The sequence below is a fragment of the Muntiacus reevesi genome, chromosome X, assembly GCF_963930625.1.
Source record: "Muntiacus reevesi chromosome X, mMunRee1.1, whole genome shotgun sequence".
In the NCBI taxonomy this organism is placed as follows: domain Eukaryota; kingdom Metazoa; phylum Chordata; class Mammalia; order Artiodactyla; family Cervidae; genus Muntiacus; species Muntiacus reevesi.
Window position 1 is genome coordinate 17227460 of NC_089271.1, and position 72089 is coordinate 17299548.

At 41.0% G+C, this 72089-nt stretch overlaps 1 protein-coding gene and 2 pseudogenes across 1 annotated transcript; 1 reads left to right on the top strand and 2 right to left on the bottom strand.

Annotated features, from left to right (window-relative positions):
• Positions 1–1818: 1818 nt before the first annotated feature.
• LOC136154121 (ARL14 effector protein-like pseudogene) lies at positions 1819–2394 on the bottom strand (annotated as a pseudogene).
• A 27619-nt stretch (positions 2395–30013) lies between these two features.
• Positions 30014–43158, top strand: LOC136154343 (pyruvate dehydrogenase E1 component subunit alpha, somatic form, mitochondrial-like). The gene is made up of 6 exons (XM_065916656.1): positions 30014–30205; positions 35703–35858; positions 36072–36143; positions 36956–37023; positions 38156–38264; positions 38656–43158. Exons 1-6 carry the CDS (start codon positions 30014–30016, stop codon positions 38818–38820), a joined length of 762 nt encoding a protein of 253 aa, XP_065772728.1. The 3' UTR covers positions 38821–43158.
• A 10186-nt stretch (positions 43159–53344) lies between these two features.
• On the bottom strand, positions 53345–53800 carry LOC136153695 (ARL14 effector protein-like pseudogene; annotated as a pseudogene).
• Positions 53801–72089: the final 18289 nt, after the last annotated feature.

A 72089-nucleotide genomic window follows, 5' to 3' on the forward strand; every position in this document is an offset into this window, starting at 1 on the left:
AGTAACATGGAATCTTACATTACCATATGCAAAATAGATAGCCAAGGCAAATTTGCTGTATATCTCAGGGATCTCAAACAGGGTCTCTGTACCAACCTAGAGGGGTGGGATGGGGAGGGAGATGAGAGGGAGGTTCAAGAGGGAGGGGACATATGTATACTTAAGGCTGATTCATGTGGAGGTTTGACAGAAAACAACAAAATTCTGTAAAGCAATTATCCTTCAATTAAAAAAGAAATTTTAAAAATGAATGATTTTTAAAAAATCCGTGCTTCAGGATTTGATTAAATTCTTGGAAATCATTTTCTGCCTCCTGCTGGTTGTGGAAGCATCTCCCCCACAAAAAGTTGTCAAGATGCCTGAAGAAGTGGTGGGCGGTTGGCAAGAGGTCAGGTGAATATGGCGGATGAAGCAAAACTTTTGCACCAACATAGTATCACTATTATCAGGATTTCTGATGGAACGTGACTGGTGTTTGCCAAAGAACAAAACTTGGTTTTGCTTCAGGGAAGGGGGAAAAGTTGTTTTTTTCTCTTGGGTCTAAAAGACACACACTTTCTCACACACACAAAAATCAAAGTAAGGAAAATTAAATGCTTTTTATTAATGAACTTGCCACACAGAAATTTTGGGTGAGTTAGTCAGAGGCAAAAGTGGCCTCAGGTGAATATTTTCTAGTGGGTAAACATACATGGCCATTTGGTGGAATAGAGATAGGGGCTTTTTGTCTATTTTTAGCCCATTACATCTGCAGCCTCAGCCAGTGCCTGCACAACTGTGTTCAGTGGAAAGTCTCTTTGTGCCGAATCCAAAGCTTCAGAAGAAGCAATTAAATGTTCCTGAGCAGTAAACATGGAAAAGTGGAAAAGCAACTTTCTTCTTACAGATCATTTGAATAAAACTTGGTGTCAAAGATGACTGAAGAGAAACTTTCCCGATGATGCTGTGGGTGTGAACATTTTCATAGAGATTTTCCCTAAAACCAGTTTTGCACAATAGCTGCCAAACCTGGCCCAGATATTTCACATCAGTCTTCTGAGATGGTATCTTCACTGAGGTCAGCAGAAACTCTAGCTGAATGTTCTTAAATCCTGTACCTCCAAGACCAAATGCAACTTAGGCCTTAGGAATTTTGTAGCACCTTGGCCAGTTCTGTGTGGCTGGTAAGCTTAGCTGCCAAAAAAATGCTTTTAAATCATTTGTATGTAACAACTAGATTAAAATTTGTCCTTTGAGGTCTGCTTCCAGTTGGCATTTTGGATATCACTTAAATTGACTCTCTGCTTTTGTGCTCATATACTGGGCCATGTGGCCATGGGGCCTATTAAGCTTTTTTTAAAAAAAAACAAATTTCATTTTAGTATTGTTAAAACAGTAATAATAAAAAATGAGACTACAAGTATGCAGTGCCAAGTTAATCCAAATAGCAATTCTGATTTAGAATTGATAATGTGTAAGATCCTAATGGTAACTAGCTATTATAAACATATGTTCCATGTCAAGATAAGCTCTCAGCTACAGAAGTCTAAAAATCCTAATACTCCATCTCCTAAGGTATCAGCAAAGAGGAAAGGGATTTTTAATCTGAGAGCAGAGTAGCAACTGAGTTGCTTGTTACCAGGGGAGGAATTTGAGTCGTCACAGCAGGAAGGTTAGAGAAGGACAGCGTGTTACACAGGGTTCTATGGCTTCAGAGAACACTAACTAGTCTAAACTGTATTTTTCAAACTTTTTTCCCCCAGTCCTAAAATTCACCCAGGAGAAAGAGGCTGGTTTAACTGCAAGGAAGAGAAACTTGATCAGCCTGGAGGGCTGCTCCTAGTCGGAGACGTCGAATGGCATCGTGCTGATGACCTCCCCATTCTCATCGAGCATGCTGGTGTAGGCCCAGCGGCGGTTGCGGCGGCACGTGGGCCCGCACTTGGTGGAGTTACACTTGGGGCACGGGTAGAAGCAACCCGGGCAATCTTCATCGAGGCAATCACACAGGTCAGCCTGATTGACGAGGAGCCTGCCCTTTCCATCATACTTCTTGGCTTCGCGCTTTGGAGGAGAAACCTCACTCTTCTTTGACATTGGCTCATTCTTCTGCTGCTGCCTTATTCCAGGATTAAAGTTGGCGATCTGAGGCCCGGGGTTTCGAAATGTCAACCATTTTAACTGCCGGTCCAGCTGTTTCATTTTCTTCTCCTCCATCTCACTGGCTCTCTCAGGAGAACGTTGACGTGCAGGTCTCTCTCGCACGGAACTGCTTTTTTCTGCTTGTTCACTCATTTCTGCTCACCTGGGGACACAAACAAAGTCAGCAACCATTTGTGGTGGCTCATTCAACCATGAGGACGCTGGATCTGGTAAACGTCTTTCCAGAATGGGCCTGTTAAGTTTTCACTTCAAACCTGGATTAAGTGGATAGAAGCAAGTTTCTCAGCACCAACAAATCTTTGGACAAAAGTGCTTTTACCAGATAGTTTTTCCTCCTTTACTTCACCATCTCTTTTTTCTATCACATGTTTAAATAACCATTCATGTTTGCAGAGACTAGTACTTCTCAAACATTAATGTGCATATGAATCATGAAACTTCTTGTTAAAAACTAGATTATGATTCAGTTAGGACTGGGGTGGGGCCAGAGAGTCTATCTTTCTAATGTATGCCCAGATTGTACTGATACTGCTAATTCCAAACCTACTTTGAGTCTCAAGGGCCTAGACCTAAACCAATAGCGATCAGGGGCAAAAATTGCTTTGCTTTAACAGAAATCCAGTTATTCTTCTTAGGTGAGTGGCCCTAGGATAAAAAAACAACAGTTTTTTATGTAAAGATTCTCTTTCTCTCTGCAATGCTCCCCCCCCCAACACCCCCACACAAGGCAAACTCTTGACTTTTCCTCCCGCTAAATTGGTTTGAACAAAGAAAACACAGTTTGGACCACTTCAGATCAATAAACATATTCCCTGTTTCTAATGACTGTAGTAAGTAATGGAAATCGGATAGTCATTTTAGCAATTGCCTTTTCTCTTTAAAACGTCAGCACATTAGCTGTGGTTTATTTCGTTTGAAGTGACCTCCACTTCTCAGGAAACACTCTACAAGCTACTTTAAGGTAATTAATCATATTGAATTAGTGATTGGTTTTTAAAAGGCTTTCTAAAGTCAGTACACTCTCAAGGACTCTCAGTGTCATTTCACCTCTCTCCATGTCTCATTGTCTCCATGGGTATGTCTCGTCCCTCACCACTCCCCTCCATCTCTCTGTTTCTCTCCTAATTGGCCCACGTCCTACAGACTCCACAAACTTCCCAAACTACTAATAATTTAGAGTAGAGAGGCAGAGGACGCCCATTTCTTTAAGGATGGTCTGCCTAGCTTCAAGAAGCAAACTGGCTAAAAGTGAGAGAGACAGAGGATGGGGCATCAGCTGTGAGAAGATCACCATACTAGAGAAAAAATTCCCTTTGCTTCTCATTGGAGAGTTTCAAGCAATTCCAGAAGACTGGCCACACTCTGTTTGATACATACTACTAATTTCACACAACAGGTTCCCTTTTAGGTCTTCCTTGTCACTTGAAGAATGTAGTATCTACAGAGAGGGAAAAGCAAATGATTCCTCTAAGTCTCTCTCTTCAATTGGATTTATTTGCCAGGATCTTGTTGACTAAATACCCAGGACAGAAATAATACAGTTTCATAATTTCTATCTAAGTTACTCCAATATCTTGGCAAGTCTAGAACATTTAGTTTTTTCATTACTCTTATTCTTTGAGTTCTAATTTCATGGTTAACTACTCATCTTACTTTTTTGGGGGAAAAAAAAGGGGTAGCAGCTATCTTTGTGCTACATTGCCCTAGGCAGAGGCGCCTCAGGCATCACACTGCCAGGGATCAGACACTAGCACTGTCTTCACCACTGTCTGACTTTAACTTAAGATGACTTCAGTTGCTTCACCTCAGTTTCCTCATCTGAACGTGGGGATAATAAAAGTACCTTCTCTATGGGTATGCCCTAAATTAGGTGCAGTTAGAACTTCAAAGATGATATAAGACCAGGTTTCTGCCCGCAAAGGTTTGGCAATCTCCACTGGAGAGATCAATTATCTGTAGCTCACTGCAAGGACAGGTAATGGTGCTCCAGTTCAGATTCAGAGAACCCTATGGGGGGTGGGGTTCATAATAATCAAATATCAATAGAGGCATCCCTATTTAGAACTAACCTTGATATCATTTTTCTGCGCCACCCCCCTCCCCCGAGTTTAGTGAGTTGCTCAGTCACTTAGTTCTGTCCAAGTCTTTGCAACCGCATGAAGTACAGCCCTTCAGGCTCCTCTGTCCATTTTCCAGGCAAGAATATTGGAGTGGGTTGCCAGTCCCTCTCCAGAACTAAGTTTTACATCTTAAAGAATTCTGGTTCATTCCCATAATGGGAAAAAACAGTGAGTGTGTGCATTTGCAAATCTGCCACCATAATACAGTCTAAAACCACTATTTTTTTTCATTCATTCAACAAATACTGATGAAGAGTATATCATATACCCTAGGAATTGTGCCCTATTTATTGCAGTAACAATTGCACACACAAGTCCAGAGTCCTTCAAGCAGTGGCCTTTACAAGACTGAATAAATTGGGGTAAAAATCTTTCACTCTTCAATTAAGCAAAATATCTGTGTAGGCCAATTTTAAGGCACAGTATTTGTTTTAGAAACAGGCATCAAGACTGGTAGAGAAACTCAAAGGTTAGTTATGAATACCTGTGAACCAAACACAAAACTGATTCTCAATACCTTTACAGTAAAAGCAGAGTTTGTTGCCTGTCTGAATGTTCCAATGTTGTTCCACTGATATTCCTTTTATTTTTAGAGTATTAACAGTTAGTAAAAGAAAACAGAATCAGATTACAATGAGACCTTTTACTGCAGGAGCACTGTAATAACCCAATTTGCTGGATACTGCAAGTAAAATCAGCAGGCAACTGAACAGATGTGGCCATTTTATGTTCAGCTATAGCACACTCAACCTTTGACATGAGATGTGTTTGTGAACCAGAAATGGTAGCTTAAACCCCAGGGCCTCTTAAACCCTTGACCTCTCTCAAACATGTTGGGAGGATATATTCAGGCAAACAGTTTAGGGAAATTCAAAATAGAAATAAATGCTTGGTGAATGTATTTGGACCCTTGACATTCCAACCCTGTTGGTCAGGAAAGATCTTGGTATTTTCACAGGGAACTCTTTATTCTGTTAAAATCACTTTGAAGGTAACATTACTTTTTTCTTGTCACTCAACAATTTATTTACTTGTCATAAAATACAGTGAAAAAACTCTGAGCCCAACCACATAAAAGTCTTAAATGCATGAGCTCTATCATTATCTTTCTTACCATAGTTCTGTTAGTCCTTAAATTTCATGGTGTTGAAAATATCCTTTTTGTGTTTCTTTTCTGGATTGTTCTCCCTCTGAGCAATGGTTACTAGAATCTTTTAGATTGACATGTATTTGCTAATTGGATTAAAGGCGAGATAATGGAAGACTTTTTTCCCCAACTATCTGGGTGATATTCTTAATCTGGAAAACAGATGTTTCAACATCTTTTTGCATCTTTGTGTTCATGATTACAGTAAGGTTTCAGAATATTCCAAATGATTCAAATTCACTTTCCACATTGTTGGAAGCAGGAAGCCATTAAGATGAAACCCTTTAAACTTACATGTAACAGGAGGTGAAAGAAGGTAGAAAATGGAGGGAGGAGTCCGTAAGACTTGTTCTTGGTTGATGTTTTTTATACTTCTCTCAGCTCTCAAAACTGCCTTTTTGCTTAATTCATTTATTGAAGCAGTTGATGCTTTTTCTTATCCCACTCACATAGGTTAAAAATGTTAAAATATACTTACTAAGTGTAAGATGAAAGATAATCCTGATTTAGGTGGTTACACTACTTTCACCAAAGACAGTCCTTTTACCTAAAACGCATAAAAAGGCAGTTTGTCATCTGTTCATTAGGGGGAAAATGTGTTAAATGTAACACACAAATAAAATCTCCTGTCCTTCACAATAATTGTGTCTCTTAACTTTCATCTTTCATCTAAAAATGTTTATACGCGTTTTGTAGGCCATTGGTATTTGAGAAAATGGGAGGAAAATGGTTATTACTGAAATAGTCTTAATGAAAAATAGTTTCAAATGTTTAAATTATGTTAAAAAAAAAAAGAGGGAAGGGGGCAAAAGAAATCTTATTTCAGGAGTACCGTGGCTGAGGGTTTCAACAAATTTAGTCTTTTTAAAAAACTTTCAAAAAATAAAAATAAAAAAACCTTCAGTAATAGTAATAATGAAAGAGATCCTTTTCATTTAACAGCAAGAATGATTAATTTGGCATTATAAAAACTTCACATTTTCCATAACTGATACATGGAATCTAAGATGTATGGGAACTCTGTCTATATTTGATGTTATACAAAAGCCTTGATGTATAGAGAAGTGGAAATTCTTGGGTCCTCCACCCAGAAATTCCAATTCATTAAGTCTGCGGGGTTGCCTGTGACTCTGCATTTTTAACAAACAGTCGGAGCTGATTCTGATGTTGGCGGTCCAGGGACCACACCTGGAGAAGGGTGGTTGTGTAACTCTTCTGAGACTGTAACAGAGCCCAGCTCTGCCTGCCATCCTCTGCTCACACAACTGTTGCGAAATATCCCTCAACAAAGATCTTTAGGGAGATGGCTTTCATACAGTTTGATATCTTGAGATACATTCTGAGTGATCCTCAGTCCTAACAGTTAAACCCCTTTGATTAATTCACTATACTCCTCCTGAAATTAGTGAACATACGAGGGTGTATCTGGTAACTGTCTACAACCACACTACATATTTGGCCAGAACCCTCTGGTTAATAGTGGTGGGGCTGCCTATTCACCTAGATTTGAAATACAAATGAAATATTAGAATTCAAATGAAGGATTCTTAGCCTACCACCATTATATACTGGGCTTCCCTGGTGGGTCAGAGGTTAAAGCGTCTGCCTGCAATGCGGGAGACCTGGGTTCGATCCCTGGGTCGGGAAGATGCCCTGGAGAAAGAAATGGCAACCCACTCCAGTACTCTTGCCTGGAGAATCCCATGGATGGAGGAGCCTGGTAGGCTACAGTCCACAGGGTTGCAAAGAGTCGGACACGACTGAGGGACTTCACTTTATTATATACCGGAGAAGAGATGATGTCATTTGGAGCAAATCATAAGAGACAATGCCCATACATTAAAAAGTTATTGAAAGGGTAAAGAGAAGGGGTTGAATTTAGACAAAGATCTGGTTATTTTGACAACTGGTATATAGTATAGTATGTTTTGCTGAATTTCACCAGCCATTGCTACTGTTTATCTTCCTAAATAAAATTAGATGTGTTCCTGCAAGCAGAATTCAAGAAGGCTTCTGGTGAATTCTAGACTGTCTCTGAGTAGTGTGTCCCTCATCACAAATACCTGGACTGGGGGAGGATCCAGAAAGCTCCACGCCCACAGAACTGCTTTTCTCTGCCTGAAGGAGTGCTGGACCAGTTCTATAAAGGAGGCCAGACAAGAGCTTACAAATGAGGCACAAGGTACAGTTCCTACGGGATCCAACTATTTATTTCTTCCCTCCTTACCCACCCTTCTTTTCTCCTCTGTTGACACCCTACAGAAGGAAAGTGTGGAAGAATGTATTATTTGTTCATAATTTTTCCTTCTATTCCCTGTATCGTGCCATAGTTTCACTAGGTAGATTATACTTCTCCATCCCATTGACCTTGAAATTCGCCATGTGACGTGTTCGGGCTAAGGGAAAATGGGCACAAGTGATCATTAATGAGTTCTGTGCTGAGATATTAAAGGGCATTGCAAATTTCTGCTAAGTTCTTCTTGTATTTCTGTCATCTGTCATGAGAAGTGCATACCCCAGGAAGCTGCTGACTGCAAAATGAGACACATATGAACAGATCTCAGTTTGATTCACAGCCTTAAGAAGAGCTGCCATAAGTGACCCACAGACACATGAGGAAGAACATCAATGGTATCTTAGTAAACCATTAAGATTTAGGGGTGGGGTGTTTGCTATGCAGCAGCATCATAGCCTTAGCCGAATAACACACGAGGATAAGTGCCATTTACTTGGGACTCACACCTTGCCAAGCACCGCTAACATTAGCTCCTTTAATCTACAAAATTTCCTTCTGAGATCTGCTAATGCTTCCATCTTTCATGAAACATTTGCTCAGAGAAGGCAAGGACTCACAGCTAACAAGTGGCTAAGCCAGAAACTCAAATTCACATGTGCCCACGTTCAAATATTGTGTTGGCCAAAAAGTTCATTTGGGTTTCTTGTAACATTTCATGGAAAAAGCAAAATGAACTTTTTGGCCAACCCAATACAATGATTGTTCCATGGCTTTTTCCTATTTTTCGTGCAGTTGAAACCACAGGTGATAGCAACAACCACCACATAAAACACAATTTCACTCTTTTATGAAGGGCACTGTCCTGGGTCTTCTTTGAATCCAATTACTAATTAGGATACTTAAGTTCTGTTTTGTTCTGCTCTAGATTGAATCATAGCCCATGAGATTTGAAATGGTAAGTGTTCAGCTCAGAGAGTATTGTGCATTAGAAACCACAGGAAGGCTTAAAATAGATTGGAATATTCTGAGGTTATAGGTAGGAGAGAAAATTGTACCAGATAAAAACCAGTTGAGCCAGTGTTTTGAGCTTTTCTTGACTAAACCAGGCAGACTCCATAGAAACTACTCAGGATCCTCCCTGTGTCCCCACTGCAAGAGATGATCATTCAGAAAGCACCGCCAGTATTGTTGCAGTGACGCTCAGAAGGAAATATTTCCCATTTCTGGCTGCACATTAGAATCACTTGGAGACCTTGAGGAAAAAAGACATCTGGGCCCTGCTGACAAGCAAACTCAATTGACAGTTCTGAGTGAGAAGCTGAGCCTGTTTTTTTTTTTTTTTTTTTGGCGGGGGGAATGTAAATTTTTTAAAGTTCCCCAGGTGATTCTATTTTCTTTGACCACACTGAGTAGTGTGCGGGATACTACTTCCCAGATCAGGGAACAAACCCTGGCCACTCCCCCACCCCCAAGTGCAGTGGAAGCGTGGAGTCCCACCCACTGGACCACCCGGGAAGTCCCCCCAGGTGACTCTCATAGGCAGCCAGAGTTGCGACCCACTAAGCTACACTGATGGCTCAGATGGTAAAGAATCTGCCTGTGATGCCAGAGACCTGGGTTCAATCCCTGGGCTGAGGAGATTCCCCTGGAGAAGAGTGTGGTAACCCTCTCCAGTATTCTTGCCTGGAGAATTCCATGGACAGAGGAGCCTGGTGGCCTACAGTCCATGGGGTTACAAAGAGTTGGACACAAGTGAGCGGCTAAACACAGTGCAAGCTGTAATAGGGGATGGGCTTCCCTGGGGGCTCAGTGGTAAAGAATCCACCTGCTAATGCAGGAGGTGGGGGTTCCATCCCTGGGTTGGGAAGATCCCCTGGAGGAGGGCATGGCAACCCACTTCAGCATTCTTGCCTGGAGAATCCCATGGACAGAGGAGCCTGGTGCTCTACAGTCCACGAGGTTGCAAAGAGACACGATGGAGCGACTCAACAACAACAACAAAAGCTAGAAGATGGACACAAAAAATGTATTTGCTGATTTGCTGATATTTCACATTAAAAGCCAATTCTAGTCAGTGACTCACTCATGGAGACCGGAGTGTCAGCTTTGCATGTCTTTGAACTTCCCACCTACTCTCCTATCATCATTCTTTACCATTTCTCTTTCCTCCGTGGAATATTTACTGAATCTATAGTTATTTACTGAAAGCCACATCCATGTTAATTCCTAAAGTGGTGTTTGCCAAGGGTTAGACTGTTAAAGTTTATAGAGTTTGTAAAGAATTCACTAAAACTGTTATCTGCTAACTTAAAGAGGAGAGATGTCAGTGGCTTCATTAGCCAAATAAATAAAGCCCCAACTGTCATTTATAGTGGTTGTATACATGGTTCATACTCTCCCATGACTATTTTGGGGCACTGCCATGATAGTTTAATTTGCACATACAAGTTCCCAAGGATTAGCTGTGACTGGTATAGCCCGAGATTCAGACATGTATGCTATCTTGCTCCTGCATACAGAGACCCCTTGTGGCACTCATCTGCCGGCCTCCCAGGATATGTGGGAAACTTTCTATTTCTTTTACAGTAAGATACACAACTCCCTTATTGCACTGGTGGCAACTGATTTTTTTCAATGCATTTGAATGAAAATAATATCTAAGATTTATGGAGAATTGTCTACGTGCCAGGCACTATCCTTAGTGTTCTACATGCATTAACTCATTTAATCCTTAACTCTATGAGGTAGATGATCTATTGTCCTCATTTTACAGAAGAAAAAAACTGAGGCACAGAAAAATTAAGTAAGGTGTCTGAGATCACACACATATTAAAGGATCAAGCTGGAATTTGAACCCAGAAAGTCTAGATCCAGAATCTGGATTTGGAGCCACTAGAAATACCACATCCCTTAGAAGGTAAGGGACTGATCTGAGTACATTTTAGGAGAGGCTGTAGAGCAACCAGGAGTCTCGTCACTGCTAATGGAAGTGCAAACTTGTACAAACACAAACAAATGGTTTGATGAGAGTTGATACCTACTAAAGCTGAACACCTGCTTACCCTATGACCCAGTAATTCCTGGGTACATATCCCAAAACAGTGCATACTTGTGTTGATGAAAGGACATGAATTTGGGTGTTTGTAACAGCACTGAACTGGAAACTACCCAAAGGTCCATCAATAGGAAAGCAGGTAAACACATTCTAGTGTATTTATACTGCTCTGCAGCAATGAGAGGAAAAAAATGTATCACTACACAGAGTAATAAGGAAGGCTCTCACAAACATAATGCTGACTGATAGAAGTCAGGAAAATAGAGCACAGGCTATATGCTGCTATTTATATAAAGTTCAAAGGCAGGCAAAAGGAATCTCTGCTGTTAGGGGCCAGGCTATTGTTGACCCCAAGGGGGAGAAGCTGTGTCTGGAAAGAGTATTTGGGGGCGGGACTTCTGGGGTCGTGGGTAAAGATATATTTTCTTATTGGTGCTATGTGGCTTGTGGGATCTAGTTCCCAGATCAGGGATTGAAACCATGTCCTCTGCAGTAGGAACATGGAGTCCTAATCACTGGATTGCTAGGGAAATCCCAAGTCCTTTTATTGATCTGTTCATTGTCCACAGCATGTTTAAGTTCTGAAAGTTCAGTGAGTCTTACATTTAGGTTACATGCACTTTTCTGTATGTACACTATATATATATATATAAAAATTTTGCAAAGGTACCTCTGTGATCAAATATTACCTAGAGATAGGAGATTTCATTAAATATTTTCAAATAAACAATGCATATCTGGAAAAGTAGTGCTAACGGGAAGGTTCATAGCAATACAGGCTTACGTCAAGAAACAAGAAAAGAGTCAAATATCCTAACTCTACACCTAAAGCAACTTGAAAATGAATAAACTGTGAACCCCAGGGTTAGTAGAAGGAAAGAAATCTTAAAAATTAGGGTAGAAATAAGTGGAAAAGGAAAAAAAGGGACCACAGCAAAAATCAAAAAAACCAAAAACTGGTTCTTGGAGAAGATAAATAAAATTGACAAACCATTAGCCAGACTCATCAAGAAACAAAGGGAGAAAAATCAAATCAACAAAATTAGAAATGAAGATGGAGAGATCACAACAGACAACACAGAAATAGAAAGGATCCTAAGAGACTATTGTCAGCAACTATGTGCAAATAAAATGGACAACTTCCTAGAAAAGTACAACTTTCCAAAATTGAACCAGGAAGAAAGAAAAAAAATCTTAACAGACCCATCACAAGCACAGAAGTTGAAACTGTAATCAGAAGTCTTCCAACAAATAAAACCCAGGACCAGACGGCTTCACAGCTGAATTCTACCAAAAATTTAGAGAACTAACACCTATCCTACTCAAAGTCTTCCAGAAAATTGCAAAGGAAGGTAAACTTCCAAGCTCATTCCATGAGGCCACCATCACCCTAATACCACAGGCTGACAAAGATGCCACAAAAAAAGAAACCTATAGGCCAGTATCACTGATGAACATAGATGCAAAACTCCTGAACAAAATTCTAGCAAAGAGAATCCAACAACATATTAAAAAGATCATACATCATGACCAAGTGGGTTTTATCCCAGGGATGCCAGGATTCTTCAATATCTGCAAATCAATCAATGTAATACACCACATTAACAAAGTGAAAAATAAAAATTATATGATTATCTCAATAGATCCAGAGAAAGCCTTTGACAAAATTCAACATCCATTTATGATAAAAAATCCTCCAGAAAGTAGGAATAGAAGGAACATACCTCGACATAATGAAAGCTACATATAACAAACCCTCAGCAAACATTATCCTCAATGGTGAAAAATTGAAAGCACTGCCCCTAAAGTCAGGAACAAGACAAGGGTGCCCACTCTCACCACTACTGTTTGACATAGTTTTGGAAGTTTTGGCCACAGCAATCAGAGCAGAAAAAGAAATAAAAGGAATCCAGATTGGAAAAGAAGAATCAAAAATCTCATTGTCTGCAGATGACATGATCCTCTACATAGAAAACCCTAAAGACTCCACCAGAAAATTACTAAAGGTAATCAATGAATATAGTAAAGTTGCAGGATATAAAATTAACACACAGAAATCCCTTGCATTCCTATACTCTAACAATGAGGAAACAGAGAAATTAAGGAAACAATCCCATTCACCATTGCAACGAAAAAAATAAAATACTTAGGAATATATCTATCTAAATAAACAAAAGACCTATACATAGAAAACTATAAAACACTGGTGAAAGAAATCAAAGAGGACACAAATAGATGGAGAAGTATACCATGTTCATGGATCAAAAGAATCAATACAGTATATTGATTGAAATGAGTATATTATGAGTATATTGAAATGAGTATATACTCATTGAAAATGAGTATATTACCAAAAGCAACCTATAGATTCAATGCAATCCCCGTCAAGCTACCAACGGTATTTTTCAGAGAACTAGAACAAATAATTTCACAATCTGTATGGAAATACACAAACCCTAGAATAGCCAAAGCAGTCTTGAGAAAGAAGAGTGGAACTGGAGGAATCAACCTGCCTGACTTCAGTCTCTACTACAAAGCCACAGTCATCAAGACAGTATGGTACTGGCACAAAGACAGAAATATAGATTAATGGAACAAAACAGAAAGCCCAGAGATAAATCCACGCACCTATGGACACCTTATCTTTGACAACGGAGGCAAAAATATACAATGGAGAAAAGACAATCTCTTTAACAATTGGTGCTGAGAAAACTGGTCAACCACTTGTAAAAGAATGAAACTAGAGCACTTTCTAACACCATACACAAAACTAAACTCAAAATCGATCAAAGATCTAAACCTAAGACCAGAAACTATAAAACTCCTAGAGGAAACCATAGGCAAAATACTCTCCGACCTAAACCACAGCAGGATCCTCTATGACCCACCTCCCAGAATATTGGAAATAAAAGCAAAAATAAACAAATGGGACCAAATTAAAAGCTTCTGAATCAGCCATGGATTTACATGTGTTCCCCATCCCGAACCCCCTCCCACCTCCCTCCCTATCCCATCCCTCTGGGTCATCCCAGTGCAACAGCCCTGAGCACTTGTCTCATGCATCCAACCTGGATATTGTAAAGTAATTAGCCTCCAACTAATAAAAGTAATTGAGGGAAAAAATGGTGAGCATTAAAAAAATAAAATAAAAAAATTAAAAGCTTCTGCAAGAAGGGATTATGTGATTATTGTGCAGAGGAGATAACATATGAAAAGAAAATTACTCAAGATAAAGTTAAAAAGGGTGAGATGGGTTATGCTCCCCAGTCTTACTCTTCCTGAGACCAGCACATAGCACTGGGGCTATAGGACCTTAAAGTGAGCGCTGGAGAATGGCAAGTCATAGAAGAGAAATAGAAATAGGTGCCTACCTGGCAACCACGAAGTACCAATAGGTACGTGACAACAAACACAGTTCAGAAGAACATGGGCAAGCGTTTCCTTAACTACCTGTAAGATACTTGCCCTGTGAAGTCCCAGGGGCATCGAGGAATTTCTAGCGGCAGTTGGAAGATGAAGTCACTCGAAATGGCTGTGTTCTTGCTCTCTGTCCCTGTCCGACTAGTGCCTTCCCACCTCCTTGCCCCACGGCCTAGCTAACGATAGCTTACCAAACTGCAGAGGAGGAGTCTGTCTCTCAACTGGTTTCCGCGATCAGCCGTTTCTGGGCAATGGCGGCCTTGGGTGCCCACGTGCAGGGGTTCTTATGTGCGCATGCGTGCGTGGTGTGTGCGCGCATGCGCGCGTGGTGCACGCGCACCTGGGTGCGTGACCGCGTGCGTGTGTGGTGTGCGCATGCGTGCTTGTGTGGGCGTCTGCGTGTGTGTGTGTGTGTGTGTGTGTGTGTGTGTGTGTGTGGGTGCCTGAGTGCATTCGTGGGTGCGTGGGTGGGTGCATGGCTACATATGTGCCTGCGTGCGTGGGTGCGTGGCTGTGTGCATGGGTGCATGCATGGGTGTGGAGCTGCATCCTTGGGTGCCTGCGTGCGTGAGCGGGTGCCTAAGCTAATGCGTGCATGGGTGCCTGCGTGCCTGCACGCATGCGTGTTCAGCCATGTCCCAGTCTGACTGTAGCCTGCCAGGCATTCTCCAGACAGGCATAGTCATTTCCTTCTCCAGGGCACATGCCTGACAGGGATCAGCTGAGGTCAGTTCTCATACAATTGGTAATCCTGGCTTCCCCCAACCCCCAACAGTGAAACCTGCCAACGTGTCCGTGCTGCCTGCCTGCTCCTGCGTTGCACACGATGGGATGTTGCTCCAAGACCTTGCCTGAGACAGTCAGGGTCCTCCATCGGTTCAACCATGATGTCTTCGTCTCTGTCGCTGACTTAGGGCCCTTTCTTTGGTTGTGAAACTGGGCAAGTCAGGCCTTGCTGGCCTGTGGGATGCAGCAGAACAGTAGTCTTGGGCTAGGAGTCCTTAATTTGGGCATAAATGTGTTTGTTTGTTTGTGTTTTCTTTAGTTAGTTTTTGGTTGTGCTGGATTTTTGTTGCTGCTCAGGGGCTTTCTCTAGTTGGGAAGAGCTGGGGCTTCTCATTGCAGTGGCTTCTCTTGTGGAGCACTGGCTCGGGCACGTGGTCTGAGTACTTGTAGTGCAACGGCTTAGTTCCTCCAGGGCATAGGGACAGGGAGGGATTGAACCAGTGTACCTGCATTGGCAGATGGATTCTTTTCCAGTGCGTCACCAAGGGAAGTCCAATTTGGGCATAAAAATGGGACATCATTCATACCCAAACTGCTAAGATCTGGGAATATTTTCATTATTCCACAGTAGGGTGTGCTGCCCAATCTCCTTGGAGAAGATTATACAGATCGTGTTTTGTCAAACTACTTCCATTATATTAAGGTGCTCTGTGGAAAGAACATTCAATGATCAAAGTAGTTTGAGAATAGTGGATTAAATAACATTAAGTAGATGTCTGTACTGAAAAACTCATGTCATTAATGTGCTAATGGTGTAGTGAATCCTTGTGTCAGTCAGGATATGCTAGGTTATGCTGAAACAAAAATTGACTCTAAAATTTCAGTGGCTTATATCAAAGGTTTGTTTCACTAGTCCTGCCACACACCATCTTCTCATTGGGACCTAGGCTGAAGCAACAGAGTATTTTTCGTTTGTTAGTATCCAATAGAAATTTATCTTTATTTTTACACAGAATAAAGTGCACAGGTCTTATGATTTTCTGTGTAGGAGTGCAGGGAAGTTAATGCCTGTGGGACAACCTTTGATCCGTGTAGAGACAGGAGACAGCAGAGAGTCAGCAGCTAAGTTCCCTATGTGTTCCCTCTTGATGGGCTGTAATGGGGCACAGTTCTTTTCATCTTGGTACCAGGTGGACACACCTGAGAGAATCAGCTGTTTCTCTCATTGAGTTTGATGGAAAGTTTGTTGGGAAGCAGTGGCCAGTATCACAGGACATCATCTTTATTTGAATATTTAGTTATTTATCTGGCTGCTCAGAGTCTTAGTTGTGGCATGTGGAATCCTTAGCTGTGGCCTGTGAGCTCTTATTTGCGGCATGTAGGATCTAGTTCCCAGAGCAGGGATTGAACCCAGGCCCCCTGCTTTGGGAGTGTGGAGTCTTAGCCACTGGATCACCAGGGACGTCCCTCACCTTGTATTTGAATCTCCCTCTTTTCTCCTCACTTTAGCTGCCATGGATTATACCTCCCATGAAAGCTGTAGCATTTAAACCTTTCTTCAGGCTCTGTTTTCCAGGGAACCCAGGAGAACAGAGTGTGGGAAAATATCAGGGCTCCCTGATCTCGCAGACCAGTGGAATTGTGCTATGTTAGGCCTCCTTGGTATTTTTCCATCTCACAAAGTACACACTCAGCTTTGCACATGCTGTTTCTCTCTATGGAACATTCTTCTTTCAGACATATGAATGGTTTCTTCTCTCACCTCCTTCAGGTCATTGCCCAAATATTGCCTACTTACTGAGACCATTCCTGCTCTCCTATTGAAATTTGCACACATATACTGCACTGTATTCCTTCACCCCCCATTTATTTTATTTATTGTTATTTCTAGAATAATAGCTCCATATTATATCTCATCATTCTTGGCAAGCTCCATGAGAGGAAAAACATTCAGTAAGTATCTGTGTGGCAGCTGGAGGGATGGATGGATAGAGTGATGGATGAATAGATGAACAGATGGAGTAGTCGGTGATAAGGAGCTGTTCTTTTTCATGGTTCACGATCTCTGTAAAGATGGTATAAAAAACTCCAAATGATCTTCAGTTTCAGGATTCATGGGCAGTTCAGTAAAGAACTGTTGAATCAAATTGTGCTGAATGTTTTCTTTAGTTACTCCCATCAGTGGTTGAGCTAATCAATTTTGGAGACTTCCAAACATCCTCGTTAGGCAGTTTGAAACTATTGATGTCAGAATATAGCACTCTTATCCCTTCCTTTTTCATCGTTAATTAATGGATTAAAAGTCCACTATAGCAGTGTTAAAATCTAGCCCAGGAAGAAGGTGGTCCTGCACTGTTGACTACCTCCATCTCATTCTGTCTGATGCTGCTGAGGCTAGGCCATCAGTGTGCTTTTGAGGGAGACAACAAAAACCCACCGATAAGATGGCTGGAGAGCTTGCTAAGTTTAGAGGCATCCATTAATGGACTCTCGTTTTTAGCAAGATGGAAGTTTGTTATTTAAAAATTTTGTTTTGAATTATTAATTTATGTAGAGATAAAAAAACGCTTGGATTTTTAAGCCAGATCAGTTTGGGCTCACAAAATCATTCTACATATATTAAGATGAGGAAAGGCCATCTGTTTGTCTGGAAGAGAACTGACTAGCTTTTGAGTACCTTGTAAAGTGGCAAATGATGAACCATTTTAAGTGGGTTGCTTTAGTTATGTCTACAGTTTGTTTAGTATTTTAACTATGTATAAAGCACACCGTAATGTTGGGAAATGAGTATACACCCTAGTGTGGGTGGTATCTGGATGTTTGTAGCCCTTGTTTAGTACCTATAATTCTAACCATGAGAGCTTCTACTTGGTGCTTATGATGATCCAGGAATCACATTCAATGCTTTCAGTATGCTGTTTTTTCTTCACAACAATCTTAGGAGCTAAATATTATTATCCCCATTTTAAAGTTCAGGAAACTACCATTTAATGGGGTTAAGAACCTGCCCAGGGTCTTACAGTCATTAAGGATCACAGGCATGGCTTTACCATGTTTCTTGTTCAGTTGCCCAGTCATATCCCACTCTTTGTGACCCCATGGACTGCAGCACGCCAGGCCTCCCTGTCCCTCACCATCTTCCAGAGTTTGCCCAAGTTCATGTTCATTGCATCAGTGATGCCGTTGAGCCATCTCATCCTCTGACACCCTCTTCTCCTGCCCTCGATGTTTCCTAGCATCAGGGACTTTTCCAATGAGTTGTCTGTTTGCATCAGATGACCAAAATACTGGAGTTTCAGCTTCAGCGTCAATCCTTCCAGTGAATATTCAGGCTTAATCTCCCTTAAGATTGACTGGTTTGACCCCTTGCCATCCAAAGGATTTTCAGGAGTCCTTTCCAGCACCTTAGTTTGAAGGCATTAATTCTTTGGCATTCCGATCTCACAACCATACATGATGACTGGGAAGATCATAGCCTTGACTGTGTGGACCTCTGTTGGCAGAGTAACAATATCTCTGTTTTTCAACAGACTGTCTAGGTTTGTCATTGCTTTCCTGCCAGGAAGCAATTGTCTTCTGAATTCATGGCTGCAGTCACTCTCTGCAGTCATTTTGGAGCCCAAGAAGAGGAAATCTGTCACTACTTCCATCTTTCCCCCTTCTATTGGCCATGCAGTAATGGGGCTGGAAGGCATGACCTTAGTTTTTTGAATATTTAGTTTTAAGCCTGCTCTTTCACTCTTCTCCCTCACCCTCATCAAGAGGCTCTTTAGTTCCTCTTTGCTTTCTGCTGTTAGTGATACCATGTGCATATCTGAGGCTGTTTATGCTTCTCCTGCCTGTCTTGATTCAGACTTGTAACTCATCCAGCCTGGCATTTCTCATGATGCGCTCTGCATCTAAGTTAGACAGAGTGACAGCAGACAGCTCTGTCATACTGCTTTCTCAATGTTGCACCAATCAGTTGTTCCATACAGGGTTTTAAATGTTGCTTCTTGACCTGCATACAGGTTTCTCAAGAGAAAGGTAAGATGGTCTGGTATTCCCATCTCTAAGAGCTTTCCACAGTTTGTCATGATCTACACAGTCAAAGGCTTTCGTGTAGTCGATGAAACAGAGATAGCCATTTTTCTGAAATTCCCTTGCATTTTCTATACTCCAGCAAATGTTGGCCGTTTGATCTCTAGTTCCTCTTCTTTTTCTAAACCCAGCTTGGACATCTGGAAGTTCTTGATTCACATAATTCTGAAGCCTAGCATGCAAGATTTTAAGCATGACTTTACTAGCATGGGAAATGAGTGCAATTGTCTGATGGTTAGAACATTCTTTAGTACCACCTTTCTTGGGAATTGGGCTGAGGATTTTGCTTTTAGCTTTTAGCCATCAGTGGATTGGTAAGACTCAGCTGATGGTGACAAAGCCAGAAGATACACATGTAATTTCCAAAGCTCAGACCCTTCAGTTAAACCACATCTAAATACCACCTGTTCAAAAGGACCCAATAAATGTATTTTTAGGTGCTGATGTTCAGAAATCTGCATGTTAATAGGTTCTGAATTAACAGTGTTGGCTTGGGACTCCCCTAGAAAGTAGTTTTCTTGTTAGAAACCTTACCAGCCAATGACCTAAGAGTTGTTCCTATTTTTGACATGCCGGTGATCAAACGATAGATATGAAACTGTATGAATTTTGACCTTTTCCAGTCCTGTGGTCACTGCTGGGTCTTCCAGATTTGTTGACATAATGAATGCAAAATTTTGATGGCATCCTCCTTTCGAGATTTGAATAGTTCTATTGGAATTCCATCACATCCACTAGCTTTATTAACAGCAGTGCTTCTTAAGGCCCACTTGGCTTCACACTCCAGAATGTCTGGGTTTGGGTGGCTAACCACACCATTTTAGTGGTCTGGTTCATTAAGATCTTTTTTATACAGTTCTTCCGTGTATTCTTTCCATCTCTTCTTCATCTCTTCAGCATCTTCTATGTCTCTACCATTCTTATCCTTTATTGTGCCCATGTTTGGGTGGACTCCATGCTTGCAGACTCCTGAATCCAAGCTCTGGGGTTTGAAGAAAAAAGGAAAAGGCTATATAAAAAGTGTTGAGTTCTCAACTCTCAAGTGAAAAAATTTAGATGATTCAATACTACTGACATATTTCTAACCCTGGTAGAATCCACCTTGTTCAGGAGGAGGGACACACGCATGCATGTGCACACACACACACACATACAAACAGTCACACACAGATACACTTATATTTATGTGCACATACACATAGATACACACCAGCCCTTGGCAGTTCACACCAGGGGGATCAGGAGACACTCGTATTCTGGTATCCTTCAGGCTCAGCGCCAAGTTAAAAGACAGACCAACTGCATAATTGCTCTGAGCACCAATCTATAAAGGTAATACCATTTCCAGTGGAAATCAGAAATATGGTACCATTTAACTCAGATCTCCATGTGTGACTACTTCTATAACCAACAAATTACAAATCAGTCCTACTTTAGTGAAGTGGACAGTGGAAATGAAAAAAATTATCCTGGTGCCAGTTCTACTCCCTCAGTAAGAAACCTGCATTAATATTGGAAGGACACCATCAGAAGCACATATCTAATTCTTAGTTTGCCTCAGCTGCAACACCTCTTGGTCCAGACCTGTTTGTGCAATGGATGTTCTACTGTTTCTAGTGCCAAAGTGCCAGAGTCTTGAGCACTGTGCCTAGTCTTCCCTTCCAACAACATTGGCTTCTTCAGCTCTCATGTGTGGTCCAATGCATGCAGGCCAGTGCTTGTCTCTGCACTTGGGCTTCCCTTTGATCCAGTGTGGAATTTGTGGGACAGATTTGATTGCCTCACTGGCCTTCAGGCCTCTCCCAAATGTGACTTCAGATATTAGATTTCCATTTGGGCTTGGGGTAAACTACTTTTCTCTTCTTGTTATTTGGCTATCAGACATGCTGCTAAATCTCTCTAGCCTTGGCCTGGTCTAGCCTAGCCTTTGGCCTTCCTGGGATCAGTAGCGTTCTCTGGCTTCCTGAGCATCCCAGGAATGCTTCCAGGATACCCATGCTTGTTGAATGTTCAGTATCTGTCCTCTCCTCTGAATGTAAACTCTTTATTCAGCACTCTTTCTCTAGCACCTCACATGGGCCCTGCCATGTTCAATTCGGTTCAGTCACTCAGTCAAGTCCAACTCTTTGTGACCTCATGGACTGCAGCATGCCAGGCCTCCCTGTCCATCACCAACTCCCAGAGTTTACTCAAACTCATGTCCATTGAGCCAGTGATGCCATCCAATCATCTCATCCTCTGTCATCCCCTTCTCCTCCCACCTTCAATCTTTCCCAGTCTCAGGGTCTTTTCCAATGAATCAACTCTTCACATCAGGTACCCAAAGTACTGGATTTCAGCTTCAGCATCAGTCCTTATTCAGAACTGCATATTCAGGACTGATTTCCTTTACGATGGACTGGTTGGATCTCCTTGCTGTCCAAGGGACTCTCAAGAGTCTTCTCCAACACCATAGTTCAAAAGCATCAATTCTTCGGGGCTCAGCTTTCTTTACAGTCCAACTCTCACATCCATTCATGACTACTGGAAAAACCATAGCTTTGACTAGGTGGACCTTTGTTGGGAAAGTGATGTCTCTGCTTTTTCATACGCTGTCTAGGTTGGTCATAACTTTCTTCCAAGGATCAAGCATCTTTAATATTTCATGGCTGCACTTACCATCTGCAGTGATTTTGGATGGCCCTCCGCAAAAAGTCTGTCACTCTTTCCCCATCCATTTGCCATGAAGTGATGGAATCAGATGCCATGATCTTAGTTTTCTGAATATTGAGCACCTCACATGGGTCCTGCCACGTAGAAGGTGATAAGTATTTGTCGAATATATAAGTGAATGTATGTTTATTTATTTTGTTTGTAGGTACATGACACTTAGGTTGTGCCTAGAAACGTTGTAAGGATTTTATAGACATGAAACTCACTGAAATTTTTTTAACATGCCATTTATCCCACCAGACTATTTGTTTCTTGAGGACAGAATTTGTGCTGATCTCTAGTACAGTGTCTGATAATATATTTTGATTACATGAAGACATCTATAGATTTAATTGTTAAAATTATGTTTCTGAATCTATGTCTTTCTACTGTGAGCAACATGAAGACACATATCTCTTAACTTGTAAATGCTCGTGTTTAAGTGGGAAAAAGAAATAAAAATAAATGAGCTGTGTCAAGGCCAAATTACCTCAATTTTATTTTCTTGCTTGAAAATTTCTGTTGCTATAAATCTTCTGGCCTCTACTTACCTGGCAGGATCCATTGTTCCACTTATTTCTTCCTTCATCTGTTTCCATACTTGAAATCCCTCCAGTGAATGCTTCTACCAAATCTTTAGACAACACTCACTGCGATATAGACAACACTTAGAGAAGAATAGCATTTTAGTCGTTTTTTTTTTCTTTTTTTGCATTTTAGTCTTTTGACACTATTACCCCGTGGGTGTCAACGTGTGAATGAAGAGGGCCTGTTGGTTGAACATGGGTTTGTTTTTATAGGCTTGATCAAAATTCTGAGAAAATTTAAAATTTTGCAAGAAAAAATTAAAAAGAACTCAGTTATTTAAGTGGAACATTCTTGTATTTGTCATCCTACAAAGGTTATATTTATGAACTGAACTTCCCATTCCCTTTAGTGATTTGGTAAATCCCAAAGCAGTGTCAAGATAAACAATAAATTGCATCTCAGAAGCAATGAGTAAACCCTTAAACGGCAATGGATCCGTTCACATCATCATCTGAAATATGGAGACTGCTCCTCTACAGTATTTATTGGTACTTATGTCTTGAGGTAACACCTTCAAATCAATAGTTCTTTTCTATTTTTAATGTCCTTCTGCCATTAACCTGTTCTTATGTCCATTTGTCTTACTGAACATAGATTTGTGCAAGGCTTGAGTATTTTTCTAAGTTATCTTTTTTCCTCCATAGGAACAGATTGTATTTCATTTGAAGTGTGTTAATTTGCATCACGCTTTAAAGATTGGCAGTGTACCTTCATTTTAGACAAAAAGGAAGAAATTCTCATGTCTGTTGTGTGAAAACTAAAACTTGGGTCTTATGTATTTTTAAATTACTGTGGTAGAAAATATATAATATTAAGTCCACCATCTTAACTATTTTTAAATGTCCAGCTTCATTAGTGTTAAGCATGATCACATTATGATACAACCATTTGCATCCTTGTATATTTTGTGTGTGTGTGTGTGTGTGTACATCTTGGTCAGAGAAGCAAGTAGCCTCTCGCCCTGTGTAGACAGGCTTGATCTGTTGTCTCAGGCCTCAGACATGGCTGAATGGGGAATTTAGAATTAGCTCTCGGCCCTGTAAGAAACCAGGGAGGCATTAACTCCGTTGGACCCACTATGCACGAGAGGCAGACATGCCATTTTCTGGTTGTTATGAGGTTACAGGATGGGCTATTATCTTTACTATATCACTGCTTGAGTTTCAGGACACTCTGTGCGAGGGTCAAAATGGTCACTTGTGCCCCTAATGTTACTCCTGTGATAGTCTCAGTCAGCTTGCACCCTTTTGCTTTTAGCCATCAGTGGATTGGTAAGACTTATCTGATGGTGACAAAGCCAGAAGATACACATATAATTTCCAAAACTCAGACCCTTCAGTTAAACCACATGTTAATACCACCTGTTCAAAAGGACCCAATAAATGTATTTTTAGGTGCTGATGTTCAGAAATCTGCATGGTGATAGGTTCTGAAGTTAAGCGGTGTTGGCTTGGGACTCCCCTAGAAAGTAGTTTTCATTGTTAGAAACCTTACCAGCCAATGAAGTAAGAGTTGTTCCTATTTTTGACATGCCAGTGATCAAATGATAGATATGAAACTGTATGAATTTTAGATTGCAACTGGTGACCTCAATTTTGCAATATCACTAAATTATTTCTTCATTTTCTAGGGATATTTTATTTTTATTAACCTTTTCTTTTGAAAAATTTTAAACCTATCAGAAGTATTACTAGAGTAAGTACAATGAATTCCTGATGGTCTGTACCTAAATTCCACAGTTGTTAACATTTTGCTATATTTGCTTTTGTTCCCATTCGGCATGTATTTTCTTTCTTGAGGTGAAATTTACATTATATAAAACTAACCATTTTGAAGGGAACAATTCAGTAGCATTTGGTGCTCATTGTATTTAGGTCCAAAGCATTTTAATTACCTCAAAATAAAGCTCTTATCCAGTAAGCATTTACTCCTCATTTGCCTTCTGTCCAGCCCCTGGCAAACATCAGTCTGCTTTCTGTCTCTATGGATTTGCCTGTTTTGCATATTTCATATAAATGGAATCATACACTATGTGACCTTTTTGTGTTTGGCTTCTCAGTGTAATATGCTTGGGCTTCATCCACAAGGTAGTGTGTATCACTACTTTAAACACAGACACGTTTTACTGAGGTTGTAAATTGAATGTGGACCAGCCTTCCATCACTTAACATCCTCCTGCTCCCACTTCACCCTACAAACAGACTGCATAGGACCTTGTGGTCTTGAAACTGAGCCAGACTCTGTGGGGTCTTCCTGGCAACATATCTTCCATGTTCCTACCTCTTGTTTGTAAAAAGGAATAGCCTCTGAGACCTTCCTCACGTTTCAAAGAGTATACTTAATCAGAGAAGTGAGAAAATGCAGAAACAACAACAATAGCAGTCAAGCAAAACAACCTTACACTAGTTTAACCATAAAATAAAATCAAAGACCTTTAGTATGTCCTTACGGGTTATAGATAATATTCTGAGTCATACCTTGAGTTGTTTTTGCAGATACTAAAACCCTACCAAGTGTAAGAAAGTAAGTGCATGCTGACCACAAGCATGTAGACCCCAGACTGGGCGCAACCCGAAGGTTGATGATGTTAACTTCCAATATACCACCCAGTTAGCTCACCACAACCAATTAGAAGAATGTCCACAAGCTGATCATGCACCCTACCACCTTCAAACCTAATAGTGTTGCCTTTAAAAACCCTTCCCTGACCCTCTTACACTGTTGGTGGGAATGCAAACTAGTACAGCCGCTATGGAAAACAGTGTGGAGATTTCTTAAAAAACTGGAAATAGAACTGCCATATGACCTAGCAATACCACTTCTGGGCATACACACTGAGGAAACCAGATCTGAGAGAGACACATGTACCCCAATGTTCATTGCAGCACTGTTTATAATAGCCAGGACATGGAAGCAACCTAGATGCCCATCAGCAGACGAATGGATAACGAAGCTGTGGTACATATACACCATGGAATATTACTCAACCATTAAAAAGAATTCATTTAAATCAGTTTTAATGAGATGGATGAAACTGGAGCCCATTATACAGAGTGAAGTAAGCCAGAAAGATAAAGAACATTACAGCATACTAACACATATATATGGAATTTAGAAAGATGGTAATGATAACCCTATATGCAAAAAAGAAAAAGTGACACAGAAGTACAGAACAGACTTTTGAACTCTGTGGGAGAAGGTGAGGGTGGGATGTTTTGAAAGAACAGCATGTATATTATCTATGGTGAAACAGATCACCAGCCCAGGTGGGATGCATGAGACAAGTGCTCGGGCCTGGTGCACTGGGAGGACCCAGAGGAGTCGGGTGGAGAGGGAGGTGGGAGGGGGGATCGGGATGGGGAATACGTGTAACTCTATGGCTGATTCATGTCAATGTATGACAAAACCCACTGAAATGTTGTGAAGTAATTAGCCTCCAACTAATAAAAAAAATAAAAAAAAATAAAAACCCTTCCCTGAACGCCGTCAGGGGGTTCAGGTCTTTTGATCATGAGCTACCCATTCTCCTTGCTTGGCCCTACAATAAACACTGTCCTTTCCTTCACCCAACCCCATGTCAGTAGATTGATTTTGCTGCAAGTCAGGCAAGCAAACCCAAGTTTGGCTCAGTAACCGTCTCTTAAGTCCTGTCCCATAGTTTTGTTCTTTTTTAAAAATCAAATGTCTCCTTTGGGAAAGGGTGGCTGTTTATTCAAGTATACGTGTGTCATATCCCATAGACTTATTTAATCGTTTAAATGGACATAAAGAAGTAAATACCCAAAGATAATCACACTTAATAGCTAGATGGCTGGATATGTCACTTAATCTCTCTTACACTTAGTTTCTTCACAACGAGACTGATTCCAAGCCCTAAGAGTCATTGTAATGAAAACTGTACGATTCTATTCCCCAGACATTCTGGCTTATTTGTTCCTTAATCTGTTATTCCAGAGAGCTACTTTTACTCTGTGGTATATTAGAGTAAAACTGATATTGAGGAACCACTGGGTGTGTGATCCTGGAGGTTATAAAGTATAGCTTGGATGAGTTTACAATTCAGTTGGAGCTAAGAAATAGATGAGCATGTGCCAACAGGGATATTTATAACCAGAGGGCAAATCTTGCTAAGAGAGATTAAATATTCATTGTTGAGCAACATACGTACCCTGTAGAGAAACTGGTGAAAATGCCAACAAAATATCAGTCTGCCCTTATCACTGTGTCACTGCCCTCTTTGATTTGGCCAGTCATCTGTGGGTCAAATGGCTACAGAATGCTTCTGGAAAGCAAGTGGCATTTTAAAATTAAAGTTTACCTAGCTGGTACACCAGACAGAGCATTCTCTCTTGAATTTTAGGACTCATTTTGGTTTTATTTGTTCCAAACTTTTATTATAAAACTTCAAACACACAGCAAAATTCAAAGAATTTTGCAGTAAACCTCAGTATACCTACCTCCTAGGATCTACTGTCAACATATTACTATACTTGTTTTAAGTTTTCCCATATGGAAAACCATCTGGATCATTTGTCTGTCTATATAGCATTCTAAATTGGACACGATTTTCCCTCAGAAAGTTGAGAATGGCATTCTGCTGTCTTCTAGCGTTCAGTATTGTTGTCTGAGGCTAAATCTCTTTTCTAATATTTTAAAAAAATGTTTGAAATGTTCTCTGTACCCAAGTGTTCTGAAATTTTGTATTCATATGCCTTGCCATGTTCATTCAATCGAGAAACTCACATCCTTCATTCCTTGTGGAATTTCCTCGATAATTTCCTCTGAGGGAATATTTTGTCTGTTCTGTTTCTCTAATTGTCATTAGTTGAATATTTCACTTCTTGTTTGACCCTCCAGTTTTATGTTTTCTCTCATATAAAGTGTGGTTTATTGCATATTAAATATTTTAAAAAGTATTATTATAAAATATAATTTATGAAGAATGACAATTTATTGTTAATTAGGGTGGTGTGTGAGTATCACATTGTGGTTTGAATTTTGCATTGCTCTATTGTTAATGAGTCAAATAGTTCTAAGGCTTTAGGATCTATGATGATATCTGGGCACAAAAACAGACTATCATAGAGACAGTCCCTTCTTCTTAGGGGCAGTTTGAGCCTTCATTAAAGCTATGGGTAAAACTTTAAACCAACTGTCTTGTGTTTCATGAGTTAGCTCACACGGGCGTCTTTTAATAATGTCATTAGCCTTTTCGACTTTTTCTGTAGCCTGGAGTCTCCAGGAACAGTGTGATATTCTATTCCTAGAGCTTTTGACACCCCTTGAATTACAGCAGCTTTAAAGATGGAGCCATTGTCACTCTGAACTTAAGATCCCACTTACATCATGAGAAGTCAGTATAGTAAAATTTTGCCCATTAGTAAATTTATGAGCTTTAGGCATTAGCAAAATAGTAACAATTACCCTTATACAATGTGGTCATAGCCTTTTTTCGGTAACAACTCTGATCCTGTGGGCAAGCTCAAAGTTGGAGCCTGTAAGAGAGCAGTTTGAAGAGCCTTAAAAGCTTTTTGAGTCTCTGGGGACCAAACCAGCTTGTCGGTTTGGGCCTACTGAGTCTCAGTTATAAGTTTATGTAAAGGCTGGGCAAGATCCCCATAACCCAGAATCCAAGTGCGGCAATAGCCTGTAATGCTCAAGAATCCTCTCAATTGTCTTGGTCATATTTGGCTCATTTAGGAATTTCAGACAATAAAGTGTAAGGATTAGACACTTATTATTCATGTATCTTGAACAAGTCTCCATTTATCATTCGACTTTATTACACCCAAAATAGGAGTGTTGTAGGGACTGTTACAGGGAATTAATAGCCCCTGATCCTTTAAATTCTCAATGATGGGTTTTAACCCTTCCTTAACACCTAGGCTTTAATAGATACTGCTTTTGATGTGAAAACAGGTGAGGGTCTTTGAGCTTGATAAATACAGGAACAGCATTCTGTGCTCAACCCACAGTTTTTCCATCAGCCCACACTTTAAGATTTACATTTTGTTCAATTAATGGGAGAGAAAGAGCAGGTTCCATATTCATGAAAACAGAGCCCTGGACCTTGCTCAGTATATCCCCCCCCTCCCAGAAGCGGTGAGGGAGACTCTTGCACGATTAGAAACTTGAGAAAAAGAAAAAACAAAACAAAACAAACAAAAAAAAGAAACTCGAGAAAACAGCACAGAGTCCCAGATGTAGCTTAAAGGATGACTGAAATAATGGTGTTTGGCTTGTTCAGAGAGTCCCATTACAGTAGTGGATCCAGAGGAAAGTGGACCAGGGGCTTCAGTGAGCACAGAGAAATTTGCCCCAGTGTCCAAAAGAAATCAACTGATTGGCCCTCCACAGTTATTAATACACAGGGTTCCTCAGGTGTAATTAGGATGGCAGTTTGTTTGGGGACCCCTGGGCACCTTTTGTCCTGATTGTCCTAAGAGCCTGACACCTGGGGCCTACACCTCGGAGGGCAGTCTCTTCTCCAGTGTGGGCCTTTGCAGACCAGACCTGGAGCAGGGGCAGCTTAGATGCCTGAGGGCAATCCCACTTGAGATGCCCCTCCTTTCCACAGTAATAACAAACCCATCTCTTTTCACCTGGGTCCCTCTGGGCATTTTTCTCAGGCTGTTTCAGAGCAGGTCTAACAGCCATTGTTGAGGCTTCAGTCACTTAGTCATTGTTGTTTTTATCAGAGGCTCAGTCACACATCTGGTAATGCAAGAAAGAATCATGTCTCAAATAGGCAGGATATGAACAGTATAGCTAGTGAGATCAGTAAGGTCTTAAGCCAAGTATTTAAGGTGAGAACTTCGTTAGGTGTGGCTCCATATCTCCTTAGGTCCTGTGACTTCGTCTGTTCTGTACCAGTCCCTATCTTTAAAGGAAATGATCTATTGGCATTGTATGTGAATTTCACCAAAGATGTATGTACATCCAGGGTGCATGGTGGGTCATGGTGATCCCTTGCAGGATTGAGAGATTCATGTTCTCTCTTAAGGAGTTTCCATGACTGGCACTAGAAGATCTGATCATTCTAGTTGAGCAGGTGTTTTTGCCATTGGGTCAGATCAGTGCATAGGGCAGATGCACAGTGCACACAAGAGAGAAAAATTGCTGCAAGTTTTGTCTTACTTTAAAATATGAATTTAGTTTATCAGAGCCTCTCTCAGACAGACCCGGAAGCCTTTAACAACTATTATTCGATTTCCTAAAGACAGTTTCGCAGCAGAACCACCTACAGAAACCAAGATGTTTTGTCTTTTGACTCTTACCCAGCTATTAATCTTAGAAAGTATGGTTAGATAGCATCATCAACTCAGTGGACATGAATCTGAGCTAACTAGGAGAGACTGAAAGACAGGGGAGCCTGGCTTGCTGCAGTCCTGAGTTAGAAAAAGAGTAGGAGACTTAGCGACTGATCAACAACAAGGCCATTAATCTTCATCATTGCGTGTGTTGAGCGAAGGTTGTTAAGTTGCAGCACCGGCAGGGTTGGATGCCCAGTAAGATTCGCTTTGCACGGTATCCTTCGTGCGTAGCTTAAGCTGGGTACGAAAACTAGTTCCAACCCCTGCCGCTCCTCCGCCTGAAAGTGTGACCTCACTTTCCCACGCAGGCGCCCTGGGGTCTACGGCGCCTCACCCGTCGGCGGCCTGATAACACAAGTATCGCTCAGCCGTGGCCTGTGGCTCCGACACCCAATGGCCGGCCGCCGTTCCCTCGGGTGGGCGGGGCACACCCTGGAAACCGTCCTGGTTGGCTTGAGGCCGGGCGCGGCGCATGACGTCGCTCGGGCGCGGCGCATGACGTCGCTCTGTCGCGTCGCGCCGCCGTTAAGTGGAAGCGTCCGCTCAGGGCACCTGAAGGAGACTTGGATACACCTGGGCTGCACTCCTCGGCTCGTTGGAGGTTCGCAGCTGCAGCCACTGCCTGCGCTCCATGAGGAAGATGCTCGCCGCCGTCTCTCGCGTGTTGTCGGGCGTCGCCCAAAGCCGGTGAGGCGGCGTGAACGACTCGGGGTGGGCGCGAGGCTGGAGGACGGCAGAGGGCAGGGCGCGTGGGCTCCGTAGGCCGGGCCTCGTGCAGCCGCCGGCCTTTGTTCCGTTTCCACGTCTTGCGCTGTACTCCTGGTCGCGAGAGTAGCGATGGTTCGGCCTCTGGCGCCGACCCGGGGTAGGGGGCGGTTTACAAGGTCCGCGTGGCGGCCAGCCGCGGCTGCCGATGTCGGGCTAATTGAATCGCCCCGGAAGGGCGCGTTCGTTTACTACAGTCAGAAAAGGAGGCACTTGGGCTTCCTCGAGTGTACAGTTGACTGCCTCTTCCCGGCCCACTCATTTACAACTTCGTAACTTTGTTTCTCTTGACCGGGAATCCGGAGACTGAGTGACTCGGTTCAGTCAAAAGTTTCATTTGCTTATCCTGTGACCTTGGGCAAGAGTTTTTTGGTTTTGTCCTTTCTGAAACATGTCGGTGCTCAGTTTCCTTATCTCTGAATGAAACGGGGTTGAGAGTACTTACCCCGTGGGGTGTCTGTGAGGCTTAAACGAGTGACAAGTATGCAGGCCTGTCCCTTTAGCGCTTGTTACATAGTAGTTGCTGTCTGTTACATATTGTTACTGGAGTGCCCAGTTTGGTGTACACCTGTTGATCACCAGTGCTGGTCTCTGGAGGATTCACGCAGGGTTAGTGTCCGCAGAAACACGCCTCCTACCGTTTTGTCTTCCTCAACCTTGAGCTTTTCTTGGCAGTCAGATCAGGAGCCCTTCAAGCGGAACCCAGAGGGAGACGCTCTGTCCCTTACACACCTGCTCTTAGGGTAAAAGTAGCTGAAGGAAACAGCCGTGGTCCTTGGGAGGTTGAGGTTAGAGGTTCTTTGTGGCTCCGGGGTTTAGATATGCCTAGACTAAGCTTGGAGCACTTTGACCTCTAGGCACTGGTGGTAGTGTTACTTGGTATAACTTCAGCCAAGACTTGGAATTCTGGCCCTAGTAACTCTCCCAAGACTTTGTGGCAACTCTGCTTGGCATGGGACGGGAGCTTGAAAAGGTAGAAAGGGTACCCCTCTAGGAATGCTACTGACTGACAGATACAAAGCTTGTAATGGATTAATCCTTAGTAGCATGTAAGTTGAAGGACAGCCAGTTTCCACTGTTCTTTATTTCTCCCTGTACACATGGCATACCCAACATTTATTGAGCTCTTCGTGTGTGCCTTGGCTAGTTAATGTCCATAGCATCTATTTTTAGTTGAATGTAGGTAACAGAAACGTGTTTTCAACATGACAGAGGTATATAATGTTATACATGTATATTTGTATATAAAATAATGCAGACCTAGTCCTGTATTACATTACATTTAAAGGACTACATTAAAGTAAAACTTTGATTGAATCGATGATTTTCTACAGGAAAATTCGTGAGTTTTCAAATTACTGTCACCTCTGTGTCCCTAAGAGCAGAGAGAAGTCATTGTTGAAAATCAGAGCCTCATTCCCTCAACTGTCCGAAGTACTCTTGGTTGGGTTTTTGTTTTCCAGCAATATGTTGGCATGAAAGGCAGATGGCAGTCCATGTTCACCTCAATAAAACTTTGGCCTTTTTAAAAATCATATGATACAACTCAAATCAAACAAATCAGATCTGGCTTACAATGATCTGCTAATGGGATAGAACAAGAATGGAGTATAACTTTATTTAGTCAGAAATTCTAATTGAGAGAAAAGATTATTATGGCAGCATTTGATTACTGTGCAGAGCATTTTTATCTCTTTAAGTAAAAATAATTTTTTAACTTTTTTGTTGAGGATGAGAGACAGTAAGGCGTTATGCTTCTTTGAGCTGCCCTTTTTGGCTGTTTTGCGTGTTGTTGTTGTTGTTGTTGTTGTTGTTGTTGTTTTGGGTTGCCTACCCTTGTGCCATTCAGTATACTAAGGCCCAGAGACAAATATTTTAAGAATTCTCAATTAACCCTGGATTGTGGGTGAGCTGAAATTTTGTTTAATAGCTCCCACTTCCTGCAACAAAGCAAGTCAGCTAACCAGCATTTCTGTAAACAGTAGTAATCATGAAAGGTTCCCACAATGCTCAGTGCATTTTGGGCTCTTGGGTCCAGTGTGCTTTTTCATCTGTCAGGTTTCAGATGTGTTAGCACAGGCTACTTAGAGAGTTCAGAGTGTTTGGTTTAAAATCATCACAGACATTCTGTTTTTAACCTATTCCTTTTAATGCTAAAAAGATCATTGTTAGGTGAAGGAAAAAACACTTAAAACTCCTAGGTCATGGACTAGACACGTTTCTTGTTCCATGAACCGGTGTGGCAGATTCCCAGTATTCTGGGTTTAACACTTAAGTCAGCACATTGGATGTGAGTCCTATGAAGACAGACGACAGCCAGCTTGTTACTCAAGCATAAGTGACTCAAACGCGTTTAAGGAACTTACCGTTTAACAAAATGATTGCGTGAAGTAGTAGTAATTTAATAAACCAAGTAGTAATTTAATTCATTGCCTCCTTTCAGCCAGTCCACCAGAACTTTCAGAAACTGAATGCTTGCACCTGCTACAGAAAGTTGAGTCTTTAAAATGAAAGCAGAGAGTCCAGTGTAACTGAAGTTACTTAAGGTGCTTAAGTACCTGTGATTTCATCTTCGAATGAGGTTGAGTTTTCAGAGTGCTTATTTCAGTGTTGTGCTAATTTCTGCTGTATAGCAAATTGACTTAAGTTATACACATATATACATACTTTTAAAATATTCTTTCCTAGTATGATTTATCCCAGGAGATTGAGTATTGTTCCCTGTGCTATCAAGTAGGATTTTGTTGGTTATCCAGTCTAAATGTCTTAGTTTGCATTTACTAATCTCAGACTTCCCAGTCCATCTATCTCCCTCCCCCCTGACAATCAGATGTCTGTTCTCTGTATCTGAGTTTATTTCTGTTTTGCAGATAGATTCATTTGTGTGATATTTTAGATTGCACATATAAATGCAATCATATGGTGTTTGTCTCTCTTTTTCTGACTTACTTCGCTTACTTCGATCATCTCTGTATAATTATAAGGGATTTGATTTAGGTCATACCTGAATGGTCTAGTGGTTTTCCCTACTTTCTTCAAGTTAAGTCAGAATTTTGCAATAAGGAGTTCATGATCTGAGCCACAGTCAGCTCCTGGTCTTGTTTTCGCTGCCTGTATAGAGCTTCTCCATCTTTGGCTGCAAAGAATGTAATCAGTCTGATTTCGGTATTGACCATCTGGTGATGTCCATGGGTAGAGTCATCTCGTGTTGCTGGAAGAGGTTGTTTGCTATGACCAGCGTGTTCTCTTGGTAAAACTATGTTAGCCTTTACCCTGCTTCATTTTGTACTCCAAAGCCAAAGTTGTCTGTTACTCCAGGTTTCTCTTGACTTCAACTTTTGCATTCCTATGATAAAAAGGACATAATTTTTTTTTTTTTTTTTTTTGGTGTTAGTTCTAGAAAATCTTGTAGGTCTTCATAGGTTTATTCCTTGGAATTTTAGTTTTTAAGAGATACTGTTATTATTATTTATTTTTGCATTCTCTTTCTGATATTTCATTTTTAGTGTAAAGAAATGGAACAGATTTCTGTATGTTAGTCTTGTATCTGCCTACCTTGCTGAATTTGGTTATCACTTAGTTTTTGCATGGAGTCTTTGGAGTTTTCTATATATAGTAGCATGTTATTTGCATATAACGGTCATTTTATCTCTTCCCTTTCAATTTGGATACCTTTTATTTCTTGTTCTTGTTAGATTGCTGTGGCTAGAACTTCCAATACTACATTGAAAAGAAGTGGTGGGAGTGACCATCCTTGTCTTGTTCCAGATTTTAGCAGGAAGGCTTTCAACTTTTCACCATTCAGTGTTAATATTGGCTATTAATAAATAGCTTTTACTATTTTGAAATATGTTCCCTGTATTTCCACTTTGGTAAGAGTTTTTATCATGAATGGATGTTGAATTTTTAAAAAATTGTTTAATTGGTGGAAAATTGCTTTATAGTGTGTTGGCTTCTGCTGTACGACGGCGTGAATCAGTCATATATCTATCCCTTCCCTCCCTCCCCTCCTCCCATCCCACCCCTTTAGGTCATCATAGAGTGCCAGGCTGGGCTCCCCATGTTATTTACAATTTCCCTCTATTTTACACATGGTTATGTATATACTTCAATGCTCCTTTCTGAAATTTGTCCCACCTTCACCTTCCCCCGCTGTGTCCACAAGTCCGTTCTCTACCGGGTTCATCAGTACCATTTTTCTAGATTTCATATATATGGAGTAATATATGATACTTGTTTTTGCTTTCTGACTTATTACTTCACTCTGTATAAGAGGCTCTAGGGGCGGTTTGAATTTTGTTGGATGCTTTTTCTGCACCTATTGACATGATCATGTGGTTTCTGACTTTTACTGATGTGGTGTATTACATTGATTGCATATGTTGAACCATCCTTAATGAACCTGGGATTCACCACTTGTGATGGTGTACGATTTTTTTATGTGTTATTGGATTTGGTTTGCTAATAAATTGAGAATTTTGGTGTCTATATTCATCAGACATACTGGCCTGTAATTTTATTTTTTGATGATATCTTTGTATGATTTTGGTATCAGGGTGATGGTGGCTTCCTAGAATGTGCTTGGAGGTGTTCCCTCCTATTCAGTCTTTTGGAAGAGTTTGAGAAAATTCCCAAGTTTCTCAATTTTTTGTGTATCTGGCAGAAGTTTTATTACATTGAAAAAGGACAGAGAAAGTTTCTGACAGAGACACATAGACATCAGAAGAGGGGACAGAGAGTGCCCCTTCTTGATAGTCTTAGCAAGGCCTTATATATTTTTACCAGACCCACTCCCACAACATACATCTTAAATTAACAAGATTAGAACTAACAATAGAAAGGTCTTACCAGCCCCACCAGGGCTTCCCTGATGGCTCAGAGGTTAAAGCATCTGCCTGCAATGCAGGAGTCCCGGGCTTGATTCCTGGGTCGGGAAGATTCCTCTGGAGAAGAAACTTGCAACCCAGTATTCTTGCCTGGAGAATCCCATGGACGGAGGAGCCTGGTGGGCTACAGTCCACGGGGTCGCAAAGAGTCCGAGAGGACTGCGTGACCTAACTTTCACTTTCACCAGCCGCACTCCCACATAAAATAAGATGAGTAGAAAGTTCCTGTTACAAGGAGAAACATGTTCTTGAGCAAGATGCATTGCTATTATATGAAACATGCCCTTGAGCAAGCCACAGAAGCAAGTAGAAGTATTTGGTTTGTCACTTCCTTAGGTGCAAAACAAGATGAATTTGCTGCACCACCCCCCTCACACACACACACACTTCTTTGCCTCAGAATCTGGGTTGTAGGTGAGGCATTCCGTCTGAGAGCTTTCTCTTGCTGGGTAGAGCAGTGGCTTTTGGGGATGATGAAGTTGAGAGAAAAACAGCACAATGAAACCACTTGAACTTTTTATTTGTACTTCCAGGGTCAGATATTCGAAGCTTACAATACGGCAGCTTTGTGGAAATTGCCTTGTATTTTCACCTGTGAGAATAACCGCTATGGGATGGGAACATCTGTGGAGAGAGCAGCAGCCAGCACTGATTACTACAAGAGAGGCGACTTTATTCCTGGGCTGAGGGTAAGGACACCTGTGGTAGAGCTGGAGCGGCACTCTTGGCCCGATGGCTCACATCAAAGGAAGGGTTCTATTTTCTTAGTGGATGAACAGGTCATAGGAAAAGAAAACTATTTTAGGCACTTGGAGTTACGCTCTCCCCTTTCTATCTTTGAGCTTTTATGAAGTATAGTTGATTTACACTGTGGCGTTGAAATCTTTCCTACTTATTGGCAGGTAGATGGAATGGATATCCTGTGTGTCCGGGAGGCCACAAAATTTGCAGCTGCCTATTGTAGATCTGGAAAGGTAAGATTTTTTTTGGCCTCTAAGCTAGAGATTTCTAATGGCATTTATGTGTCTTAAAGTTGGAAGAAGTGCCTCCTGTGTCCATTGTGGCGATTTAGGGGTAGCTGCTAATTGAGGTGTATAAGATAGAAGCAGGATCTTGAGTCAGTCGGGTCCCTTTATAAATAACATGGTCTTGGTAGCTCACATCCTAGGAAACATTCCATGTTTCCCCCATTTGGGGTAAATCTTTTCTTCCAGTGTTCCCTCAGCATTCTGCCTCTGTCTTTGTTGTGACAATCTATTTTGCCTTTTGGTTCATTATGTGCCTCCACACCACCCGCAACCCCACCTTAATGATAAGCCCCTTGAGTGAAGAGATTAGGGACTCCCACAGTGCCCAGCACAGAACTGTGCTTAGATAATAGGCATTCAGTATAAGTTTGTTTTCTATAGATTAATGTTTAAATTATGTAGTCTTATTGTTTCAGTCCTAAGGATCTTGACCTTTCCAGTTACAGCAGTGGAGGGAGAAGGGAACAGTGAGATGGGCCTAAAAAGAGTCTTACCTGCTATTTGAACTGGTGGGAGGATGTTTTCCCTAAATCACTGTTCCACAGTCCAGAAAGCAGACCCCTAAGATAATAAGTCCCTCTTAAAACTAGGGAGGATGAAAGATGCTGTAAATAGGTATTAGAAATGAGAAGAGATAACTGAATCAGTCAACTTAGAAGAAATTCTTGCCAACTCAGATCTGATCAGAGTAGTTGATGGGGTGTATATTTGAGGCTATGCCCATTGTCTCACCTAACCTCCACTGGGTTCTGTTTTAGGGGCCTATACTGATGGAGCTGCAGACTTACCGTTACCATGGACACAGCATGAGCGATCCTGGAGTGAGGTAGGGTAAAGGAAAAACAGTGTGTGGTGTCCAAAGTAGATGGGCTTAGAGCGGTACTACTTACATGAAAAAGCAAGAGCATTTCAAAATGTACTTTTGAATCCAGACACCAGTTGGCTTCATGCATTGATTTAGTAGTTCAGTCTGAGCCTGAAAACAGTGCTTTAAGTTGGTTCCAATCTAGAAAGCATTCTGGAAACTTCTAGACTATGTATTGTGTACATGTTAACATGAGTACCAATAAAAAAACAATTGTAAGGATGAATTGTTGCCTAAAGCAGGTCTGATGGTAACAGTAGTATACTTGGGAGCATTTACCTTTTGTAGGCATTACCTCAAATGCTCCCAGGGCATATCCCTCCATTTGAAAATGTTCTTCTGGCTGGTATGGTGCAAGACCAAGTAGCAGAAGGGATATTCCACGTGTTGAAATAAATGAGTCAAAAAAAAATAGTGACAAAAGTCCTAACTCCAACATGAAATGCTGCAGTCCTGGAGTGTGGCATAATTAACGAGTAGATTTAGACAAAGTAAGCCGTAAGAAGTCTTTAAGAGTGTAGGCTGAAGGTCTAAGGGAAAATGTTATAAAGAATGAATTTTATGGGAAAAAGTACTTTGTGTAATTCTGCTGTTTAAAAAACAATGGTAGAGCATTTCTTTTAGTATTATTTCAGATAATGTAGGACAAGGATCAACTATACATTCAAGAATTGGAAAACCTCCTCTCCAGGTTTTTGCCAGTCATGCTGCTCTGGGGTCTTTGAAAGGAAAGGCACACTTTTTTCCGGGTTAGCATTCTCCTGCCTCCAAGGTTACAGCTATCACCCCAGAAAACCATCTCCCCTGGCTTCACCCACTTAGAGCCTCCATCACTAACTTCATGCCCTACGTCTAGATTAAAGAAGCAGACAGCACCTGGGCTCCTGTTGTCAGAATGCCAGAGCAGCCCAGAGAATTGCCACTGTAGAGTTTAGACAGAACAGCTCTTACAGAATGTTAGGATGCGTTCTTGTATTTTGAAGTATAATTCTGCCCTTCCTCCGGAGATGTAAGTATTGATGTGGTGCTGTGTTTCAGAGACCATCTGCTCTACTGGAACTGTTCTTACTTGTCACTCTGGTTCCCTCCCCAGTTACCGGACCCGAGAAGAGATTCAGGAAGTTAGAAGTAAGACTGACCCTATCATGCTCCTCAAGGACAGGATGGTGAACAGCAGTCTCTCCAGTGTTGAAGAATTAAAGGTACACTTACTTGAAGGGTTTTCACAGTTGCCTCTCTCAAATTTCGAGCAGTTTTTCTCTACACAAAAAGCTGCCGCTCCTAGGTGAACTAGGTAAGTAAAAGGGAAAATACACACGGTATTCTCACAGGGCATTCCTCAGTCATATTGATGAAGCTTTTACACTCCAATAGCACAGTTCTTTCCTGTAAATGCACTTGAGGTTTTTAAATGTTCCCTCGCCAGGGTGTAGGTTTCTGTCTTTACTTCAGAGTATTTCTTTCTAGATCGTTGTTACTTTTACCATAATAGCACCTTAAGTACACTTCTAGTACTAGTAGAAGAGTCGAACTACTTGGTACCTAAGAGGTGTATCTTCAAACAAATCTCTTGAACTGTAATCTGATTTTTAGGAAATTGATATGGAAGTGAGAAAAGAAATTGAGGATGCTGCTCAGTTCGCTACTGCTGATCCGGAACCACCTTTGGAAGAGCTCGGCTATCACATCTACTGCAACGACCCACCTTTTGAAGTCCGGGGTGCAAACCAGTGGATCAAGTTTAAGTCCATCAGTTAAGGCGAGATACACACACCTTCAGGGGGTTCTTTGGCAGCAAGTGTAAGGAATGCTTTGTGTTCTCAACTTTGTCAAGGAGGAAAACCCATAGAGAGAAGGCGTGTAGATTGGGATAGTGTTTGCATGTGGTTTGTACAGTGTTGCATTAAAAGAGGTGATCACACACATAAGGTTATTTTAGTTCTATAGGCCTAAAATAGGTCATAGTTTGCTTAACCCTCCAAATTATTTCTTTAAAATAGTCCTATTTGACTTAGTTGTATACTAGTTTTAACACATACGTTTAGTTACTAAGGGCTTCCCTTGTGGTTCAGCTGGTGAAGAATCTGCCTGCAATGTAGGAGACCCCGGTTCGATTCCTGGGTCGGGAAGATCCCCTGGAGAAAGGAAAGGCTACCCACTCCAGTATTCTTGGACTTCCCTTGTGGCTCAGCTGGTAAAGAATCCGCCTGCAATGCAGGAGACCTGGGTTCAATCCCTGGGTTGGGAAGATGCCTTGGGGAAAGGAAAGGCTACCCACTCCAGTATTCTGGCCTGGAGAATTCCATGGACTGTATAGTCCATGGGGTCTCAAAGAGTTGGACACGAGTGAGCGACTTTCATTGTAACTCAGTTACTAAGAGGAAAAACGATTCCTTGTATGCCTGTCCAACCCTGCCACCACCTTGTGGGGGGATCAGTGTCCTGTCCCTCGCAGTGGCCAGCAGCTCACTAGTGTACCCTAATGTGCACACACACCCCTGTTAGTGTGCACGTCGGTGCTGAAGCCTGTTCACACTGAACCATCATTTCTCCTTAGTAAAACACGATTATTTATTATAACTTGGCAGGGGTGGAAGGACAATTCCATGTTTAATTATAACTACTTAAGGTAATGTTTGCAAAGAAAATGTTATTCTGTTCTTCAAATGTTCTCAAAAATTGCTTTATTGAGACTAGACAGCTTCCCTGTCCAGTTGCAAAAGAACTTTCAGTTCTCATTTATAAGTGAACCTTGACTCAAACATGGATCAATAAGCCAAAGTCACTGTGAGAGTACTCATTAGATGTTAATATCAGCAAGCACAGACATTTATTTTTTGTTTCAAATTCAAAGTTTATGACTTGAGCCTAACCAACTTCTCTTTTTCACTAAGATAGCAGTAATTTATTTGTAACATGCTTTATGCTCTCATTTTTCCTTTAGTCTAAGAACTGTTAGCACTTCTGCATTGTTGCTTTGCACAAAGTTAAAATGACGCATATTTTTTCCTTCAACTGTTATTGTGATTGTGATTTAATTTTATATATTTTCTCCTCTCTGACTAAACATAAGGATCACTGTACCCAGTAGGTACTTACTGAATGTACAAGGACAAAGTATGTTAGGCATTCCATGAACACCTGGAGGTTTTTTTTTAATGTCTTTTTAAAAAAGTTTACTTATTTACTTGGCTGTGTCAGGCCTTTGTTCCATCATGTGGGATCTTCCGTTGCGGCATGTGGGCTTAGTTGCTCTTTGGCACATGGGAATCTTAGTTCCCCAACCAGGGATCAAACCTGCAATGCCTGCATTGTAAGGCAGATTCTTAACCCCTGGACCCACCAGGAAAGTCCTGTATCTGGAGTTTTATGGTTAACGTATCCCTGCCACTGAATCTTGCTTCCCTTCATTTCCCCATTCCCAATCTGTTTCATTTCTTACACTTTGATGAGCTGGCTAAGAAAGTCAATTTTCAAAAACTTTCACAAGCTGCTTACTCCAGAATAAAAGCAGATTATGTCTTCACCATCTTAATAAGAAGCTACAACGAAACAGTTCCAGGTTTAAATGCAGACTAGATATGGATCAGCTAAGGTCGAGTACATTGCTCTCTGGGTCTCCAAGCCTCCAAGGGTGGGAGGGAAGAGGGACCCCAAAGTGCCAAGTGCTCCTTGCAAGACCCACCCTCCCCTTCCAACACTTACAGCCTCACCATCACCCTCTGCCTTAAAGACTTTGTTGTTGTTGTTGTTGTTTGGTCACTAAGTCATATCTGACTCTTTGCGACCCATGGACTACAGCACACCAGGCCTCCCTGTCCTTCACTAGCTCTTGGAGTGATAGCAAAAAATTGCTTTTATTTGATATTCTATATTTGATGAGTCGTTATTGTCATATGTTTCTTTATTTTTTATTTTTATTATTTTTAAATAAAATGTTTTATTGGAGAAAAATAGAACCACCACGTGCACAGGGAAAAGAGCACAAAAATTCAACTGATACAGAACTGAAAGTCACAACTACCCAATGTTGTTTGCGGTTAGTTTTCAATTTCTTAAATGGCTTCCCTCAATTTTTTAAGTAGTCTTGTCAATTTTTTTCAGCTGAAATACCATCAAGTTTACAAAAAATTAAGAGCCTCAGCAAAGGGACCAGCTTTTAAGATAACAAAGGTGACACTAAGAGTCTCCTAATAGGACCAATTCTACCGACAAATTCCTGAGGCACATAACTACTGAGTCTGGTAGAACAGTAGCTCAGAGACCATCAGGGATTAGTTAGAACACTGACCCAGATGGTCCAGTATGCAGAGAGGGTAAACAAAAAAGCTGCATTTCCCTGTCAGATGAGTTCGTGTAAGAAAACCAAGGAGGTGCTAAGAAAATACAGGCAATGGCTGCTCAAAATAATTCAGAAGGCATTCTAAATACCACATATTATTAGACAACAGTGTGTAAAGTGATGCAATTAGAAAACAGGCAACTTAAAAGAAATATGGTCACAGGTCTTTGAGAACTCAAGAAAACAGTCAACAGCAAACACAAGACCTGAAAGTCTTCTCAGCTGAGGGGTGAAAGTGAAAGTGAAGTCACTCAGTCGTATCCGACTCTTTGCAACCCCGTGGACTGTAGCCCACCAGGCTCCTCCGTCCATGGGATTCTCCAGGCAAGAATACTGGAGTGGGTTGCCATTTCCTTCTCCAGATACATTTCTTTAATTCTTTAAACATGTTGTTGTTGTTCAGTTGCTCAGTTGTGTCTGACTCTTTGCGACCCCATGGACTGCAGCATGCCAGGCTTCCCTGTCCATCACCAACTCCCTTTTGCTTTGGCTCCATCTCTTCATTCTCTCTGGAGTTATTTCTCCACTATTACCCAGTAGCATATTGGGCATCTACCAACCTGGGGAGTTCATCTTTCAGTTTCCTACCCTTTCACCTTTTCATACTATGGAAAGACCACAGCAGGGCTTATATCCTCATGCCCTCTCTCTGTTTTGGGTTGAATCGTGTCCCCCTGAAATTTCATGTGTTGAAGTTCTGACCCCTGGTATATCAAATGTGACCATATTTGGAAATAAGGTCTTTAAAGAGACAGTTAGGTTAAAATAATGCCTTTAGGGCAGGCCTCTACCCCAGTAAGGCTCCTGTCTTTATAAAAAGAGGCAGAGACACCAGAGGAGCCATCATGTGAAGAGGCAGCAAGAGTGGCCATCCACAAGCCACGGAGAGGCCTCAGGAGAAACCAACTCTGCCAGCGCCTTGAGCTTGGACTTCCAGACTCCAGAACTGTGAGAAAATATATTTCTGTTGTTTAAGCCACCCACTCTGTCGTACCTTGTTATGGCAGCCCTAGCAAAATAATACACTCTCCATGTCTTGTGTCTGAAGCCAAGAATCCCGAGTCACCTCTCTTTACTCCAGTTCTCAAACTCACATGGCTTCTAACCCAGTGTTTTCAAACCACATACTGGAACCCAGTAATGGGCTGTGAAGTCAATTTATTGACTTTCAAACAGGATACTAAAAATTAAATAGAAGAAAACAGTGTGGAGATTTCTTAAAAAACTGGAAATAGAACTGCCATATGACCCAGCAATACCGCTTCTGGGCATACACACTGAGGAATCCAGATCTGAAAGAGACATGTGCACCCCAATGTTCATCGCAGCACTGTTTATAATAGCCAGGATATGGAAGCAACCTAGATGTCCATCATCAGACAAATGGATAAGGAAGCTGTGGTACATATACACCATGGAATATTACTCAGCCATTAAAAAGAATTCATTTGAATGAGTTCTAATGAGATGGATGAAACTGGAGCCCATTATACAGAGTGAGGTGAGCCAGAAAGATAAAGAACATTACAGTATACTAACACATATATACGGAATTTAGAAAGATGGTAACAATGGCCCTATATGCAGGGCAGAAGAAGAGACGCAGAAGTACAGAACAGACTTTTGAACTCTCTGGGAGAAGGGGAGGGTGGGATGTTTCGAAAGAACAGCATGTATATTATCTGTGGTGAAACAGACCACCAGCCCAGGTGGGAGGCATGAGTCAAGTACTCGGGCCTGTTGGGCTGGGAAGACCCAGAGGAATCGGGTGGAGAGGGAGGTGGGATGGGAGACCGGGATGGGGAATTCGTGTAACTCTATGGCTGATTCACATCAATGTATGACAAAACCCACTGAAAAATAAAAAAATAAAAAATAAAAGAAAAAATAAATAAAAAATAGATGTAATGTTCTTTTTTGACCCCAAGTGTATTTCTGAGAATGAATCTGATGCTTCCCAAGGGGCAAAGTAGGATTATGAATCAGATCCCTGAAATGTTTGCATGTTGTTGGACCCAGAAACTTCACCTCAAGAAATTTGGTCCTTAAAAATAATAACAATAATTTGGAAGAGGTGATAGTTAGAGTATACTCAATCATTGTTTATAATTGTAAAAACAGAAAACCAGATAGTTGGGCAACAATGAGAGATCAGTGGAATAAGTTACAGCTACAGTGGAATATTAGGAGTTAAAAATCAGGTTGTTAAAATTAGAAATGAAAATGGAGAGATCACAACAGACAACACTGAAATACAAAGGATCATAAGAGACTACTACCAGCAGCTCTATGCCAATAAAATGGACAACTTGGAAGAAATGGACAAACTCTTAGAAAAGTATAACTTTCCAAAACTGAACCAGAAAGAAATAGAAGATCTTAACAGACCCATCACAAGCAAGGAAATCGAAACTGTAATCATAAATCTTCCAGCAAACAAAAGCCCAGGACCAGATGGCTTCACAGCTGAATTCTACCAAAAATTTAGAGAAGAGCTAACACCTATCTTACTCAAACTCTTCCAGAAAGTTGCAGAAGAAGGTAAACTTCCAAACTCATTCTATGAGGCCACCGTCACCCTAATTTCAAAACCAGACAAAGATGCCACAAGAAAAGAAAACTACAGGCCAATATCACTGATGAACATAGATGCACAATTCCTTAACAAAGTTAAAGCAAAGAGAATCCAACAACATATTAAAAAAATCATACACCATGACCAAGTGGGCTTTATTCAGGAATGCAAGGATTCTTTAATATCCACAAATCAATGTAATACACCACATTAACAAAGTGAAAAATAAAAGCCATACGATTATCTCAATAGATGCAGAGAAAGCCTTTGACAAAATTCAACACCCATTATGATTAAAACGCTCCAGAAAGCAGGAATAGAAGGAACATACCTCAACATAATAAAAGCTGTATATGACAAACACACAGCAAGCATTACCCTCAATAGTGAAAAATTGAAAGCATTTCCCCTGAAATCAGGAACAAGACAAGGGTGCCCAGTCTCACCACTACTATTCAACATAGTGTTGGAAGTTTTGGCCACAGCAATCAGAGCAGAAAAAGAGGTAAATGCAATCCAGATAGGAAAAGAAGAAGTGAAACTCTCGCTGTTTGCAGATGACATGATCCTCTACATAGAAAACCCTAAAGACTCTTCCAGAAAATTACTAGAGCTAATCAGCGAAGATAGTAAAGTTGCAGGATATAAAATTAACACACAGAAATCCCTTGCATTCCTATACACTAACAATGAGAAAACAGAAAGAGAAATTAAGGAAACAATACCATTCACCATTGCAACAAAAAGAATAAAATACTTAGGCGTATGTCTACCTAAAGAAACAAAAGACCTATCCATAGAAAACTATAAAACACTGATGAAAGAAATCAAAGGGGACACAAACAGATGGAGAAATATACTGTGCTCAAGGACTGGAAGAATCAATATTGTCAAAATGGCTATACTACCCAACCAATCTATAGATTCAATGCAATCCCCATCAAGCTACCAACGGTATTTTTCACAGAGCTAGAACAAATAATGTCACAATTTGTATGGAAACACAAAAAACCTCGAATAGCCAAAGTAATCATGAGAAAGAAGAATGGAACTGGAGGAATCAACCTGCCTGACTTCAGACTCTACTACAAAGCCACAGTCATCGAGACACTATGGTACTGGCACAAAGACAGAAATATAAATCAATGGAACAGAATAGAAAGCCCAGAGATAAATCCACGAACCTATGGACACCTTATCTTTGACCAAGGAGGCAGGGATATACAATGGAAAAAAGACAACCTCTTTAACAAGTGGTGCTGGGAAAACTGGTCAACCACTTGTAAAAGAATGAAACTAGAACACCTTCTAACACCATACACAAAAATAAACTCAAAATGGATTAAAGATCTAAATGTAAGACCAGAAACTATAAAACTCCTAGAGGAGAACATAGGCAAAACACTCTCCGAGATAAATCACAGCAGGATCCTCTATGACCCACCTCCCAGAATATTGGAAATAAGAGCAAAAAGAAACAAATGGGACCTAATGAAACTTAAAAGCTTTTGCACAACAAAGGAAACTATAAGCAAGGTGAAAAGACAGCCCTCAGATTGGGAGAAAATAATAGCAAACGAAGGAACAGACAAAGGTTTAATATAAAAAATATACAAGCAACTCCTGCAGCTCAATTCCAGAAAAAATAAATGACCCAATCAAAAAATGGGCCAAAGAACTAAACAGACATGTCTCCAAAGAAGACATACAGATGGCTAACAAACACATGAAAAGATGCTCAATATCACTCATTATCAGAGAAATGCAAATCAAAACCACAATGAGGTAACATTACATGCCATTCAGGATGGCTGCTATCCAAAAGTCTACAAACAATAAATGCTGGAGAGGGTGTGGAGAAAAGGGAACCCTCTTACACTGTTGGTGGGAATGCAAACTGTTACAGCCGCTATGGAGAACAGTGTGGAGATTTCTTAAAAAACTGGAAATAGAGCTGCCGTATGACCCAGCAATCCCACTTCTTGGCATAGACACCAAGGAAATCAGAATTGAAAAGGGGCATGTGCACCCCAATGTTCATCGCAGCACTGTTTATAATAGCCAGGATATGGAAGCAACCTAGATGTCCATCATCAGACAAATGGATAAGGAAGCTGTGGTACATATACACCATGGAAAATTACTCAGCCATTAAAAAGAATTCATTTGAATCAGTTCTAATGAGATGGGTGAAACTGGAGCCCATCATACAGAGTGAAGTAAGCCAGAAAGATAAAGACCAATACAGCATACTAACGCATATATATGGAATTTAGAAAGATGGTAACGATAACCCTATATGCAAAACAGAAAAAGAGAAACAGATGTACAGAACAGACTTTTGGACTCTGTGGGAGAAGGTGAGGGTGGGCTGTTTAGAGAGAACAGCATTGAAGCATGTATATTATCTATAGTGAAACAGATCACCAGCCCAGGCTGGATGCATGAGACAAGTGCTCGGGGATGGTGCACTGGGAAGACCCAGAAAAATCGGGTGGAGAGGGAGGTGGGAGGGGGGATCGGGATGGGGAATACATGTAAATCCATGGCTGATTCATGTCAATGATTGGCAAAAACCGCTACAATATTGTAAAGTAATTAGCCTCCAACTAATAAAAATAAATGGGAAAAAAAAAGAAACATTTATTCAGTACCTAACTTGGAGCTTTCCCTCTGTTATTTACTTAAATTTTATATTTAATTTTTTTGTTGAAGTGCAGTTGATTTACAATGTTGTGCCAATCTCTGTTTTATAACAAAGTCACTCAGTTCTATACATATAGGCATTCTTTTCTATATTCTTTTCCATTATGGCTTATCACAGGGTCCATATTGAATATAGTTCTCTGTGCTATACAGTAGGACTTTGTTGTTTCTTTTTTATTTATTAGGACTCATAGTAGGCCATAAGATGACCTCAACACATAGGTAATCAATTAATTTTTTAGCTTAGCCTCTGGATAAACCAGCATTAAATGACATGAATATGTCTTCAAGCCAGAGTCTACTGTCTGAGCCGCCAGGGAAGCCTCATATAAATACAAACATACATACATACATACACACATACATATATACATATATATATATATACACACACATACATACATACATACATATACATACACACACACACACACACACACACATATTAACACATGCTCATGAGTCTTAACGACTGGACGACCAGGGAATTCTCTAGCTGCTACTTTCTTTTTTTTTAGTTCTATTTTTTCCACTTTTTTTTCAAAAATTAAACTTTATTTTGTATTGGACTATAGCCAGTTCACAAGGTTGTGAGTTTCAGGTGGACAGCAAAGGGTAGTTGCTATTTTCAATGAATGATGGAAAAGACAGAAACAGGAACATATGTTAAAAGAAGAAAGCTTAAAGTTGTAAGAGACATTGTTTCTAGGAAATTCTTTGTGTTTGCTCAAGTCATCTAAGCTTGTTTATCTCAGTCATTTCAAGCAGGTTTCTAATGAGCCATTGACCAGCACTCCTAAAAAGCCAATCAAAGAGCACGTCCTGCAATCAATGACTCATTAAACAAACATTCACTGAGCACCTACCATGTACCAGGTTGTGTGTTAGATACTGGGGCTACAGAGATGTGGTGTCACAGCCTGCTTTGAAGTATGGTTTAAGTGGGAGAAGGTCAACAGGCAAGAGTTCAAAGGTCTGTCAAGGGGATTCTTGGAAGACCTCTCAGAAGGGCCAGGAGCATGCCAGTTTGCAGCTGGGGTGTTTGAAAGTACCCAATAGATAACTCTCGCCAACCTGAAGTGTGAATAACTTAACAAAGATAAAACAAAGAAGTTGGCAGGTAGAGAGGAAAATGTTAACTTCACCCTTGATAGAGCTGATACTGGAGAATGTAGTGGCCCAATTGGTAAAGAATCTGCCTGCAATGCAGGAGACCTGGGTTCGATCCCCGGGTTGGGAAGATCCCTGGGAGAAGGAAATGGCAACCCACTCCAGTGCTCTTGCCTGGAGCATTTCATGGATAGACGAGGACAGGCTTCAGTCCATGGAATTGCAAAGAGTCAGGACACAGCTGTGCGACTTTCATTTTTTTTCACTTTCGTATTCCAACAAGGGAGCTTCCCAATCAGAATTAGACTGATCCACCCACCCAGCAACCAGGGACAGAGCCTGCCCCTGGAGCACTGGAAGGCAACGGTTGCTCACTGGGGCAGCTTGTACTCAGAAAGTTAGGGTTTAGACAATACATGCCCACATATTGTCTGCATGGTGTAAACGGTGTGGTGTAAATGTGTAAACGTGTATAAATGAACTTTAATCCTTAAAGTTAATCCTTAGATTAATTAATCCTTAGATTAATCCTTAGAGGTGGTTAGTTAGCATTTGAACCCACATTCCAGAGAAGTTTAAGCACTACAAATGTCATTGTCTAAATCCATACCCAGAGGATGTTAATAAGTATGTTAGAGATAGTTCATCATTGCCAAAATGACTGGTATTTGATATGTTTGTGTGTATATATATATATATATATATATTGCAAGCTACAAAGATTATACTGGCCTAACGGTCCTCACAGAAGTAAGGGAGCTCTCTGGGGTCTCTTCTATGAGAGAGTCATTCATGAAGGCTTCACCCTAATGACCTAATCACCTCCCAAAGGTCCCACTTCTTACTACCGTCACCTTGGGAATAGGTTTCAATACACAAATTTTGAGGGGGACATAGTAGGGACAGAGGATTGTAGGGTCATCTCTAATTTCAACAGGTGAGTACAATTCACAGAGAAGCATTCAATCTATAAATATTTGTTGGGCCATTAATATATAAATAGCAAATATATAGTAGTAACACTAGGTGGTAGATGGTATTTCCAAAGATAACCACCACCATTTTCCAAGGGTAAAATTCTTTTCTGTATGCTATGTATATAGTGCCCAGAAACCAGGGGCCCTGAAATATGTTTCTTATGTGCAGTAGATGATTAACTTCTGCATACACATTGCCTTTGAGAAGGGAATGGCAACCCACTCCAAGATTCTTGTCTGGAGAATCCCATAAGCACAATGCCTGGCATGTGGTCGTTTCTCAGTAAATACCTACTGAATAAATGGATAAATCTAGAAGAAGCATAATACCCCTCTGTGTTAGCTAGCCATTGCTGCATAGCAAATTGCCCCAAACGTTAGCATCTTAAAACAATGATCATTTCTTATCTCAGTTTCTGTGAGTGAAAAGTCAGAAAGCAGCCTGGCTGGGTGGTTCTGGCTCAAGCTCTCTCACAAGGTTGCAGTCGAGGTGTCAGCTAAGACTACAGTCATTCAAAGCTTGATGAGGCAAGAAGACCCCCTTCCAAAAATACTCACGAGGTTGTTGGCCAGAGTTGCCAGTTCTCTTGTCATGTTGGCTTCCTCATCGGGCTGCTCACACAGGGCAGCCGGCCTGCTCCGGAGCAGATGATGATGATGCAAAAGAAAGGCCACATTGCCCTTTATGACCAAGTCTCCACTCACCATCACTTGGGCCTTATTCTGTTCATTGGAACCAAGGCACTAAGTTCAGCCACCACTTCAGGGAAAAGGATTACAAAATATCAGAGGATCACTGGGGACCATCGTGGAGGGCTACCTACCACACCTTGTGAATTGTTAACTGACTGCAAACAGCAGCTTCCAAATGCTCAGACAGGTGTGTTCTTTGCTGTGAAAGTGGTTATAGATTGCTTATCAACCTCTCTCTCCTAGTTTGGCAAACACAGTAACACTACTACCTCTTTGCTTTTCAAATGCAAAGGGCACTTCAGCAGGTAAATGGACAGTGATAACAACTACTTTTGCACTGCAAAGATTCCAGGTTGGTTCAGACTAATTGCTTTGAGCAAGTTTTGGTCCCCATCTTTATTTAAATTAAAAAAAAATTTTTTTGGCTGCACAGGATCTGGAATCTTAGTTCCCCGGCCAGGGATTGAACCCACATCCCCTGTGCTGGAAGCACAGAGTCTTAACCACTGGACTGCCAGGGAAGTCCTATCTTTGAAGCACAAGATTGTTGTTTGCCTAGAATGGAAGTTCAGTTTGTATTTCTCAAGCCCATCTTCACCAATTCAGCAAAGCTACGTACCAGTTTGAGCATTAAAAAGAAAAACTACTAATTCTGATAGTCCATTTTATTTAAACTCTTTGCCTAAGATGACCTGTAAAAACAAGCAAAGTATTAGGTTGCTGCAAACGTAATTGCAGTTTCAGACCACGAATTTTAAATCATTATAACTAGACTCAAACACATCTTTATGAATCAAAATAGGAACCATTACAATCAACACATTTTTGCCAACGAGAAATAAGTTTGTTTATTTCTCAAGCATACAAATCTGTGCTTTGCGAAAACAGAAATCTAGACCAATGGAACAAGACAGAAGGCAAGAATATACAGTGGGGCAAAGACAACCTCTTCAATAAGTGGTTCTGGGAAAACTGGACAGCCCCATGTAAAAGAAAGAAATTAGAACACTTCTTAACACCATATACAAAGATAAACTCAAAATGTATTAAAGATCTAAGTGTAAGACCAGAGAATATAAAACTCATAGAGGAACACATAGGCAGAACACTCAATATCATAAATCAAAGCAAAATCCTCTATGATCCACCTCCTAGAGTAATGGAAATAAAAAGAAAAGTAAACAAGTGGGACCTGATAAACTGAAAAGCTTTTGCACAGCAAAGAAATCTATAAAAAAGGTGAAAAGACAACACTCAGGACGGGAGAAAATAATGGCAATTAAAACAACTGACAAAGGATTAATTTCCAGTATATACAAGCATCTCATACAACTCAATACCAGAAAAACAGCCCAATGAAAAAGGGGGAAAAAACCTAAACAGACATTTCTCCAAAGAAGACATACAGATGGCTAGAAAAGACATGAAAAGATGCTCAAAACGCTCATTATTAGAGATAGGCAAATCAAAACTACAATGAAGTATCACATCACACCAGTCAAAATGGCCCTCGTCAAAAAGTCTACAAACAGGAGAGGGTGTGGATAAACACTTGCACTGTTGGTGGGAATGTAAATTCATACAGTCACTATGGAAGATGGTATGGAGATTCCTTTAAAAATTAGAAATAAAACCACCCTAAAACCCAACAATCCCACTCGTAGGCATATACCCTGAGGAAACCAAAGTTGAAAAAGACACAGGTACCCCAATGTTCGCTGCAGCACTATTTACAAGAGCTAGGACATGGAAGCAACATAGATGTCCATCAACAGATGAGTGGATGAAGACGTGGTGGTACATATAAACAAGGGAATATTACTCAACCATAAAAAAGACCTCATGTGAGTCAGTTCCAATGAGGTGGATGAACCTAGAGCCTATTATACAGAGTGAAGAAAGTCAGAAAGAGAAAGAGAAATATCATATACTGACACATATATATGGAATCTAGAAAGATGGTACCAAAAATTTATCTCCAGGGCTGCAATGGAGAAAGAGACACAGAGAACAGACTTATGGACATGGGGAGAAGCCAGGAGAGGGTGAGATGAATGGAGAGAGTAACATGGAATCTTACATTACCATATGCAAAATAGATAGCCAAGGCAAATTTGCTGTATATCTCAGGGATCTCAAACAGGGTCTCTGTACCAACCTAGAGGGGTGGGATGGGGAGGGAGATGAGAGGGAGGTTCAAGAGGGAGGGGACATATGTATACTTAAGGCTGATTCATGTGGAGGTTTGACAGAAAACAACAAAATTCTGTAAAGCAATTATCCTTCAATTAAAAAAGAAATTTTAAAAATGAATGATTTTTAAAAAATCCGTGCTTCAGGATTTGATTAAATTCTTGGAAATCATTTTCTGCCTCCTGCTGGTTGTGGAAGCATCTCCCCCACAAAAAGTTGTCAAGATGCCTGAAGAAGTGGTGGGCGGTTGGCAAGAGGTCAGGTGAATATGGCGGATGAAGCAAAACTTTTGCACCAACATAGTATCACTATTATCAGGATTTCTGATGGAACGTGACTGGTGTTTGCCAAAGAACAAAACTTGGTTTTGCTTCAGGGAAGGGGGAAAAGTTGTTTTTTTCTCTTGGGTCTAAAAGACACACACTTTCTCACACACACAAAAATCAAAGTAAGGAAAATTAAATGCTTTTTATTAATGAACTTGCCACACAGAAATTTTGGGTGAGTTAGTCAGAGGCAAAAGTGGCCTCAGGTGAATATTTTCTAGTGGGTAAACATACATGGCCATTTGGTGGAATAGAGATAGGGGCTTTTTGTCTATTTTTAGCCCATTACATCTGCAGCCTCAGCCAGTGCCTGCACAACTGTGTTCAGTGGAAAGTCTCTTTGTGCCGAATCCAAAGCTTCAGAAGAAGCAATTAAATGTTCCTGAGCAGTAAACATGGAAAAGTGGAAAAGCAACTTTCTTCTTACAGATCATTTGAATAAAACTTGGTGTCAAAGATGACTGAAGAGAAACTTTCCCGATGATGCTGTGGGTGTGAACATTTTCATAGAGATTTTCCCTAAAACCAGTTTTGCACAATAGCTGCCAAACCTGGCCCAGATATTTCACATCAGTCTTCTGAGATGGTATCTTCACTGAGGTCAGCAGAAACTCTAGCTGAATGTTCTTAAATCCTGTACCTCCAAGACCAAATGCAACTTAGGCCTTAGGAATTTTGTAGCACCTTGGCCAGTTCTGTGTGGCTGGTAAGCTTAGCTGCCAAAAAAATGCTTTTAAATCATTTGTATGTAACAACTAGATTAAAATTTGTCCTTTGAGGTCTGCTTCCAGTTGGCATTTTGGATATCACTTAAATTGACTCTCTGCTTTTGTGCTCATATACTGGGCCATGTGGCCATGGGGCCTATTAAGCTTTTTTTAAAAAAAACAAATTTCATTTTAGTATTGTTAAAACAGTAATAATAAAAAATGAGACTACAAGTATGCAGTGCCAAGTTAATCCAAATAGCAATTCTGATTTAGAATTGATAATGTGTAAGATCCTAATGGTAACTAGCTATTATAAACATATGTTCCATGTCAAGATAAGCTCTCAGCTACAGAAGTCTAAAAATCCTAATACTCCATCTCCTAAGGTATCAGCAAAGAGGAAAGGGATTTTTAATCTGAGAGCAGAGTAGCAACTGAGTTGCTTGTTACCAGGGGAGGAATTTGAGTCGTCACAGCAGGAAGGTTAGAGAAGGACAGCGTGTTACACAGGGTTCTATGGCTTCAGAGAACACTAACTAGTCTAAACTGTATTTTTCAAACTTTTTTCCCCCAGTCCTAAAATTCACCCAGGAGAAAGAGGCTGGTTTAACTGCAAGGAAGAGAAACTTGATCAGCCTGGAGGGCTGCTCCTAGTCGGAGACGTCGAATGGCATCGTGCTGATGACCTCCCCATTCTCATCGAGCATGCTGGTGTAGGCCCAGCGGCGGTTGCGGCGGCACGTGGGCCCGCACTTGGTGGAGTTACACTTGGGGCACGGGTAGAAGCAACCCGGGCAATCTTCATCGAGGCAATCACACAGGTCAGCCTGATTGACGAGGAGCCTGCCCTTTCCATCATACTTCTTGGCTTCGCGCTTTGGAGGAGAAACCTCACTCTTCTTTGACATTGGCTCATTCTTCTGCTGCTGCCTTATTCCAGGATTAAAGTTGGCGATCTGAGGCCCGGGGTTTCGAAATGTCAACCATTTTAACTGCCGGTCCAGCTGTTTCATTTTCTTCTCCTCCATCTCACTGGCTCTCTCAGGAGAACGTTGACGTGCAGGTCTCTCTCGCACGGAACTGCTTTTTTCTGCTTGTTCACTCATTTCTGCTCACCTGGGGACACAAACAAAGTCAGCAACCATTTGTGGTGGCTCATTCAACCATGAGGACGCTGGATCTGGTAAACGTCTTTCCAGAATGGGCCTGTTAAGTTTTCACTTCAAACCTGGATTAAGTGGATAGGAGCAAGTTTCTCAGCACCAACAAATCTTTGGACAAAAGTGCTTTTACCAGATAGTTTTTCCTCCTTTACTTCACCATCTCTTTTTTCTATCACATGTTTAAATAACCATTCATGTTTGCAGAGACTAGTACTTCTCAAATATTAATGTGCATATGAATCATGAAACTTCTTGTTAAAAACTAGATTATGATTCAGTTAGGACTGGGGTGGGGCCAGAGAGTCTATCTTTCTAATGTATGCCCAGATTGTACTGATACTGCTAATTCCAAACCTACTTTGAGTCTCAAGGGCCTAGACCTAAACCAATAGCGATCAGGGGCAAAAATTGCTTTGCTTTAACAGAAATCCAGTTATTCTTCTTAGGTGAGTGGCCCTAGGATAAAAAAACAACAGTTCTTTATGTAAAGATTCTCTTTCTCTCTGCAATGCTCCCCCCCCCAACACCCCCACACAAGGCAAACTCTTGAGTTTTCCTCCAGCTAAATTGGTTTGAACAAAGAAAACACAGTTTGGACCACTTCAGATCAATAAACATATTCCCTGTTTCTAATGACTGTAGTAAGTAATGGAAATCGGATGGTCATTTTAGCAATTGCCTTTTCTCTTTAAAACGTCAGCACATTAGCTGTGGTTTATTTCGTTTGAAGTGACCTCCACTTCTCAGGAAACACTCTACAAGCTACTTTAAGGTAATTAATCATATTGAATTAGTGATTGGTTTTTAAAAGGCTTTCTAAAGTCAGTACACTCTCAAGGACTCTCAGTGTCATTTCACCTCTCTCCATGTCTCATTGTCTCCATGGGTTTGTCTCGTCCCTCACCACTCCCCTCCATCTCTCTGTTTCTCTCCTAATGGGCCCACGTCCTACAGACTCCACAAACTTCCCAAACTACGAATAATTTAGAGTAGAGAGGCAGAGGACGCCCATTTCTTTAAGGATGGTCTGCCTAGCTTCAAGAAGCAAACTGGCTAAAAGTGAGAGAGACAGAGGATGGGGCATCAGCTGTGAGAAGATCACCATACTAGAGAAAAAATTCCCTTTGCTTCTCATTGGAGAGTTTCAAGCAATTCCAGAAGACTGGCCACACTCTGTTTGATACATACTACTAATTTCACACAACAGGTTCCCTTTTAGGTCTTCCTTGTCACTTGAAGAATGTAGTGTCTACAGAGAGGGAAAAGCAAATGATTCCTCTAAGTCTCTCTCTTCAATTGGATTTATTTGCCAGGATCTTGTTGACTAAATACCCAGGACAGAAATAATACAGTTTCATAATTTCTATCTAAGTTACTCCAATATCTTGGCAGGTCTAGAACATTTAGTTTTTTCATTACTCTTATTCTTTGAGTTCTAATTTCATGGTTAACTACTCATCTTACTTTTTTGGGGGAAAAAAAAGGGGTAGCAGCTATCTTTGTGCTACATTACCCTAGGCAGAGGAGCCTCAGGCATCACACTGCCAGGGATCAGACACTAGCACTGTCTTCACCACTGTCTGACTTTAACTTAAGATGACTTCAGTTGCTTCACCTCAGTTTCCTCATCTGAACGTGGGGATAATAAAAGTACCTTCTCTATGGGTATGCCCTAAATTAGGTGCAGTTAGAACTTCAAAGATGATGTAAGACCAGGTTTCTGCCCGCAAAGGTTTGGCAATCTCCACTGGAGAGATCAATTATCTGTAGCTCACTGCAAGGACAGGTAATGGTGCTCCAGTTCAGACTCAGAGAACCCTATGGGGGGTGGGGTTCATAATAATCAAATATCAATAGAGGCATCCCTATTTAGAACTAACCTTGATATCATTTTTCTGCGCCACCCCCCTCCCCCGAGTTTAGTGAGGTGCTCAGTCACTCAGTTCTGTCCAAGTCTTTGCAACCACATGAAGTACAGCCCTTCAGGCTCCTCTGTCCATTTTCCAGGCAAGAATATTGGAGTGGGTTGCCAGTCCCTCTCCAGAACTAAGTTTTACATCTTAAAGAATTCTGGTTCATTCCCATAATGGGAAAAAACAGTGAGTGTGTGCATTTGCAAATCTGCCACCATAATACAGTCTAAAACCACTATTTTTTTTCATTCATTCAACAAATACTGATGAAGAGTATATCATATACCCTAGGAATTGTGCCCTATTTATTGCAGTAACAATTGTACACACAAGTCCAGAGTCCTTCAAGCAGTGGCCTTTACAAGACTGAATAAATTGGGGTAAAAATCTTTCACTCTTCAATTAAGCAAAATATCTGTGTAGGCCAATTTTAAGGCACAGTATTTGTTTTAGAAACAGGCATCAAGACTCTGGTAGAGAAACTCAAAGGTTAGTTATGAATACCTGTGAACCAAACACAAAACTGATTCTCAATACCTTTACAGTAAAAGCAGAGTTTGTTGCCTGTCTGAATGTTCCAATGTTGTTCCACTGATATTCCTTTTATTTTTAGAGTATTAACAGTTAGTAAAAGAAAACAGAATCAGATTACAATGAGACCTTTTACTGCAGGAGCACTGTAATAACCCAATTTGCTGGATACTGCAAGTAAAATCAGCAGGCAACTGAACAGATGTGGCCATTTTATGTTCAGCTATAGCACACTCAACCTTTGACAGGAGATGTGTTTGTGAACCAGAAATGGTAGCTTAAACCCCAGGGCCTCTTAAACCCTTGACCTCTCTCAAACATGTTGGGAGGATATATTCAGGCAAACAGTTTAGGGAAATTCAAAATAGAAATAAATGCTTGGTGCATGTATTTGGACCCTTGACATTCCAACCCTGTTGGTCAGGAAAGATCTTGGTATTTTCACAGGGAACTCTTTTTTCTGTTAAAATCACTTTGAAGGTAACATTACTTTTTTCTTGTCACTCAACAATTTATTTACTTGTCATAAAATACAGTGAAAAAACTCTGAGCCCAACCACATAAAAGTCTTAAATGCATGAGCTCTATCATTATCTTTCTTACCATAGTTCTGTTAGTCCTTAAATTTCATGGTGTTGAAAATATCCTTTTTGTGTTTCTTTTCTGGATTGTTCTCCCTCTGAGCAATGGTTACTAGAATCTTTTAGATTGACATGTATTTGCTAATTGGATTAAAGGCGAGATAATGGAAGACTTTTTTCCCCAACTATCTGGGTGATATTCTTAATCTGGAAAACAGATGTTTCAACATCTTTTTGCATCTTTGTGTTCATGATTACAGTAAGGTTTCAGAATATTCCAAATGATTCAAATTCACTTTCCACATTGTTGGAAGCAGGAAGCCATTAAGATGAAACCCTTTAAACTTATATGTAACAGGAGGTGAAAGAAGGTAGAAAAGGGAGGGAGGAGTCTGTAAGACTTGTTCTTGGTTGATGTTTTTTATACTTCTCTCAGCTCTCAAAACTGCCTTTTTCTTAATTCATTTATTGAAGCAGTTGATGCTTTTTCTTATCCCACTCACATAGGTTAAAAATGTTAAAATATACTTACTAAGTGTAAGATGAAAGATAATCCTGATTTAGGTGGTTACACTACTTTCACCGAAGACAGTCCTTTTACCTAAAATGCATAAAAAGGCAGTTTGTCATCTATTCATTAGGGGGGAAATGTGTTAAATGTAACACACAAATAAAATCTTCTGTCCTTCACAATAATTGTGTCTCTTAACTTTCATCTTTCATCTAAAAATGTTTATACGAGTTTTGTAGGCCATTGGTATTTGAGAAAATGGGAGGAAAATGGTTATTACTGAAATAGTCTTAATGAAAAATAGTTTCAATTGTTTAAATAATGTTAAAAAAAAAAGTGGGAAGGGGGCAAAAGAAATCTTATTTCAGGAGTACCCTGGCTGAGGGTTTCAACAAATTTAGTCTTTTAAAAAAACCTTCAGTAATAGTAATAATGAAAGAGATCCTTTTCATTTAACAGCAAGAATGATTAATTTGGCATTATAAAAACTTCACATTTTCCATAACTGATACATGGAATCTAAGATGTATGGGAACTCTGTCTATATTTGATGTTATACAAAAGCCTTGATGTATAGAGAAGTGGAAATTCTTGGGTCCTCCACCCAGAAATTCCAATTCATTAAGTCTGCGGGGTTGCCTGTGACTCTGCATTTTTAACAAACAGTCGGAGCTGATTCTGATGTTGGTGGTCCAGGGACCACACCTGGAGAAGGGTGGTTGTGTAGCTCTTCTGAGACTGTAACAGAGCCCAGCTCTGCCTGCCATCCTCTGCTCACACAGCTGTTGCTAAATATCCCTCAACAAAGATCTTTAGGGAGATGGCTTTCATACAGTTTGATATCTTGAGATACATTCTGAGTGATCCTCAGTCCTAACAGTTAAACCCCTTTGATTAATTCACTATACTCCTCCTGAAATTAGTGAACATACGAGGGTGTATCTGGTAACTGTCTACAACCACACTACATATTTGGCCAGAACCCTCTGGTTAATAGTGGTGGGGCTGCCTATTCACCTAGATTTGAAATACAAATGAAATATTAGAATTCAAATGAAGGATTCTTAGCCTACCACCATCATATACTGGGCTTCCCTGGTGGGTCAGAGGTTAAAGCGTCTGCCTGCAATGCGGGAGACCTGGGTTCGATCCCTGGGTCGGGAAGATGCCCTGGAGAAAGAAATGGCAACCCACTCCAGTACTCTTGCCTGGAGAATCCCATGGATGGAGGAGCCTGGTAGGCTACAGTCCACAGGGTTGCAAAGAGTCGGACACGACTGAGAGACTTCACTTTATTATAGACTGGAGAAGAGATGGTGTCATTTGGAGCAAATCATAAGAGACAAGGCCCATACATTAAAAAGTTATTGAAAGGGTAAAGAGAAGGGGTTGAATTTAGACAAAGATCTGGTTATTTTGACAACTGGTATATAGTATAGTATGTTTTGCTGAATTTCACCAGCCATTGCTACTGTTTATCTTCCTAAATAAAATTAGATGTGTTCCTGCAAGCAGAATTCAAGAAGGCTTCTGGTGAATTCTAGACTGTCTCTGAGTAGTGTGTCCCTCATCACAAATACCTGGACTGGGGGAGGATCCAGAAAGCTGCCACGCCCACAGACCTGCTTTTCTCTGCCTGAAGGAGTGCTGGACCAGTTCTATAAAGGAGGTCAGACAAGACCTTACAAATGAGGCACAAGGCACAGTTCCTACGGGATCCAACTATTTATTTCTTCCCTCCTTACCCACCCTTCTTTTCTCCTCTGTTGACACCCTACAGAAGGAAAGTGTGGAAGAATGTATTATTTGTTCATAATTTTTCCTTCTATTCCCTGTATCGTGCCATAGTTTCACTAGGTAGATTATACTTCTCCATCCCATTGACCTTGAAATTCGCCATGTGACGTGTTCGGGCTAAGGGAAAATGGGCACAAGTGATCATTAATGAGTTCTGTGCTGAGATATTAAAGGGCATTGCAAATTTCTGCTAAGTTCTTCTTGTATTTCTGTCATCTGTCATGAGAAGTGCATACCCCAGGAAGCTGCTGACTGCAAAATGAGACACATATGAACAGATCTCAGTTTGATTCACAGCCTTAAGAAGAGCTGCCATAAGTGACCCACAGACACATGAGGAAGAACATCAATGGTATCTTAGTAAACCATTAAGATTTAGGGGTGGGGTGTTTGCTATGCAGCAGCATCATAGCCTTAGCCGAATAACACACGAGGATAAGTGCCATTTACTTGGGACTCACACCTTGCCAAGCACCGCTAACATTAGCTCCTTTAATCTACAAAATTTCCTTCTGAGATCTGCTAATGCTTCCATCTTTCATGAAACATTTGCTCAGAGAAGGCAAGGACTCACAGCTAACAAGTGGCTAAGCCAGAAACTCAAATTCACATGTGCCCACGTTCAAATATTGTGTTGGCCAAAAAGTTCATTTGGGTTTCTTGTAACATTTCATGGAAAAAGCAAAATGAACTTTTTGGCCAACCCAATACAATGATTGTTCCATGGCTTTTTCCTATTTTTCGTGCAGTTGAAACCACAGGTGATAGCAACAACCACCACATAAAACACAATTTCACTCTTTTATGAAGGGCACTGTCCTGGGTCTTCTTTGAATCCAATTACTAATTAGGATACTTAAGTTCTGTTTTGTTCTGCTCTAGATTGAATCATAGCCCATGAGATTTGAAATGGTAAGTGTTCAGCTCAGAGAGTATTGTGCATTAGAAACCACAGGAAGGCTTAAAATAGATTGGAATATTCTGAGGTTATAGGTAGGAGAGAAAATTGTACCAGATAAAAACCAGTTGAGCCAGTGTTTTGAGCTTTTCTTGACTAAACCAGGCAGACTCCATAGAAACTACTCAGGATCCTCCCTGTGTCCCCACTGCAAGAGATGATCATTCAGAAAGCACCGCCAGTATTGTTGCAGTGACGCTCAGAAGGAAATATTTCCCATTTCTGGCTGCACATTAGAATCACTTGGAGACCTTGAGGAAAAAAGACATCTGGGCCCTGCTGACAAGCAAACTCAATTGACAGTTCTGAGTGAGAAGCTGAGCCTGTTTTTTTTTTTTTTTTTTTGGCGGGGGGAATGTAAATTTTTTAAAGTTCCCCAGGTGATTCTATTTTCTTTGACCACACTGAGTAGTGTGCGGGATACTACTTCCCAGATCAGGGAACAAACCCTGGCCACTCCCCCACCCCCAAGTGCAGTGGAAGCGTGGAGTCCCACCCACTGGACCACCCGGGAAGTCCCCCCAGGTGACTCTCATAGGCAGCCAGAGTTGCGACCCACTAAGCTACACTGATGGCTCAGATGGTAAAGAATCTGCCTGTGATGCCAGAGACCTGGGTTCAATCCCTGGGCTGAGGAGATTCCCCTGGAGAAGAGTGTGGTAACCCTCTCCAGTATTCTTGCCTGGAGAATTCCATGGACAGAGGAGCCTGGTGGCCTACAGTCCATGGGGTTACAAAGAGTTGGACACAAGTGAGCGGCTAAACACAGTGCAAGCTGTAATAGGGGATGGGCTTCCCTGGGGGCTCAGTGGTAAAGAATCCACCTGCTAATGCAGGAGGTGGGGGTTCCATCCCTGGGTTGGGAAGATCCCCTGGAGGAGGGCATGGCAACCCACTTCAGCATTCTTGCCTGGAGAATCCCATGGACAGAGGAGCCTGGTGCTCTACAGTCCACGAGGTTGCAAAGAGACACGATGGAGCGACTCAACAACAACAACAAAAGCTAGAAGATGGACACAAAAAATGTATTTGCTGATTTGCTGATATTTCACATTAAAAGCCAATTCTAGTCAGTGACTCACTCATGGAGACCGGAGTGTCAGCTTTGCATGTCTTTGAACTTCCCACCTACTCTCCTATCATCATTCTTTACCATTTCTCTTTCCTCCGTGGAATATTTACTGAATCTATAGTTATTTACTGAAAGCCACATCCATGTTAATTCCTAAAGTGGTGTTTGCCAAGGGTTAGACTGTTAAAGTTTATAGAGTTTGTAAAGAATTCACTAAAACTGTTATCTGCTAACTTAAAGAGGAGAGATGTCAGTGGCTTCATTAGCCAAATAAATAAAGCCCCAACTGTCATTTATAGTGGTTGTATACATGGTTCATACTCTCCCATGACTATTTTGGGGCACTGCCATGATAGTTTAATTTGCACATACAAGTTCCCAAGGATTAGCTGTGACTGGCATAGCCCGAGATTCAGACATGTATGCTATCTTGCTCCTGCATACAGAGACCCCTTGTGGCACTCATCTGCCGGCCTCCCAGGATATGTGGGAAACTTTCTATTTCTTTTACAGTAAGATACACAACTCCCTTATTGCACTGGTGGCAACTGATTTTTTTCAATGCATTTGAATGAAAATAATATCTAAGATTTATGGAGAATTGTCTACGTGCCAGGCACTGTCCTTAGTGTTCTACATGCATTAACTCATTTAATCCTTAACTCTATGAGGTAGATGATCTATTGTCCTCATTTTACAGAAGAAAAAAACTGAGGCACAGAAAAATTAAGTAAGGTGTCTGAGATCACACACATATTAAAGGATCAAGCTGGAATTTGAACCCAGAAAGTCTAGATCCAGAATCTGGATTTGGAGCCACTAGAAATACCACATCCCTTAGAAGGTAAGGGACTGATCTGAGTACATTTTAGGAGAGGCTGTAGAGCAACCAGGAGTCTCGTCACTGCTAATGGAAGTGCAAACTTGTACAAACACAAACAAATGGTTTGATGAGAGTTGATACCTACTAAAGCTGAACACCTGCTTACCCTATGACCCAGTAATTCCTGGGTACATATCCCAAAACAGTGCATACTTGTGTTGATGAAAGGACATGAATTTGGGTGTTTGTAACAGCACTGAACTGGAAACTACCCAAAGGTCCATCAATAGGAAAGCAGGTAAACACATTCTAGTGTATTTATACTGCTCTGCAGCAATGAGAGGAAAAAAATGTATCACTACACAGAGTAATAAGGAAGGCTCTCACAAACATAATGCTGACTGATAGAAGTCAGGAAAATAGAGCACAGGCTATATGTTGCTATTTATATAAAGTTCAAAGGCAGGCAAAAGGAATCTCTGCTGTTAGGGGCCAGGCTATTGTTGACCCCAAGGGGGAGAAGCTGTGTCTGGAAAGAGTATTTGGGGGCGGGACTTCTGGGGTCGTGGGTAAAGATATATTTTCTTATTGGTGCTATGTGGCTTGTGGGATCTAGTTCCCAGACCAGGGATTGAAACCATGTCCTCTGCAGTAGGAACATGGAGTCCTAATCACTGGATTGCTAGGGAAATCCCAAGTCCTTTTATTGATCTGTTCATTGTCCACAGCATGTTTAAGTTCTGAAAGTTCAGTGAGTCTTACATTTAGGTTACATGCACTTTTCTGTATGTACACTATATATATATATATAAAAATTTTGCAAAGGTACCTCTGTGATCAAATATTACCTAGAGATAGGAGATTTCATTAAATATTTTCAAATAAACAATGCATATCTGGAAAAGTAGTGTTAACGGGAAGGTTCATAGCAATACAGGCTTACGTCAAGAAACAAGAAAACAGTCAAATATCCTAACTCTACACCTAAAGGAACTTGAAAATGAATAAACTGTGAACCCCAGGGTTAGTAGAAGGAAAGAAATCTTAAAAATTAGGGTAGAAATAAGTGGAAAAAGAAAAAAAGAGACCACAGCAAAAATCAAAAAAACCAAAAACTGGTTCTTGGAGAAGATAAAAAAAATTGACAAACCATTAGCCAGACTCATCAAGAAACAAAGGGAGAAAAATCAAATCAACAAAATTAGAAATGAAGATGGAGAGATCACAACAGACAACACAGAAATAGAAAGGATCCTAAGAGACTATTGTCAGCAACTATGTGCAAATAAAATGGACAACTTCCTAGAAAAGTACAACTTTCCAAAATTGAACCAGGAAGAAAGAAAAAATCTTAACAGACCCATCACAAGCACAGAAGTTGAAACTGTAATCAGAAGTCTTCCAACAAACAAAACCCAGGACCAGACGGCTTCACAGCTGAATTCTACCAAAAATTTAGAGAACTAACACCTATCCTACTCAAAGTCTTCCAGAAAATTGCAAAGGAAGGTAAACTTCCAAGCTCATTCCATGAGGCCACCATCACCCTAATACCACAGGCTGACAAAAATGCCACAAAAAAAGAAAACTATAGGCCAGTATCACTGATGAACATAGATGGAAAACTCCTGAACAAAATTCTAGCAAAGAGAATCCAACAACATATTAAAAAGATCATACATCATGACCAAGTGGGTTTTATCCCAGGGATGCAAGGATTCTTCAATATCTGCAAATCAATCAATGTAATACACCACATTAACAAAGTGAAAAATAAAAATTATATGATTATCTCAATAGATCCAGAGAAAGCCTTTGACAAAATTCAATATCCATTTATGATAAAAAAATCCTCCAGAAAGTAGGAATAGAAGGAACATACCTCAACATAATGAAAGCTACATATAACAAACCCTCAGCAAACATTATCCTCAATGGTGAAAAATTGAAAGCACTGCCCCTAAAGTCAGGAACAAGACAAGGGTGCCCACTCTCACCACTACTGTTTGACATAGTTTTGGAAGTTTTGGCCACAGCAATCAGAGCAGAAAAAGAAATAAAAGGAATCCAGATTGGAAAAGAAGAATCAAAAATCTCACTGTCTGCAGATGACATGATCCTCTACATAGAAAACCCTAAAGACTCCACCAGAAAATTACTAAAGGTAATCAATGAATATAGTAAAGTTGCAGGATATAAAATTAACACACAGAAATCCCTTGCATTCCTATACTCTAACAAGGAGAAAACAGAGAAATTAAGGAAACAATCCCATTCACCATTGCAACGAAAAAAATAAAATACTTAGGAATATATCTACCTAAATAAACAAAAGACCTATACATAGAAAACTATAAAACACTGGTGAAAGAAATCAAAGAGGACACAAATAGATGGAGAAGTATACCATGTTCATGGATCAAAAGAATCAATACAGTATATTGATTGAAATGAGTATATTATGAGTATATTGAAATGAGTATATACTCATTGAAAATGAGTATATTACCAAAAGCAACCTATAGATTCAATGCAATCCCCGTCAAGCTACCAACGGTATTTTTCAGAGAACTAGAACAAATAATTTCACAATCTGTATGGAAATACACAAAACCTAGAATAGCCAAAGCAGTTTTGAGAAAGAAGAGTGGAACTGGAGGAATCAACCTGCCTGACTTCAGTCTCTACTACAAAGCCACAGTCATCAAGACAGTATGGTACTGGCACAAAGACAGAAATATAGATTAATGGAACAAAACAGAAAGCCCAGAGATAAATCCACGCACCTATGGACACCTTATCTTTGACAACGGAGGCAAAAATATACAATGGAGAAAAGACAATCTCTTTAACAATTGGTGCTGAGAAAACTGGTCAACCACTTGTAAAAGAATGAAACTAGAGCACTTTCTAACACCATACACAAAACTAAACTCAAATTGGATCAAAGATCTAAACCTAAAACCAGAAACTATAAAACTGCTAGAGGAAACCATAGGCAAAATACTCTCCGACCTAAACCACAGCAGGATCCTCTATGACCCACCTCCCAGAATATTGGAAATAAAAGCAAAAATAAACAAATGGGACCAAATTAAAATTAAAAGCTTCTGAATCAGCCATGGATTTACATGTGTTCCCCATCCCGAACCCCCTCCCACCTCCCTCCCTATCCCATCCCTCTGGGTCATCCCAGTGCAACAGCCCTGAGCACTTGTCTCATGCATCCAACCTGGATCTTTTAAAGTAATTAGCCTCCAACTAACAAAAGTAATTGAGGGAAAAAATGGTGAGCATTAAAAAAATAAAAAATAAAAAGCTTCTGCAAGAAGGGATTATGTGATTATTGTGCAGAGGAGATAACATATGAAAAGAAAATTACTCAAGATAAAGTTAAAAAGGGTGAGATGGGTTATGCTCCCCAGTCTTACTCTTCCTGAGACCAGCACATAGCACTGGGGCTATAGGACCTTAAAGTGAGCGCTGGAGAATGGCAAGTCATAGAAGAGAAATAGAAATAGGTGCCTACCTGGCAACCACGAAGTACCAATAGGTACGTGACAACAAACACAGTTCAGAAGAACATGGGCAAGCGTTTCCTTAACTACCTGTAAGATACTTGCCCTGTGAAGTCCCAGGGGCATCGAGGAATTTCTAGCGGCAGTTGGAAGATGAAGTCACTCGAAATGGCTGTGTTCTTGCTCTCTGTCCCTGTCCAACTAGTGCCTTCCCACCTCCTTGCCCCACGGCCTAGCTAACGATAGCTTACCAAACTGCAGAGGAGGAGTCTGTCTCTCAACTGGTTTCTGCGATCAGCCGTTTCTGGGCAATGGCGGCCTTGGGTGCCCACGTGCAGGGGTTCTTATGTGCGCATGCGTGCATGGTGTGTGCGCATGCGTGCGTGGTGCATGCGCACCTGGGTGCGTGCCCGCATGCGTGTGTGGTGTGCGCATGCGTGCTTGTGTGGGCGTCTGCGTGTGTGTGTGTGTGTGTGTGTGTGGGTGCCTGAGTGCATTCGTGGGTGCGTGGGTGGGTGCATGGCTACATATGTGCCTGCGTGCGTGGGTGCGTGGCTGTGTGCATGGGTGCATGCATGGGTGTGGAGCTGCATCCTTGGGTGCCTGCGTGCGTGAGCGGGTGCCTAAGCTAATGCGTGCATGGGTGCCTGCGTGCCTGCACGCATGCGTGTTCAGCCATGTCCCAGTCTGACTGTAGCCTGCCAGGCATTCTCCAGACAGGTATAGTCATTTCCTTCTCCAGGGCACATGCCTGACAGGGATCAGCTGAGGTCAGTTCTCATACAATTGGTAATCCTGGCTTCCCCCAACCCCCAACAGTGAAACCTGCCGACGTGTCCGTGCTGCCTGCCTGCTCCTGCGTTGCACAGGATGGGATGTTGCTCCAAGACCTTGCCTGAGACAGTCAGGGTCCTCCATCGGTTCAACCATGATGTCTTCGTCTCTGTCGCTGACTTAGGGCCCTTTCTTTGGTTGTGAAACTGGGCAAGTCAGGCCTTGCTGGCCTGTGGGATGCAGCAGAACAGTAGTCTTGGGCTAGGAGTCCTTAATTTGGGCATAAATGTGTTTGTTTGTTTGTGTTTTCTTTAGTTAGTTTTTGGTTGTGCTGGATTTTTGTTGCTGCTCAGGGGCTTTCTCTAGTTGGGAAGAGCTGGGGCTTCTCATTGCAGTGGCTTCTCTTGTGGAGCACTGGCTCGGGCACGTGGTCTGAGTACTTGTAGTGCAACGGCTTAGTTCCTCCAGGGCATAGGGACAGGGAGGGATTGAACCAGTGTACCTGCATTGGCAGATGGATTCTTTTCCAGTGCGTCACCAGGGAAGTCCAATTTGGGCATAAAAATGGGACATCATTCATACCCAAACTGCTAAGATCTGGGAATATTTTCATTATTCCACAGTAGGGTGTGCTGCCCAATCTCCTTGGAGAAGATTATACAGATCGTGTTTTGTCCAATTACTTCCATTATATTAAGGTGCTCTGTGGAAAGAATATCCAATGATCAAAGTAGTTTGAGAATAGTGGACTAAATAACATTAAGTAGATATCTGTACTGAAAAACTCGTGTCATTAATGTGCTAATGGTGTAGTGAATCCTTGTGTCAGTCAGGATATGCTAGGTTATGCTGAAACAAAAATTGACTCTAAAATTTCAGTGGCTTATATCAAAGGTTTGTTTCACTAGTCCTGCCACACAACATCTTCTCATTGGGACCTAGGCTGAAGCAACAGAGTATTTTTCATTTGTTAGTATCCAATAGAGATTTATCTTTATTTTTACACAGAATAAAGTGCACAGGTCTTATAATTTTCTGTGTAGGAGTGCAGGGAAGTTAATGCCTGTGGGACAACCTTTGATCAGTGTAGAGACAGGAGACAGCAGAGAGTCAGCAGCTAAGTTCCCTATGTGTTCCCTCTCTGATGGGCTGTAATGGGGCACAGTTCTTTTCATCTTGGTACCAGGTGGACACACGTGAGAGAATCAGCTCTTTCTCTCATTGAGTTTGATGGAAAGTTTGTTGGGAAGCAGTGGCCAGTATCACAGAACATCATCTTATATTGAATATTTATTTGTTTATCTGGCTGCTCAGAGTCTTAGTTGTGGCATGTGGGATCTTTAGTTGTGGCCTGTGAGTTCTTATTTGCGGCATGTAGGATCTAGTTCCCAGAGCAGGGATTGAACCCAGGCCCCCTGCTTTGGGAGTGTGGAGTCTTAGCCACTGGATCACCAGGGACGTCCCTCACCTTGTATTTGAATCTCCCTCTTTTCTCCTCACTTTAGCTGCCATGGATTACACCTCCCATGAAAGCTTTAGCATTTAAACTTTTCTTCAGGCTGTTTTCTAGGGAATCCAGGAGAACACAGTGTGGGAAAATATCAGGGCTTCCTGGTCTCATAGACCAGTGGAATTGTGCTATGTTAGGCCTCCTTGGTATTTCTCCATCTCACAAAGTACACACTCAGCTTTGCACATGCTGTTTCTCTCTATGGAACATTCTTCTTTCAGACATATGAATGGTTTCTTCTCTCACCTCCTTCAGGTCATTGCCCAAATATTGCCTACTTACTGAGACCATTCCTGCTCTCCTATTGAAATTTGCACACATATACTGCACTGTATTCCTTCACACCCAGTTTATTTTATTTATTGTTATTTCTAGAATAATAGCTCCATATTATATCTCCTCATTCTTGGTAAGCTCCATGAGAGGAAAAACATTCAGTAAGTATCTGTGTGGCAGCTGGAGGGATGGATGGATAGAGTGATGGATGAATAGATGAACAGATGGAGTAGTCGGTGATAAGGAGCTGTACTTTTTCTTCGTTCACGATCTCTGTAAACATGGTATAAAAAATTCCAAATGATCTTCAGTTTCAGGATTCACAGGCAGTTCAGTAAAGAACTGTTGAATCAAATTGTGCTGAATGTTTTCTTTAGTTACTCCCATCAGTGGTTGAGCTAATCAATTTTGGAGACTTCTAAACATTCTTGTTAGGTAGTTTGAAACTATTGATGTCAGAATATAGCACTCTTATCCCTTCCTTTTTCATCGTTAATTAATGGATTAAAAGTCCACTATAGCAGTGTTAAAATCTAGCCCAGGAAGAAGGTGGTCCTGCACTGTTGACTACCTCCATCTCATTCTGTCTGATGCTGCTGAGGCTAGGCCATCAGTGTGCTTTTGAGGGAGACAACAAAAACCCACCGATAAGACGGCTGGAGAGCTTGCTAAGTTTAGAGGCATCCATTAATGGACTCTCGTTTTTAGCAAGATGGAAGTTTGTTATTTAAAAATTTTGTTTTGAATTATTAATTTATGTAGAGATAAAAAAACGCTTGGATTTTTAAGCCAGATCAGTTTGAGCTCACAAAATCATTCTACATATATTAAGATGAGGAAAGGCCATCTGTTTGTCTGGAAGAGAACTGACTAGCTTTTGAGTACCTTGTAAAGTGGCAAATGATGAACCATTTTAAGTGGGTTGCTTTAGTTATGTCTACAGTTTGTTTAGTATTTTAACTATGTATAAAGCACACCGTAATGTTGGGAAATGATTATACACCCTAGTGTGGGTGGTATCTGGATGTTTGTAGCCCTTGTTTAGTACCTATAATTCTAACCATGAGAGCTTCTACTTGGTGCTTATGATGATCCAGGAATCACATTCAATGCTTTCAGTATGCTGTTTTTTCTTCACAACAATCTTAGGAGCTAAATATTATTATCCCCATTTTAAAGTTCAGGAAACTACCATTTAATGGGGTTAAGAACCTGCCCAGGGTCTTACAGTCATTAAGGATCACAGGCATGGCTTTACCATGTTTCTTGTTCAGTTGCCCAGTCATATCCCACTCTTTGTGACCCCATGGACTGCAGCACGCCAGGCCTCCCTGTCCCTCACCATCTTCCAGAGTTTGCCCAAGTTCATGTTCATTGCATCAGTGATGCCGTTGAGCCATCTCATCCTCTGACACCCTCTTCTCCTGCCCTCGATGTTTCCTAGCATCAGGGACTTTTCCAATGAGTTGTCTGTTTGCATCAGATGACCAAAATACTGGAGTTTCAGCTTCAGCGTCAATCCTTCCAGTGAATATTCAGGCTTAATCTCCCTTAAGATTGACTGGTTTGACCCCTTGCCATCCAAAGGATTTTCAGGAGTCCTTTCCAGCACCTTAGTTTGAAGGCATTAATTCTTTGGCATTCCGATCTCACAACCATACATGATGACTGGGAAGATCATAGCCTTGACTGTGTGGACCTCTGTTGGCAGAGTAACAATATCTCTGTTTTTCAACAGACTGTCTAGGTTTGTCATTGCTTTCCTGCCAGGAAGCAATTGTCTTCTGAATTCATGGCTGCAGTCACTCTCTGCAGTCATTTTGGAGCCCAAGAAGAGGAAATCTGTCACTACTTCCATCTTTCCCCCTTCTATTGGCCATGCAGTAATGGGGCTGGAAGGCATGACCTTAGTTTTTTGAATATTTAGTTTTAAGCCTGCTCTTTCACTCTTCTCCCTCACCCTCATCAAGAGGCTCTTTAGTTCCTCTTTGCTTTCTGCTGTTAGTGATACCATGTGCATATCTGAGGCTGTTTATGCTTCTCCTGCCTGTCTTGATTCAGACTTGTAACTCATCCAGCCTGGCATTTCTCATGATGCGCTCTGCATCTAAGTTAGACAGAGTGACAGCAGACAGCTCTGTCATACTGCTTTCTCAATGTTGCACCAATCAGTTGTTCCATACAGGGTTTTAAATGTTGCTTCTTGACCTGCATACAGGTTTCTCAAGAGAAAGGTAAGATGGTCTGGTATTCCCATCTCTAAGAGCTTTCCACAGTTTGTCATGATCTACACAGTCAAAGGCTTTCGTGTAGTCGATGAAACAGAGATAGCCATTTTTCTGAAATTCCCTTGCATTTTCTATACTCCAGCAAATGTTGGCCGTTTGATCTCTAGTTCCTCTTCTTTTTCTAAACCCAGCTTGGACATCTGGAAGTTCTTGATTCACATAATTCTGAAGCCTAGCATGCAAGATTTTAAGCATGACTTTACTAGCATGGGAAATGAGTGCAATTGTCTGATGGTTAGAACATTCTTTAGTACCACCTTTCTTGGGAATTGGGCTGAGGATTTTGCTTTTAGCTTTTAGCCATCAGTGGATTGGTAAGACTCAGCTGATGGTGACAAAGCCAGAAGATACACATGTAATTTCCAAAGCTCAGACCCTTCAGTTAAACCACATCTTAATACCACCTGTTCAAAAGGACCCAATAAATGTATTCTTAGGTGATGATGTTCAGAAATCTGCATGTTAATAGGTTCTGAATTAACAGTGTTGGCTTGGGACTCCCCTAGAAAGTAGTTTTCATTGTTAGAAACCTTACCAGCCAATGACCTAAGAGTTGTTCCTATTTTTGACATGCCGGTGATCAAACGATAGATATGAAACTGTATGAATTTTGACCTTTTCCAGTCCTGTGGTCACTGCTGGGTCTTCCAGATTTGTTGACATAATGAATGCAAAATTTTGATGGCATCCTCCTTTCGAGATTTGAATAGTTCTATTGGAATTCCATCACATCCACTAGCTTTATTAACAGCAGTGCTTCTTAAGGCCCACTTGGCTTCACACTCCAGAATGTCTGGGTTTCGGTGGCTAACCACACAATTTTAGTGGTCTGGTTCATTAAGATCTTTTTTATACAGTTCTTCTGTGTATTCTTTCCATCTCTTCTTCATCTCTTCAGCATCTTCTATGTCTCTACCATTCTTATCCTTTATTGTGCCCATGTTTGGGTGGACTCCATGCTTGCAGACTCCTGAATCCAAGCTCTGGGGTTTGAAGAAAAAAGGAAAAGGCTATATAAAAAGTGTTGAGTTCTCAACTCTCAAGTGATAAAATTTAGATGATTCAATACTACTGACATATTTCTAACCCTGGTAGAATCCACCTTGTTCAGGAGGAGGGACACACGCATGCATGTGCACACACACACACACATACAAACAGTCACACACAGATACACTTATATTTATGTGCATATACACATAGATACACACCAGCCCTTGGCAGTTCACACCAGGGGGATCAGGAGACACTCGTATTCTGGTATCCTTCAGGCTCAGCGCCAAGTTAAAAGACAGACCAACTGCATAATTGCTCTGAGCACCAATCTATAAAGGTAATACCATTTCTAGTGCAAATCAGAAATATGGTACCATTTAACTCAGATCTCCATGTGTGACTACTTCTATAACCAACAAATTACAAATCAGTCCTACTTTAGCGAAGTGGACAGTGGAAATGAAAAAAATTATCCTGGTGCCAGTTCTACTCCCTCAGTAAGAAACCTGCATTAATATTGGAAGGACACCATCAGAAGCACATATCTAATTCTTAGTTTGCCTCAGCTGCAACACCTCTTGGTCCAGACCTGTTTGTGCAATGGATGTTCTACTGTTCCTAGTGCCAAAGTGCCAGAGTCTTGAGCACTGTGCCTGGTCTTCCCTTCCAACAACATTGGCTTCT

Coding starts and splice junctions, on each gene's coding strand:
- LOC136154343 (XM_065916656.1), top strand. CDS start 30,014: ATGACGTCGCTCTGTCGCGTCGCGCCGCCGTTAAGTGGAAGCGTCCGC. Junction 37,024..38,155: donor ATGAGCGATCCTGGAGTGAG/GTAGGGTAAAGG, acceptor TTCCCTCCCCAG/TTACCGGACCCGAGAAGAGA. Junction 38,265..38,655: donor CCAGTGTTGAAGAATTAAAG/GTACACTTACTT, acceptor TCTGATTTTTAG/GAAATTGATATGGAAGTGAG.